The 72,089-nt window shown below is 44.2% G+C and overlaps 1 protein-coding gene across 2 annotated transcripts; it reads left to right on the top strand.

Annotated features, from left to right (window-relative positions):
- The first annotated feature begins 34,383 nt into the window (after positions 1-34,383).
- Positions 34,384-65,513, top strand: LOC147427278 (sirohydrochlorin ferrochelatase, chloroplastic-like). Of its 2 annotated transcripts, none has more exons than XM_086498429.1 (5): positions 34,384-34,748; positions 34,826-34,887; positions 34,971-35,081; positions 35,169-35,261; positions 35,400-35,790. In XM_086498429.1, exons 1-5 carry the CDS (start codon positions 34,394-34,396, stop codon positions 35,514-35,516), a joined length of 738 nt encoding a protein of 245 aa, XP_086354555.1. In that variant the 5' UTR covers positions 34,384-34,393; the 3' UTR covers positions 35,517-35,790. The 2 variants fall into 2 exon arrangements, with proteins under 2 accessions (XP_086354555.1, XP_086354554.1); XM_086498428.1 differs by lacking the exon at positions 35,400-35,790 and adding an exon at positions 65,112-65,513 and having other exon boundaries at positions 34,410-34,748.
- The last annotated feature ends 6,576 nt before the right edge of the window (positions 65,514-72,089 follow it).

Raw genomic sequence — 72,089 nt, 5'->3', positions numbered from 1 at the left:
AGTCAATGCCTTGTTCTTGCTTAAAGCCCTTGGCAACAAGACTTGCTTTGTACTTTGGCTGACTATCATGAGCGGTGATCTTATACCTGTAAACCCATTTACAGGGTAGAGCCTTTTTGCCCCGTGGTAATTTAACTCGCTTCCATGTCTGGTTTTTATGCAGAGCTGTCATCTCTGACTGCATGGCCAATTGCCAATTCCCGGAGTCCTTCATTTGCACTGCTTCCTTGTAACATGAAGGCTCATTGCAATCAGTCAACATGACATAGTTCATAGATGGAACAAACCTATCAGGAGGTCGCGTGATACGTCCAGATCGACGCACAATAGGTGGCTCAGGCTCAGCCACAACCTGTGGTTCCACTCTATCCTGTCCTTGCTCCTCTTGAGCCCTGACATTTTGTCTTGCACGTGCAGGTCCATCTTCTTGGAAGACAACTCTTCTAAACTCTTCAACCCTCTCTGGTTTAGAATGATATTTGGATTCATTAAAGTGAACATCATTGCTACGGACAACCTTTCTGGATTCGGGATCCCAAAGTCTGTACCCCATCTCACCAAAATTACCATAGCCTAGAAAGATGCACTTTCTACTCTTTGGCTCAAGTTTGTTCCTAAATTCCTTTGGAACGTGAGTATATGCCTCACAGCCAAAGACTCTGAGATGCTTGTATGAGGGCATTTTGCCTGACCATACCATCTCTGGCACTGAATCCTTCTGCAAAACATTGCTAGGAGATCTATTTACAAGATGAACAGCTGTTGATACAGCTTCAGCCCAAAACCCATGTGGCAGCTGTGCATTAGACAACATACTTCTGACCTTCTCTTGTATGGTCCTATTCATCCTCTCAGCAACACCATTTTGAGGAGGATTGTAAGGAGCAGTAAGTTCACGTTTTATACCTTTTCACTCACAAAAGTACTGAAAGGCCTTTGAAACATACTCTCCACCATTGTCAGTGCGTAAGCATTTAAGCTTCTTGCCACTCTTATTCTCCACAAGTGTCACAAACGTTTTGAAAACACTAAACGCTTCATCCTTGTGCTTGAGAAAGTAAACCCATACTTTCCTCGAGTAATCATCTATAAATGTCATAAAGTAAGAAGCTCCCCCTAGAGATAGGTTAGGCATAGGTCCACACAAATCACTATGAACAAGTGCCAACTGTGTATCTCTTCTACTGCTTCTATGCTTATGTGGCTGCTGTGTTTTCTTACCATACAGACAATGTTCACAGAATTCAAAATCATTAAATGACAAGCCAGGCAAATAACCAGAACGAGACAAGATTTTCATTCCCTTCTTGGACATATGTCCTAACCGGCTATGCCACAAAGAAACGTTCGGCTGCTCGATTACATTGATTACATTTTTAGAGACATTTGATACATAAATCATGTAAAGTCCTCCAGACTTTACTCCATGTGCTACTGTCATAGAACCCTTGGATATCTTCCACATGTTCTGTCCAAAAGTGGTGACGTAGCCAGCATCATCAAGTAAACCTGTGCTGATCAAGCTCTTTGTAATTGCGGGAACATGTCTCACATTCTTCAGCGTGAAAGAAGAGCCATTCTGAAACTTCAATTGAACATCTCCAACACCTAAGATCTCACATGTCTGCCCATTGCCTAGCCGAACATGATCTTTAGTGGTCACATAAGAGGTAAACCACTCCTTGTTTGGAGACACGTGAAGTGATGTCCCTGAGTCTATAATCTAGTCACTCAGTGCATTTCCATCATATGCTGTAAGAAGAGCTGAGTCCATTGTATTCTTCAAGAAGTAGATGTCTCCTGACACTAGACTGTTCCTCTGCAACAGTGTTTGTCACATTTATTTCTTGAACATCTCCAACACCATAAGATCTTCACATGTCTGCCCATTGCCTAGCCGAACATGATCTTTAGTGGTCACATAAAGTAAAAAACCACTCCTTGTTTGGAGACACGTGTAGTGATGTCCCTGAGTCTATAATCTAGTCACTCAGTGCATTTCCATCATATGCTGTAAGAAGAGCTGAGTCCATTGTATTCTTCAAGAAGTAGATGTCTCCTGACACTAGACTGTTCCTCTGCAACAGTGTTTGTCACATTTATTTCTTGAATCTTCACTGAGGACTTGTTCTTCTCACCATGGTCTTCAGCTTTCTCTTTGCCTTTTTCTACTTTCCATTCTCTGCAGTCTCTTTTCATGTGATCCTTCTTGCCACAATGGTAGCATTCTATTCACTCTTGCCTTTAGCACTGCGGGACTTGCTACGAGACTGATTCCTCTTTCCACCTTTGTACTTTTCTTTGGTCCTTCCCCTGACAACTAAGGTTGTTCCTTTGCCTTTTTCCATTGTCTTTCTATTGGTTTCTTCAGTAAGCATACTTCCTTCTACACCTGCTATGTTCAAACCATCTGGAGGTGCAGAATTACTCAAAGCTCTGCGAAAAGTGTCCCAACTTTCCGGGAATGTGATCAACAGGAACATAGCTCTAGCAGGTTCATCAAACTTGACACCTTGAGCTGACAACTGACTATAGATTGTGTTGAATTCATTCAGATGATTGGACATAGGTGTCCCTTCTTTCATCTTCAAGTCAACAAGCTTCTTAAGCCAGTATACCTGTGAAGCTGCACTCTGCTTCTCATAAAGATCACTCAGCTTTAACCATGCTTGATAAGCCGACATCTCGTCTGCTACATTGAAGTAAACGCTTTCTGCCAAAGTCAGCATAATGGTAGAAAGTGCCAATTCATCCATTTCGCTCCATTCATCTTCATCCATATCTTCTGGTTTTATCCCCTTGAGCTTTATAGGTTTTATCTGCTTCTTTTGTACCAACACGTGCCAAATCTGCTTCTTCCACAATGGGAAATTGGTTCCATCCAGCTTCTTGATATTGTAAAGAGCAGTGTCCTGTGATCTAGTGATAGCTACGCTTCACAGTAGTTTACTTTCTTGGGAAAAATTCGGCAAAGTTTCCCCTGTAAACTGACCTCTGAACCAATATCAACCTGTCAAATGAACCAAGAAAGCTTCAGATTCTGCATAAATTTTGGCAGAGTCTCCTTTGTAAAATGGCTCTGGTGTACTCAAAAACAGACCAAAAACAGCTCAAAAACACATTGTCTCTCTGACACTGTAAGTTGCGGGTAAACCTGTCCTGCACCTGTACTTTCTCTGACTGTCCTGTCACTGTCCTGTAAGCATAGACTGCGACAATGCCTCAACGGCAGTAAAGCAAAGATGCAATCCCAACTGTCTAACTCACAGTCAATACATCCTAACTGCCTATCTAAGGGTGATCGAGGGATTGCTCCAAGACCTGTATCACCGAAAGGATCTCAACATTATATGAACAGGAGGAAAACAAGAAGGTAGACCATGGGGATCAACAAAGAACTCTAGAGAGATATTAACCACAACCCAGAGTAACAGGGATAGTTCAAGTCCCCACTGTGCCTCAACGGAGACCCTTGGCTAGGCCATTCCAAGCACCACTGGCAGGAGTGCTAATCAGTGTGGGTTATCAGGTTCCACTTGCGGGTCCAATTAATAGACCCACAGCTCAAAACCTGGTCGCAGCAACGAAAGATGACATAAGAGCCACTTATTAGATACTAGATAGAGTCAGGACAAGGTCTCTTTCCATTGCTGAAGAGAACAGCATGCTGCGCACCAGGAATGACAACACGCAAATGGAACATGAAAACCTATCAAATCTAGTACAAGATACCCACCTAAAGGCCAAAGAATCAGAGAAAGAGCTTGACACTCTTACTGCAGCATTAAGGGAATCTGAAAGCAAACGAGACACTCTCCTACTAGAGATAACTGAAGCAAGAAGAGCAATTACGACTCTCTAAGAGCAAAAAGTCACGCCTTGGATGATTTGGAAGCAGCAAAGGATGAAGTCCTAGAGCTAAAGGAAAAGTTAGAGCTCCAGGACAAGACAATCAAAAGACTAAGGGAGACACCAAGGATCGAGAGAACAAGTGCAGGATCAAACACCAAAGTCATACAAGCACTAGAGGCACAAATCACCACCCTACAGAAGGAATTGTGGCTAGAGCAAAGACAAAGGATGCATATGGCAGAAGGATCTTTAGCCACCAAAGAAAGAATGAGAGCAAAACACACAGCTCTTCAGAGAGAACATGAGGAACTTCAACTGAACTTGGAAACATTCCAAAATCAAAAAACAACTCAACAAGACATATTGGCACAAAGACAGATCGCTGACTTGCAACAGGAAATAATGGCTTTAAGGACACAGGAATCAGAAACAAGACATAGTGAGATAGAAATAAATGCTAGAGATGAGCCCATGGAAATCCCTGAAGGAGCTAAAGGTATCCAGCACAAGGAAGAACGGGAGGAAACAAGGGAAGAACAAACACACACACTAACAATAGAGGAGGAATCACGACTAGAGCTTCTGATAGAGAAGACTACAGCAGAAGACCACAAGGCAGCCTTGGAATGGGAATCTAGAATGCTTCATTCTGTAGGAGTCCAAGAGTTGGCGGCAAATATACTTAGGGAGGAATGGATGCAACCCACACTCCCATATCCTCTCCTAAAGTATGAGGTAATACAAATCAGGAAAAGAGTCAAAGCAAAAGCCACAGATCCAGTCTATGAAGGAGATGCCAAGAAGATGGAGGATACAGGTAGAATTGTGGACTCACAACCAAGATGGAGAAAACCTGGCTCCTAAAGTACCCTATTTTTTTGAAATACGTGGTGGAGGCTCGAAAGATTATCAAAGATGACCTACTATTTTGCCCAGTCCCTTGTGTTCGCACGTGGGCAAATAGTTTTAGAATCCTTAAGGCACATCGGAACTGGCTGAACTACCAGTCTATGCCTGCACCCAAATCAGGAGAGAGAATATGTATCTCTTATATGGCAAAAACCATGAAGGGCACCATTAAAATCTTCACAGGCTCTTTGGATTTGACGTGCGTCATGATCAAAAAAATCTGCAAAACCTTGGTGGCTTGTTTTGAAGTGTTTGCGCCTTCTAAAGCGACGGATTCTACACTCCTATCAACAGGCGACACTGTCACTGCAATGACATATGAACTGGCATAGACTACCCATCTATGCCTGCACCCAAATCAGGAGAGAGAATATGTATCTCTTATATGGCGAAAACCCTGAAGGGCACCATTAAGATCTTCACAGGCTCTTCGGATTTGACGTGCGTCATGATCAAAAAAATCTGCAAAACCTTGGTGGCTTGTTTTGAAGTGTTTGCGCCTTCTAAAGCGACGGATTCTACACTCCTATCAATAGGCGACACTGTCACTGCAATGACATATGATCTGTCACAACAACCATCTCTAGAGGTCTTACATCTGTTGTATCACAGAATCGTGTTCCTGCCCAGCTATGATATGCAAGCCTTTGAGGAAGCTTTCTACACGGGATTCTTTACTTATGATAGCAAGATATTTGACCCAACGGTCACTTTGGGGAACATCCGGTATGAATCGTACCTAAAGCTGCTAAAACCACCAGGCTTCCAGTGACACAAGAGCATCTCTTACTAACGGACATGCCAAAGTGGGTTTTGAAGAAATCTTCGATAACAGTGGCAAGAAAAGGAGACGCCTTTAACTTCTCTTCAGGAATTCCACGAATAACAATGTTTTTGGAACATTGCTCCCGTTCCTTCAATTCTTCCATATCCACATTCTCAACATTTGTTGTTTGAGCCATAGCTTGCATGAGTGAGAAATTAGGAACCACATTGTTACCACATACATCAGCCTAAGACTTGTTGATGCATACATTTTTCATGTTGCATACATCCCGGCTTATGGTGTCAAATTTCTCCTCTTTCAATACATGGTCATACTCTGCTTTGCTCATGTGCTTCTTCAAAGCATTCAAGTCCACAAGAGAGTGTTTACATTCCTTGAATTCCTCTTCAAGTTGCATCAAATGTGTTGTTTTCATCTTAAGTGTCCACTTAAGATTTGCATTCTCAACCACAAGTACCCTTAGTATGCCATTTTCCATTGCAAGTGCCTATAAGTCTTCGCCTTGTTTGTTTACCGTTTCTTGCAACGATACCAAGTATGCCATGGTCATGGTTTTCGATGTCGTTGGTTGGGTGGTTGTGTTGCTATTTCCATACTTAGGAGATTTTGGATCATTTTCCACACTAGTTGTGGACCTTGTTGAAGAAGAAGAACCCTTACGGGTGCCGGAAGACATTGTATGTAAAATAAGAGATGAGAGTCAACTTTCCTGAACCTAGTCACCTCAAAAATGCTACTACAAAAACGCCTTCCATCACTCTGAAAATTTATCTTTACATCAATGCGTAGAGGGTGTTGTGCTCTTTGATTGAGGCTATAGATCACCCAAATCGGAGTTTGAATGAAGAAGTTATGATCAAAAGAGTGAACTGTTGTCTACTAGGTCAAAAAACGGATGCACTAAGAGAGAGAGAGAGAGAAGTGCTTTCTCTCTCTCTCTCTCTCTCTCTCTCTCTCTCTCTCTCTCTCTCTCTCTCTCTCTCTCTCTCTCTCTCTCTCTCTCTCTCTCTCTCTCTCTAGATCACGATTCAATCTCCTATCGATTGTTCGCTCTCCGCTTTTTTATATTTATTTGTAGCCACGCGGTGAGCTTGAAACAGGCACACACAGAGTCTTAAATGGCCAAATAGAAGCTCTTCATTTAGATATGTGTGTGTGTGTGTGTGTGTGTGTGTGCACAACACATGCTCGCACGCCCTCATGGGATATGAAATAGAGGCTCTGTGCAGGAGACAGGTGGGATTTTGAGTCTCTCCCTCTCTCTGTCTCTCCCCCCCTCATGGTCTTTGGGGAGAGCAACCTCTCTCTCTCTCTCTCTCTCTCTCTCTCTCTCTCTCTCTCTCTCTCTCTCTCTCTCTCTCTCTCTCTCTCTCTCTCTCTCTCTCTCTCTCTCTCTCTCTCTCTCTCTCTCATAGAGCAGTATAGATGAGTCCATCTTGGGCATCCTTCCCATTGCTTTCCCCTTCCTAAAACCACAAAAAATGCTAGAGAGAGAGTGTGTGTGTTTTAGTAGAGAGCATGTCAATCATACCAAGACTTTAAAAGATTCTATTATCCTATCATAATTCTCCTTCCTCTGTGTAAGCCTGTATTTTCTTCTCTCTACAAGAACCCAGGAAAATGCTAGAGAGAGATTGAGAATGAGGAAAGAGTTTGCCAATCATATCAAAGCAATTAAAAATCCCCCCCCCCCCCCCCCCCCCCTCCCTTCTCCTCTCCGCACCTCTCTCTGTGTTTACCTATCTCTAAGGATGTCCCCACAGTTTTGTCTGAACGAAGAAAGCTTGCACCCAAAAGTCTGCCATGTAGAACGTGAGCAAGCACTCTTGCAGAACACCCACCTCAAGCACACGCAGGGAGGAGGGCAGCTTTCTATTATCTCAAGTTGAGAGAGAGAGAGAGAGAGAGAGAGAGAGAGAGAGGGCAGCGTTATGTTCTTTCCCTCTTATATGTGATCTCTCTCTCTCTCTCTCTCTCTCTCTCTCTCTCTCTCTCTCTCTCTCTCTCTCTCTCTCTCTCTCTCTCTCTCTCTCTCTCTCTCTCTCTCTCTCTCTCTCTCTCTCTCTCTCTCTCTCTCTCTCTCTCTCTCTCTCTCAATCACGATTCAGTCTCCTTTTGACTGTTTATGGGCCCACCTGCCTCTTTGCCTCCTGCATCCAGTCGACTCAAGCACATCAACTTCTTCCTTACCTGATCACTACTTTGGTACATTTTCTTCATGAAAGATCTCCTTTTTTTCCTCTCTCCTCATATGCCTTGGGATGCATTGTTGTTTAATAGTGTGATCTTCACATACAAAATATTTTTAATCCTTCAAATAGATCCAACTATTATCAAGGATAATCTTTCGTCTGGTATGGTGCATACAATTGGCCGTTCTCTCGAGTCAAGAGCTCCTTGCTTACACACTATATGTGCTCCGTAAACCATAACTCCTGACGTGCCAAAGTGGGTTTTGAAGAAATCTTTGATAACAATGGCAAGAGAAAAAGGTGTCTCTAGCATTTCCTTGGTAATTCTACGAATAAAAGTGTCCTTGGAATATCGCTCCCATTCTTTCAACTCCTCTATATCCACATCCTCAAATTCTTTGTTTGAGCCATAGCTTACATGAGGGAGGAATTGGGAACCACATTGCAACTACATACATCAACGCAATACTTGTTTGTGCATACATTTTTCATGTCGCATACATCCTGGCTCATGGTGTCAAATTTCTCCTCTTTTTTCATTACATGGTCATGCTCTACTTTGCCATGTGCTCCTTCAAATCATTCAAGTCCACAAGAGAGCGTTGTCGTGCAGCTCCGCTTCCATGATAGGAAAAAGAGCAAAGAAATGTAAGCTAAACTTCTTTGAAGCCTACACATTTAGTGAGCAGTGACCAAGGCTTGATAACAGGTCAAGTTTAATGATTATTGTATGCCAGATGCGGCTTAAAAGGGACAACTAATGCCTTATGATGCTAAAGAGGACTATGCTTGAAGTGAGCACATATGGGAGTTTATGGTCTAGAACTGTAGTGCTTGATGTGCTCTACCGGCTTGTCTTTATGGCTCGTCGATTGGAGCTACAGTGAAGAAGTTATGGCATATTGAAGTTTGAGTCAATTGCAGATCTGTACCGGATTGGGCAACTGCAACTTAGGCGACAGAAATGAAATGAATGCACGAGCCTGAAGTGCTCACTTTGTGGAGCGGTCGGTCTTTACAGATCAGCGATCGGAGTTTCGATTGCCAAGATATTATCCGTTAAAGATCCGTCGGGGGCAGGCTCCGTACCAGTTCGATCTGCTCAATCGGTATTCTGTCTGAGAGTTTTGAGTAGCAGCAAGGGTTTTGAATACAGCACAATAAGTGCTTGAGATAGCAGTGCTTTAATCGAAATTTGATGCCTACTACATTGCCTTGGCCGGTATGTACGCCAATGACTGCCCAATGTTGGCCGACGGTAGTCGTAATTGGCAATGCCTGGCTAGTCTATCACTCTTTGGCTGAATGTGATGGGAAGACCTTACGTCAAATGCAATCACTTATACTTGCTTCTTGCGGGTATGTGGCACTATTCAAGACTTTTACGACATCGAAATTCATGAAGATATTGTTAGCCAAGGATTGCTGGGAGAAATAAGTTGTGCTTGGCAATGCTTTGGTTGCTATGAATGCCTAATGTGGTGCCCAAAGGCCGCCCACTAAACTGTGGAACCCAAGGGCCATGGACAATATGAGAGTCAAATATGATGCACTTCAAACATTGGCTAAGGGCGTCAACCTATGGCCGCCCAAAGGCAACCAAAGGGAGGCCGCCCGCCCGCTTGAGAATTAAAGTGGCCCCTAAACTTAGGGAATATGTGAAGCCAAGGGAGTATGAAGGCAATGGCGTCCACAACAGCGAAAACGAGACTGCGCAAGAGGAGAAAGGCTCACAATGGCCGCAGGCGATCTTGAACGAGGGCACGACAGAAGCGGAATTTGCTCAGCATGGCGGTGCGACGATATTCGGCCCTTATCCCGCCGCAAACGGCGCTGGTCAAACCCGCGTGCCACATCATCGAACTCTTTCCCACGCCACGTCAGTCACGGCGCCGTGACTGCGTGGTGGGGCAAAAACTTGGGGAGCTATTATAGGAGGGCATCAACAATAGAAGCAAAGGGGGGAACGAGCAAGGGAAGAGGGTGCTCAAAGCTAGGAAGGCAATCACAAGCTCTCTCTCTCTCTCTCTCTCTCTCTCTCTCTCTCTCTCTCTCTCTCTCTCTCTCTCTCTCTCTCTCTCTCTCTCTCTCTCTCTCTCTCTCTCTCTCTCTCTCTCATCCTTGAAGTAAGCAAAAACGAGGAGAGGGAGGTTACAACGAGGAAGAGTTAACGAGGAAGGTTGGAGAGCTTGGGAAGAAAGCGGAAGAAGGATCTTCGGCGAGGAGCTTGAGCAAGAAGCTTGCCGTAGCTTGAGCAATACAAGAGCAAGAGGGGCTTCCAAGTGAGGCTAGGGCAAGCCAAAGAGGAGAAGGTAGATCGAGGTTGAGGCTTGAGCAGTCAAAGGCAAGAAGAAGGGATTTACAAGCAAACGGGAAGCTTGAAGTAAGCAAGCAGGCTTGAGATGGCGAGCTGGGTCTTGAACCAAAGCAAGAGAAGAAAGCAGGAGAAAGCATGCACGGTAAACGAACCAAGGAAAGAAGTAGGAGGAAGTTCAAACTAGAGAATGGCAATTAAGCTGGTCCAAAGCATTGATGATCGAGGCAATGAACTGAATTGAAGACTGCAGAATCCACGAGCAATTGAAGCAGATGTAGCGACATGAGGGAATTTCTATCACCATCATCCATTAGAGATTGAATTAGCATTTTGTTAAGTCCGGTGTCGTTAACGGCCCGGTTAATCCTGTAAACATGAGCTTAAACTCCTAGTTAGTAGCTGATTCAAGTGACGGTGTTGTTAACAGCCCACCTTGGCTAAGGACTAAGTTATACTCAAAGTAATATTCAATTGATTGATGATTGCAATGATTGCCAAAGTTATCAGTTGTTCTTGTTCTCTCTCTTTTACACCTCCCACAGCCAGAGGCCCGACGCCTGTCCGGCTCACGTAGCGAACACATATCCCCCGACATCTTTGGTGAAACCGACACAAAACGAGCCAGGGTGGGAGGTAAAGATGGAGAATTTAGAGCAGATGATGAAGATGATTGCAGAATTAAGTGCAAACGGTTTTGATGATAAGTCAACATTTCCGCTTTTCAAAGATGCTTCAATTGGTTCAAGGATCTCTACTTGAAATGGAGACCGTAAAGAAGAAAAATCAAATGGATGAAGCTTTGGGTGCAGCTTTAGATGCAGTATACGACGAGAGACGACTCTTTGATGGATATGATCCAGAAGGCTATCTTGAGTGTTATGAGCTGGAGACCAAGGTAAGAGGGATACCATAAGAGTTGATGATCAAATATTTTGAGCAGTTAGTGAGTTCAGATGTGAAGGAGCAGATTCAAGAAGTTACCAAAGCTTGCAACGATGACTGGGAGTGTTTCAAAGAAGCTATTGTGCAAGTACGTTATGAGCATTATGAAAGCTATCAAGAACAGAGTTCAAGTCTACTAGACTACGCAGATATTCGAGGACAAGTACGATCAAAGTTAGAAGCTGTGATTGAGTTTACTGTGTAGGATGCTACCTTCTTACAGGCTAATGATGAAGACATAGTTGAAGTTGTGTATGCAAAGTTGGGCTTTGCAGATGTTGTGCATGAAGTAGAAGTCTTTGAGGGTGAGGCTTTACAGCTTCAGGATACACAAAATGAATTTTGCAAAGAACCTATGCATGCAGTACATGAAGAAAAGAAATCAGGGGATCAAAACAATGAAGTGGCTAAAGCTCAAGAAGAAATTTTGCAGGTGAATGAGTGCATCCAAATTCAAGTAGACATGCATGAAAATTTGGTTACAACTGATACTTTTGCTCTACTAACTCAAAATTAGAGCAAAAATTTTCTGGTACAGATTCTACCATAGAAGTGATTGATGATACTGGTACAGATTCTACCATAGAGCTGATTGAAGATACTGGTACAGGCAAAGAGTTGATTAATGATACAGATGTCATAGGTCGAAGCAGGGCTGCTGTTGAGAGCAACAGGACCATGGTTTTTGGTATACCAAATTTATCAAATTTGGATGTACCAGATTTTGAGGACTTGGTTAAGGAAGACTATGTGCTTGATTCAGAGGGGGTACAGACTCCTTCATTGACAAGTTTTAGTGAAGCACAACTATCAAATTGGAAAATTGGTCTTGAATGTGATTATGATGATTCAGAGGGGGTGCAGACTCCTTTGACACGCTTCTGTGACCTAGAGCTACCAATCTGGCAGACTAATCTTGAATTTGATGATGGTGATTTAGAGGGGGAGCAAACTTCTTCTCTATCAAGAATTCGTGACACTGGGCTCACACTATGGCAGAATGATCATGAACTTGATGATGATGATTCAGAGGGGGTTCATAGTGAAGTGCAATCTCTTGATGTTGAATATGACTGGTTTCATTGTGCCGATGATACAGACAAGGCAGTAGATGAAATTTTCAATGTGCATGGTGAACTTTGTGCTACAGAAGTGCAAAGATATCTGGTTGAGGGTGAAAGACTTGAAGAGCAGTTTATTGCAGATGCGTTTAGTATGCATGTCATATGTGAAAATGCTCGTTTATTGCAGCAACCTGAGATGTACAGGACTGAGGAACCTTCTCGAACGGTGGACCTAGACCTTATGTTCTTACTAGATGAAGCTTTGAAAGGTTCTCAAATACAGATGCTAAGGATACCAATCAATTTATAATCATGCATGAGCCAGTTTGTTCAGATTCAGCAAATGATGAACTTGTGCAGCTGCTGGATGATGCTCTACTTGATTTTGAGCCTCTACAAGATAGAGGATTGTTTTCAGATGCATCTTTTGAGCCTAATGAAGAGGATTTTACCAGAGACTTGATGTATTCAGATATGCATGACTGGGATTCCAATACTAGTGAGAGTGAAGGTGCACTGCCAGTGCTTTTACCTGTGATTGATGATCGACAATTGGATGAGCCAGTTGCACAAGGATATGGCAGTATCTACTGCTACCTGATGCAATATGGAATCTGATGTTACCCTATGATGTAGGGGATTTTGAGCTAGCTTTTGACCGAGGAGGTGATGGATATATGCATGGTCTGGGGCAATTGACTTATATAGCATATGATCCAGGCGGTTTGTATGAAGGTTTGTGGGTTAATTTATGTTTATGCTCTACTGATTGGAAATTATTGTATTTTCCCTATGATCCTGGAGGATGGTGAATTTTTTTTAAAAGAAATGCTCACAATAGGGCAAATCATTGGTTTCCCATTCGATCTCGGGGGCTACTAAAGTACCAGTTGTTGCAGATTTGAAGAGTACCAGCTATCTGATGTAGCAGGTTGCATGGTACAAGGTTTTGTTTTCTAGATTATGCTAAGTCAGAGTAGTTTTGGTTATGCATTCAATAAGCTTACATGGCTGGCTTCCAGTTGACTTCTTCGGACAATTGATGAAGTATCTTCACATCTTTTGAGTTGGTTCTACTACCAGAACTTGAGGTAAAGGACTTGACGGCCATTTTGTGTGCATATAGATTAAGGCATACTTGAGCTTGAAAGGGTTCCTTAAAGAGAGCTTAATGGTCAAGCCGTGTGCATCATTAACTGGAGCACTTGAGTCTGGCGGGGTTCACTAAATAAGTTATCCATGATTGAATGCTTTGAAGATACGACAAATACAGTTCAGAGATTTTTGATGGACAGTTATCTAATGATTAAGCTAGAATATTGATGATAGGGTATAAGCCTTATTTCATTTTTCATATGTTTACCAGTTACGTGAGTCTGATGATGGGCAAAGAGCTTAAGGTACCTGTAGCATATGTAGATTGAAGTTCTATTGGCACAGACCGGAGGCTGTGCAGGTTCAGAGGGGGTGGATGTCGTGCAGCTCCACTTCCATGATAGGAAAAAGAGCAAAGAAATGTAAGCTAAACTTCTTTGAAGCCTACACATTTAGTGAGCAGTGATCAGGGCTTGATAACATGTCAAGTTTAATGATTAATGTATGTCAGATGCGGCTTAAAAGGGCCAACTGATGCCTTAATGATGCTAAAAAGGACTATTCTTGAAGTGAGCACAGCTGGGAGTTTATGATCTAGAACTGTAGTGCTTGATGTGCTCTACCGGTCTGTCTTTATGGCTCGTCGATTGGAGCTACAGTGAAGAAGTTATGGCATATTGAAGTTTGAGTCGATTGCAGATCTGTACCGGATTGGGCAGCTGCAACTAAGGTGACGGAAATGAAATGAATGCACGGGCCTGAAGTGCTCACTTTGTGGAGCGCGTCGGTCTTTACAGATCAGCGATCGACGTTCCGATTGCCAAAATATTAGCCGTTAAAGATTCGTTGGGGGCCGGCTCCGTACCAGTTCGATCCGCTCAGTCGGTGTTCTGTCTGAGAGTTTTGAGCAGCAGCAAGGGTTTTGAATACAACAGCATAAGTGCTTGAGATAGCAGTGCTTTAATCGATATGTACGCCAAATTTGATGCTTACTACATTGCCTTGGCCGGTATGTACGCCAATGACTGCCCAATGTTGGCCGGCGGTAGTCGTAATTGGCAATGCCTGGCTAGTCTGTCACTCTTTGACTGAATGTGATGGGAAGACCTTACGTCAAATGCAATCATTTATACTTGCTTCTTGCGGGTATGTGGAACTATTCAAGACTTTTACGACATCGAAATTCATGAAGATATTGTTAGACAAGGACTGCTGGGAGAAATAAGTTGTTCTTGGCAATGCTTTGGTCGCTATGAATGCCTAAGTGCCCAAAGGCCGCCCACTAAAAGGTGGCACCCAGGGGCCATGGAAAATATGCGAGTCAAATATGATGCCCTTCAAACATTGGCTAAGGGCCTCAACCTATGGCCGCCCAAAGGCAACCAAAGGGAGGCCGCCCGCCCACTTGAGAATTAAAGTGGCCCCTAAACTTAGGGGGTATGTGAAGCCAAGGGAGAATGAAGGCAATGGCGTCCACAGCAGCGAAAACACTTGTTCACTTCAAAAATGTTGCGGAGAGGGCATTGTGCTCCTTAATTGAGGCTATATATCACCCAAATTGGAGTTTAGATGAAGAAGTTATGATCAAAAGAGTGAATTGTTGTCTACTAAGTCAAAACCTCCTGCACGAGCGAGAGAGAGAGAGAGAGAGAGAGAGAGAGAGAGAGAGAGAGAGAGAGAGGAAAGTAAACAACTATTTCTCACTCTTTCATGGCGACTTAATTGTAGTGTCTCTGTGTAAGAGAGTGAGAGTTTTCTCTCAAAATGTCTTGAAGTAAGAGAGTGAGAGTTTTTTGAATGTCTCTGAGTAAGAGAGTGAGAGATTAATTAAAACTCTCACTCTCTTAGGCTGTGCACATGCAAGCCGACGATGAGCATTTCCAATGCAAAAGCGCATTGAGCCCACCATAGCCCTACACACAACCACCATCGCCTCCTTCATTGCCGGCACCGCTAACGTTCACAACGGTGCAAAGCTGTTAGCATGGCGAGAAGAGGTTTGACCGATGTGTGTAGTCTGCAATGTGTGGAGATGTGTGGACCCTGCTGCTACAAGAAGAATCATGGCTCCGACGGGTTTGCATGTATGTAAGCTGCCGATGGGTTGAGCACGGCCACCCTCTACCAAACTCTACTCTCAACAGTGCATGTGTGCAACCTCTCTTACTTAGAGACATTTTGAGAGAGAAACTCTCACTTTCTTACTCAGAGACACTACAATTAAGTCACCATGGAAGAGTCCCCCCCCCCCCCCCTCTCTCTCTCTCTCTCTCTCTCTCTCATGTGACGAGCCCACTACAGAAGGGGGTGCTTTTATACACATGAGCTCACGCGACCCACATCCGGCGATTCTTGCTCGCTCTTACCAATCGACTCAAGCACATCAACTTCTCGACTACCTAACTAACCACTCACGCTCTTGCTTTTCCTCACCACTCCTGTCTCTTGCTTTGAGCCACATGGAGAGCCTAAAAATGGATCTCCATTATAGGATCAATATTCACTAATGAGCTCACAAATAGAGGCATGTGTGTTTTAAAATGATGAACAATTTCGTATGGAGAGGCGTCAATACCATCTAAAATCCTAATGGTATCATCTTCTATTGAGGAGAACCAATCTTCCTATAGAGAGTGGGAAAAAAAATATTTTTAGACATGTTTGTGAGGTTAATTAGGGGTATTTTGGGAATTTTGGCAAACTTGAAGGGTATTTTGGGAATTCTTGGCCAAATATAAGGGGTACATTAAATTTTTTTTTAATTTGAGGGGTATTTTGAAAATTTTAACAAATTATAGGGGTATTTTGGTAATTTTCCCTGAACAATATTTAAGAAGAAAAATTATCCATGAAATTTAGGGGAAATTATCTTCCAATTACCAACCATGCCGCTCTCGGTAATTTTATTCTACCCTTGTAATTTTATCTCTGCCTCAACACCAAAGTTTATAGATTGCAAAAGTGGACGTGTGTAGCGTTGTTTGCCCCTTAGCTTTCATCAAGTAGTGCAACCTGAGCCTATGGAGATGTTGCCGACAATATATGAATTTGTTGCAATGTTAAACACAAAGGCGTAGATGGCCTTATTAAAATCAGTTTAGCATGAAAAAAGCATTGCTATTGTACCTATTCTAATATGAGTGGAGTAATTTAGGGTTGTCATGGAGCCATAGATGGAGTACCGAGGGGAGCGAGCGCGAGATGCACACACAGAGACAAAGGCCATCGTGGGCTCATCGTTCAACCTCACCACTTCAAGCATTTCTTCTGCCTACAGGCGTACGCTACGTCCTCATGCAAAGTTCTAGCCAGAGTTGATGGCTTCCACCCTTGCAAGTGTTATCATCTCTACTGCCTGCTAAGTATGGAGAGAGCATGCTTGCTTCCACAATGTGCTACAACAGCAATAGCCTAGCTACTAAAATCCATAATCTTCTTGAAGAGGTAAGTGAAGACGTGGTGCAAGCGAGTGTTTCGTATTGTGTGTAACTCAAATATTCTTGTGTCACTTTCGCTATGTCTTGTGGCCCGTGGGGCTCTTGGGCCATTGTGCAGGCAAATGAAAGGGCACCTACTTCCTATTTTTCTTAGTGTTGCACTGCGGAGTGTTGAGCGTAGCAACAATTGCCTAAAAATGGACACAGGAACCCCTCCCAACCAAAAAGTTGAGTGCAACTCTCTCTCTCTCTCTCTCTCTCTCTCTCTCTCTCTCTCTCTCTCTCTCTCTCTCTCTCTCTCTCTCTATCCTATTTGCCTCCCAGGACGATAATAGAACTATCTATCTATCTATCTATCTATCTCTCTCTCTCTCTCTCTCTCTCTCTCTCTCTCTCTCTCTCTCTCTCTCTCTCTCTCTCTCTCTCTCTCTCTCTCTATCCTATTTGCCTCCCATTTGCCCTCCTTGACCTCTCCAATATCCCCCGCTAGCTCCTGGCTAACCACCCTTGAGTTCTCTTTCACTGCCCCCTGGCATGCCTGAAAACGGTTCTCTCAGAGTAGTAAAGATAGAGCCCTTTGGTTTGGGCTTATGGAGCACCTCTTGAGTAAGAGAACTTAGAGGCCAAGATTGATATTGACATTTGCCATGTTGTGTAGTGTGTACTCGGCCGTTTTTTCTTACAACTCAAAAACCCTAAGGACATTGTAGTGATGGTCAGAAAGGACATGCCATATGCGGTGGCCTCTACACCACACATAGCGTGAACATCGCCAAGCATCATCTCAAGGTATGAGTAATCCTATAACTAGAGAGGGGGCACCACCTAGCAGAAGTGCGGCTAGGATGCAGACATACATGGCCTAGGGTAGAAAAAGTGAGATGCCCTCTATGTAACCAACATGAAATGGTGATACAACAAACGTCCACATGTAGAAAATGCCTAGTCAACGGTCATGAATGTGTGTACGAGGGAGGTATGTGACGAGGTCTGAATGGAGCATACTGACTGACTGGAGAGGATGCACGTGACGGAGCACAAGCAGAGTGATATACAAGAGATGAAACATCCCGCGAATGTGGGAAAACAAAACTAAAGAGAACAGAGAATGGACCCCAAAGATCAAGGCAGCATTGCACACTTTTATTGGTGATTATGATACTTACAAGTCGTGGTCTTGACTGTTACAAACCTGGCTCTTGGCACTAGGGAATGCCTGATGGAATGCGAGCGCCATATGGTGCATGGCGAAGTTGGAGTTAGCGGGAGGTTAGTTAAGGAAAAACATCAAGACGATGCAGCCACCGATGACGTCAATCACCAACATCCAGAGTGGCCCAAGGTAGCATGGTGTCAATGCATTCCATCCTATCATGCTCGTGTTGCCTTGCGGTGGAGTAGTAATTGCCTTATGTGCATGGAGTGGTCGTGACTAGTAACTCAACCATGGTGTGGTGGAGAATGGGGAAAATAGTGATATTGCCAATGCTAAAATACCCATGCTTGCAACAAAACATGATGCCATCAGCTCTCTAGCTTGGGAGGTGCATTATGTGCTTAATGGTTCTTAACATGTAGAGTGCATGGAGCTAGTGTGTTCCTCCTTCACTTGTGCTCTTTGTGCCTCTTTCTGCTTAGCAGAGGTGGTCCTTACCTAATGGTCCTTGCAAATATCCACTGGTCGCTGTTAGGGAGCCTAGATGCCTTTCTAGTAAGAGAGATAGAGAGAGAGGAAAGAGTGGGATGGGGAGAGTTTCTTTTACAATTCACTAGCCACTGGTTAGGTTATTAGGGAAGAGTGGAGTTCGGGGCATTTACAAGGGGTTTTGTTGACGGTTTCGGTGGCCGGTGTGAGGTTTAAGGCTGTCAGAATTGGTATTTGTTGCGAGAAGCCGAGATGCTACATGTCACTTCCTCTCGGTGCCGGCCGGGGTGTGCCTTTGGCGCCTTTTCTTCTTTCCATGTCGGCGGCGGGCGACTTGGCCTCTTCTTCTTTTTGTTGTTGGCATTGATTCCTTTGGTTTTTATTATTTTCTGGTGTGTGCATATATGTGTGTGTGTTCGGTGTGTCTATGGGTGAGTTTGTGTAGGTGTGTGTGTATATATGTGAGTGCGTGAGTGTGAGTATGTGCGTTCTATGCGTGTCAGTGCTTGTATGTGTGTATTTATGTGTTGCGTGTGCGTGCATATATGTACGTATGTGTGTATATGGGTAAATTTGTGTAGACGTGTGTGTGTGTGTGGGTGAATAAGAGAGAGGGGGGCAATTTTGGTAAAATATGTGTATAATATATATATATATATTTTTTTTTTACGTGCTTCTGGTGCGCAGGGAAACAGGGCGAGAGAACGAAAGTGAGGGAGGGGAAGAGCGCGGGCTCGCTAGGGAGAGAGGGGTCGTTAAGGGTGTGTGTGAGTGTGTGTGTGTGTGTGTGTGTGTGTGTGTAGGTGTAGGGTGAGTGAGTGTGTATTATGAGAGAGAGAGAGAGAGAGGGAGAGAGAGGCACTGTTTTTGGTGCGCCTGCATGGGCTGACGAGAACGCGAGAGAGAGGGAGGGTGATGGTGAGCAAGAGTCAGAGAGGGAGTGTGTGAGGGTGTGTGGGTGAATAAGAGAGAGAGAGAGAGAGAGAGAGAGAGAGACAGAGAGAGAGAGCGGAACTGTTTTTTTGGCGCCTTCGGGCTTGTTGACAGAGGGTGCGAGACAGAGAGACATAGAGCGATGGGCTCGGATGGCTTGGCTGACAACGAGCGAGAGAGGGGGGGGGGGGGGGGGGGGGATGGTCAATTGGATGGGATGTGTGGCTGAGGGAATAGCGATCCAAGGGTGGGGGTGTTGTGTATAATGAGAGAAAGAGAGATGATTTGCGGGGCCATTCCCACATGGAGCGAGAGAGGGGGGGGGGGGTGTTGAGATGTCGAGCTCTACATCTTGAGCTGGCATCCACTACGGGTCTTGGCCGCTTACGGCATTTACTCACTGGCGCGTTAGGTGACCGACACGGAGGATCTCTCCCAGTGATTCTACAGCTGGACTACACTTATAGTGCCAGCCTAGTACGCTTCTAGCGAGTTCACACTTAGTGACCGCATGTACATATGTGCTACTTTTCAGCTTTAGCACTTAGTCATTTTGTACTCTCTTTTCTGTGAAAAGAAGAAGAAGCTTTCCATCTCTGTGTGGTGTGTGCTTGTCTTGTGTAGCTCTCTTGCATCCTCATTCTTTACATGGTATCAGAGCCTGGTGCAGGCAAGAGAGGCTAAGAGAGCAAGAGCATCACAATCCCTTCGTTCGCAATCCACGACCAAGTTTTTGAATAGGTCTCCAAAGTGCAGTACACAGAGATTTACTGTACAAGTACAGTGGTTGTATGTACGCTTGATTTTGGACACTCGTTGAGTGTAGAAAGCGTTATAGGTACCACGATAGCAGGTTCAGCAGGTTTGTAGGTTTTTGCAGATTGCAGCTATTTTGTCTTAGTGCTTCAAGATGTCTGACGGTTTCAGTCAGATTGTCACTGAGAAGCTTGAGAAAAATAACTACCCTGCATGGAAGTTCAGAATAACAAATTTCCTAAAAGGAAAAGGTTATTGGGACTATGTAGAAGGAGACAATGAAAAGGAACCAGAGATTCCCGAGGCAAATGCTACAGCAGAACAAAGGAAAGCTTTGGGGGATTGGCAACAAGGCCAGAGCAAAGTGATGTATTGGCTTTCTATGAGCATCACAGATGGCATGATGGGCTATCTACAGGATGTTGAAACCCCCGCCATTGCATGGAAAAACTTAGGCAGAGTGTTCGAGGTGAACACCAAGGCCAGGAAGCTTCAACTAAAGTCGGAGCTAAATCAGGTTAAGAGGAACAACCTCTCCATCAATGATTATGCCTTGAAGATCAAGAGTATCATTAAGGCTCTTGGATCTATTAAAGTCTCAGTGGAAGACGATGACATTGTCCGTGCATGCTTGGATGGTCTAGGGGATGAGTATGTACATTTCAGGTCTTCCATGAATACAAGAGATGACATCCCCGTGTTCCAAGATTTGATTTCTATGCTTATTCTTGAGGAGAAGAACCTTGACACATCTTCTTCTCATGGCAGAAATAATTCTGAACAGGCCTTCTATTCTAACTCCAACAGCGATAGAGGTAGAGGTCGTGGTCGAGGCCCAAGGGGTTGCAGGGGCCAATTTCAAGAAGGTCAATCAAATCAAAACAATACAGGTGGCAGGGGAAACCAGTCTCAAGGCAGGGGGAGTCAAAGAGGTCGTGGTGCAGGATCAAGCAGGTAGCAACATGCTACAGCTAGCAGAGAATGTTGGACTTGTGAAAGAGGTCACATGTCACGTGACTGTCCAAAGGGAAAAGCAAGTGGGAAGAGAGAACATGGCAACTATGCATCTACTAGTAGAGATGCAGATGACAACAAAAACGAGCGCATGTTTGTTATGCAGCATGTAATGAATATAATGACTGCAGAGAATTCCACCCAAGATGATGTTTGGTATGTGGATTCAGGTGCCTCTAATCACATGACGTCACGTGGAGAGTGGTTTAGAGATATGCGCAAACTAGATGTGTCAGGCTATGTGCAGACAGGAGATGACACAGCTCACCCCATTGCTCATGTAGGGGACATACCTCTAAATACGAAGAGTGGGAAATCAAAGTACTTAGCATATGTACTTCATGTCCCAAACATTACAAAGAATCTTGTTTCTGTTGGACAAATGGTTGAGCAGGGTTCGCAGGTTCGCTTCAATCCAAATGGCTGTTATGTAGAAGATTTCCAAAATGGATGTAAGCTGATCACAGAGGGCAAATGTGTGGGCAGAATGTTAACGCTGAATGTAGACATGCCTGAGGTAAAAGCTACATTATTTGCACAGGGCACAGGTGTTGTGGCTGATGTTGACATTTGGCACAAACGCATTGGCCATGTCAATGAGTAGAGATTGCACAGCATGCAATCAAAACAGATTGTAAAAGGTTTGCCCAAATTCAAGGTCAATGGTATGCATAAAGTGTGTGCAGCATGCCAGTTTGAAAAACAGTCAAAGGGCTCATTGCCACATGAGCGCAATGTATGTAAAAAGCCACTTGAGGTGGTGCACATAGATGTTTGGGGTCCAACCGATACTGCAAGTATACATGGTTGCAGGTATTATGTCTCTTTCATTGATGACCATACAAGGAAAGTATGGGTCTACTTCATGCGTAACAAAAGTGAAGTGTTTGGTCACTTTCAGGACTTCAAAGTCATGATTGAGAAGGAGACAGATGTGCAAATCAAGACATTGAGGTCAGATGGAGGGGGAGAGTACTTCTCCAACGATTTTTCATATTTTCTGCGAATGCATTGTATACACAGGCAGTTTACATGTAGATATACTCCACAGCAGAATGGGGTCGTAGAAAGGAAAAACAGGCACATTGCAGAGGTTGCACGTGCATTGATGAATGAGAAGAACATGCCTCATCATTTATGGGCTGAAGCTGTAAATACAGCTGTGTACATTATGAACAGGACACCTACAGCTGCGGTGCATGATGTAACGCCTGAGGAAAAGTTTACAGGTACAAAGCCTGATTTGGCACACTTGAAAGTGTTTGGCTGCATAGCTTACGTGCATGTACCAAATGAGTTGCGTAGGAAATTGGATCCTAAAGCAGAGAAATGTATTCTTGTGGGATATTCCCTTGAACAAAAGGGGTACAGGTGCTACAATCCTACTACACGAGGATTACGAGTGAGCAGAGATGTAGTCTTTGATGAGATGAGCAGCTGGTACAGTAATGCACATGGCACTATTGGGGCTGATGTAAAAGATGATGTGGTTGTACAAAATGTGAGGCCACAGTCACAGGTTTTGAGTGGACCACAAGAGTCGTCTTCTCGTGGCTCTGTTGAGAAGCCATGGAATGGTAGACTACGTACGCAGGTTACTCCACCAGCAGGTACAGGGAATGTATCACGAAAAGGAAAGGAAAAGGTTGATGAACCTCCCTTTATGGCTGATACATCATCAGGTTTTTCACATGTAGACATGGATTCAGATGGTTCTAAACAGAGTCTTGATGAGGAAGTTGGAATTCCGGGTGTTAGGACACCTGGTGTAAGGAAAGTACAAGAAGATGCTAGAGGGCAAAGGAGTGACCCAGGACCGCGCAGATCTAACAGAGTCAGAAATCCAGTTCAGAAATTGACTTATGATGGGTATCTAGCGCATCACCAAGCCTACATGGCTAAGATGATACAGGATGTGGAGCCCACATGTTTTGAGGATGCAGTTGGAAATGTGCATTGGGATGATGCAATGAATGAAGAGATGGCTGCATTGGAAGCAAACGACACATGGGAGTTGGTGCCATTGCCAAGTGGCAAGAAAGCTACTGGCTGTAAATGGGTGTATAAAACCAAGCATAAGGCTGATGGTAGCATTGAGCGTCACAAGGCAAGGCTGGTCGCAAAGGGTTATGCATAGACATATGGCATAGACTATGAGGAGACCTTTGCTCCAGTGGCAAAGATGACGACTGTGAGAGCTGTCATAGCAGTGGCTGCATCTAGAGGATAGATTATGCATCAAATGGATGTAAAGAATGCCTTCTTGAATGGTGAGTTGCAAGAGGAAGTGTATATAGATCAGCCACCTGGTTATGTCGATCCAGGTTACCCAGATTATGTATGCAGGCTTCTCAAAGCTTTGTATGGTTTGAAGCAGGGCTCTAGAGCACGGTATTACAGGATTGCCAAGTATCTTGTCAATATTGGGTTTAGGAGAGCTCATGCTGATCGTTCACTCTATGTACGTGAGAGTGATATGGGGATTGTGGTCATTACCATATATGTAGATGAGCTTATTATTGTGGGTGACAATGCTATGGAGATTGACCATGTGAAGGGTCTTCTCAAACAGGAGTTTGAAATGAAAGATTTGGGCGAGTTGCGCTACTTTCTTGGCATTGAGGTGATCAGGACTCCAGAGTATGGCTGTCACAGAGACAATATGCTTTGGACATGTTGTCAAAGTATGGTATGGCTGATTGTAAGCCAATTTCTATTCCCTTGGATGTGAATGCAAAGCTGAGTGCAGAGAAGGGTGATGTTGTTGAGGATGTCAAGATGTACAGGAAGATTGTGGGTAGTCTAATCTACTTGACTATCACGAGGCCAGACTTGAGCTACACAGTAGGCTTGGAGAGTCAATTCATGCAGCTTCCGAGGAAGCCACGTTTGGATGGAGTACGACGCACACTTCGGTATGTGCAAGGGACTCTTGACTACGCATTGTTCTATGCAGCAGATGTGCCATTAGAATTGTATGGGTATATAGATGCATATTGGGCAGGTAGCATTGTTGATAGGAGATCTACGAGTGGCTTCATGTTCTCTTTTGGGAGTGTTGCTGTTACTTGGAGCAGCAAAAAGCAGCCTACGGTTGCTTTATCGAGCACAGAGGCCGAGTACAGAGGTGCAGCAGTTGCGGAGTGCGAGGTAGCTTGGCTACGCACATTACTTGAGGACTTGGGAGTGCAGGTGGACCAGCAGATTGTCATCCATTGTGACAACCTCAGCAGCATGCAGTTGGCTAGGAACCCAGTGTTCCATGCTAGGACCAAACACATATAGGTCCATTACCACTACGTTCGAGAGCGAGTGTTGGCGGGCGACATCGACTTGGTCTACGTCAGCACAGAGCAGCAGATAGCGGATATCTTTACCAAGGCCCTCGGAGCTGAGAAGCTTTGACGTTTTCGGACTATGCTTGGACTCTGCGACATGCAGAGCTCGAGGGGGAGTGTTGAGATGTCGAGCTCTACATCTTGAGCTGGCATCCACTACAGGTCTTGGCCGCTTACGGCATTTACTCACTGGCGCGTTAGGTGACTGACACGGAGGATCTCTGCCAGTGATTCTACAGCTGGACTACACTTATAGTGCCAGCCTATTACGCTTCTAGCGAGTTCACACTTAGTGACCGCATGTACATATGTGCTACTTTTTAGCTTTAGCACTTAGTCATTTTGTACTTTCTTTTCCGTGAAAAGAAGAAGAAGCTTTCCATCTATGTGTGGTGTGTGCTTGTCTTGTGTAGCTCTCTTGCATCCTCATTCTTTAGGGGGGGGGGGGGGGGGGGTGTAGAACGAGGGAGGGAGAGAGAGACTGGGTCCAAGGGAATGAGGGAAGAGAGAGTGCTTTGTGAATAATGGAAGAGAGAGAGAGAGAGAGCTCTTTGTCCAGTATGGCGGCCCGCCAATGGGAAAAAAAGAAAAGAACAATGTAGGCTTGTTTTATTGGCTAGGTGGTAGAGAATCAGGGTAGGAGATAGAGAGATAGTGGTTTAAAAGGGAAAACGCGGAGTCCTATTGCACGCACGCGAGCAAGGAAGAGAGAATTGGTGGTGGAAGTAATAAGAGAAAAAAATGTTTTTTTTTGTTGTTTTACCTCATGCTCCCGATCCCGAATGTGGTTTATTCTTGCGGTCTCGGCTTCGAAAACCGAGAACTTTAAACTCTCAGGCCGGAGGGCGGTGCAGTTAACCTGGTATCATTAGCCCTCCCCCTTAAGGTTAGGGGCATTCATGCCTCTAACTCACCTGTTTGATCATTGTCGTCGAAGGTGGCGGTTGATGGTGTGTCCTCATCAGGAACGTCGATAGGTGGAGTCTGATCAAATTGAAGGAAGTAAGGTTTGAGCCGCCAACCATTTACTCTTGTTTTATGAAGTTTACCATCAACTTCCATAAGCTGGTAACTTCCATTGGAATACCTTTTCCTGATGATGAAAGGGCCCTCCCATCGGAGTAGGAGCTTCTTATATTTGCGTGTGTCGAAGCGATTGTCGTAGCGGAGCACCAACATGCCTTTCTTTAATTCTTTGCACCGAAGATGCTGGTTGAAACTAAGCCGTTTGTGTTGTGCCTGTGCTGCATAATAATTTATTGCTTCTTCTCTGTCCAGCTGTAGTCTCTCCAAGTCGAGGATGTGATCTCTTAAATGCATGTTGGGCCGTTGAAGCTAGCTTGCCATCACTCTAAGACTTGCTAGTTGTACCTCAATAGGAAGGATTGCCTCCTTGCCAAATACCAAATGATATGGACTGAACCCCAAAGATGTACCGAATGAGGTTCTGTAGGCCCACAAAGCCGGGAGTAGATACTTATCCCAATCTCCAGGATGGTTGTTAACCTGCTTGGTGATAATTTTACAGACCATTCCATTCACTTTCTCAACTAGGCCATTACATTGAGGGTAACATGGTGAGGAGGGCCTCCTTGTAATGCCAAGTTTTTGCATTAATTCTCCTACCAAGTCTGCTCTGAAACCTGGCCCTCTATCAGAGATGGTTTCTAATGGTGTGCCAAACCTGCAACATATGTGCTCATAGAAAAATTTAGCTACCTCTACCGCTGTGATTCTAGTAGTGGTTGTAGCTTCCGCCCATCTAGTCATATAGTCGACTCCCATGATGATGTAGAACTTTCATGAGTTGGCCCTAGGCAATGGTCATATGGCGTCTATACCCCACTTTTCAAATGGTCCATAAGAAAGGATAGGTGTCTGTGGTTCAGGCATGAGTGACCTGGTGCCAGCCGTTTGACACATATTACATGTCTTACACCAGTGGTGTACATCACGGTTGAGGCTAGGCCATACAAAACCAACCTACAAGATTTTCCTACTTGTTATATCTAGGGCAAAGTGACCACCACAAACACCATCATGACAACTGACAATTACCCCCGTAATTTGATTAGAGAGAGGGACCTTCCTGAGTATTTGGTCCTTACCCTTACAATACAAACTATCATTGATAAGCCGATACCTTGTGGCCTTCCGAGTAAGCCATTGCTTCTGTCCTTTTGTTAAATCCCGTGGACATTCCCCTGTTTCCAAAAAATGCATGATGTCGGGTAAGGAGTCACTACCTTGAAATAGAGGGAGCTTTAGCTTTATAGCCCCAACCACCACTTCTTTCAGTCTTTCTCTTGCTAAGGCATCAGCTTCATGGTTTTGAGCCCTTGGGATGTGGTGTAGTTGAACTGCTTCAAACTTACCCAACAGAGTTTTTACACAGCTTAAGTGAGTCCTCAAGCTAGGATTCTTACATGTCCATACCCCATTTACTTGCCTTACAAAAGTAGAGCATCCCCAAATACGTTAAGGCGCTTTACCCCTTGCGAGATGCACCATTGTAAACCGTGAGTAAGTGATGTATACTCAGCTTCATTGTTAGAATGTGATTCTAACAAGTGGTTAAGCGAAAAAACCTTGATACCTTTGTCATCAAAGACCACTATGCCTGCACTGCTTTGTCAGATGCTCGCTTGTAGGCTCCATCAAAGTAGAGAGAGTGTGCTCTTTCTACCACCGGTGGCTCTGGAAGTGATTGAATTCCTTCCCCTTTTGATTGCTTTACCTTCTTCTCAAAGTTTTGGTAGGTCATGAGTCCCCCCAAGCTTGCCCTTGCCATGCTTTCCACCTGTACAGTGTAGTCAAATTCTTGCAGATGAACTAGCCATTTAGTAATGCTTACCCTTTGTAGATCCTTCATGATGATACCCATCACATCGATGGAATTGTCCTTTCGTCGGTGGATGTGGCCTCCTCCTCAGAAGTGGAAGACTCACTAGTGGTTTCATATGCTGATGTCTATAGGTCCATTTGCTTCTGCTTGCCAGTCTTCATGTCATAGTAGATTGTCTCTCCTTTCTTACCAGTCATGCGTAGAAGGCCAGTGCCCCAGTCCTGCTTTGCCTTCATGGCCATCAACCATGGCCTTCCCAAGATTAATGGATAGCCCTCCCCCTTAGTAGGCATCACAAAAACATCTACTTCTACCTCAATGTTGAAAGCTTTTATCTTCACAACACTTACCACACCTGCACATTTTACTTTTGCATTGTTTGCCATCTTTGCCTTGCATGGAGAAGGCCTGTCAACCTCGAGCCCTAGCCGAAGCATCATAGCTTCACTCATCACACAAATTTGTGCACCTCCATTAATGTAGGTGTTTCCAACCCTCTTACCCTTTATGTTGACGTCGACAATTGGAAGGATGTCATCCATGTTGCAATCCGAAATTGCTCCAGCTACCTTTGCTTTGGAGCGCCTTGTACTTACCATTTTGGACCATTTCCGCCTTACCTTTGGTGCGAGATGTAGCAGCTGTGGCCTTGTAATCTTTTGTCCTTGCTCTGCCACATCCAATGTTAGATCATAGGGCCTAGAACTTTCCCCTAACTAGAAGTTGCTGATGCCTATTTTCCGTAGTGGCCTTGATGGCCTCTTGCTAGTCTCTCCTTTCATGCTTCTCTCATCATCAGATTGTGTAGATTTCTCCCTCCTAGCTCTCTTTACAATCATGGATTCAAATGGTTCTACAAAGGTTACCTTCTCCTTACCCTTATCCCTCTCCTTTACTCTGGGTGGATCCACTACTACGGCCTTTCCTTTCTCTTCTAACCTTATGATGTTTACAGGGCGATCAAGTGGTGGTGCCGGTGGAAGAGGTGGAATGGGTGCTTGTGGTGGTGCCTGGGGTGGACATAGAATTTGTGTTGGCGGGGGTGGTGCTCGGAGTGGGGGTGTTCTCTCTCTAAGAGGTGACAATTGGTTTCTCCTACCTCCTCTATTATAGTTTTGTCGCGGTTTGGGACAGTAATACACACCGTGACCATCTTCTCCACAGTTGTAGGAGTGATACTCCCTGTTTTGTCGTCGTGCTCTTCCCAGGTCTTGATCTCTTTCCTGATTCCTTCCTTGTTGTATCCAGTGGACAGACAAATTCTGCAGTTGGTTAGTAATGTGGGCCAACATATCTTGTTGGTCATTTCTTACCCCAGGAGCCGGTGGTGGTGGAGGAATGGTGGTTGTCGTGGTTGTTGGTCGACGTGATGTTCCTGCTTCTGTTGATTCGGTTTCTTTGACTTTTATCCGCAGCTTCTTGTCCTTAAGGCGAGCAATCTCGACGGCTAACTCATACGGTTAACTTCTTGAGAAGCGGCCATAAGCCATGCGTGAACCCATCCTTTTTTAGGAAATCGGGTGCAACTTCCCCTCTTGCCCATGACTCAACCCACCGTTCCCACAAATCCACAAACTTTGACTCATAGGTGGCATATTCTAAAAGACCCTCCTGCTTCAAGTCTCTCAACTTGTCCCACAGCTTCTCTGAAGTGGTACCCTCCCCCAAAGCGCCTCTTAAAAGCAGTTTTTAAGGGCTCCCAGTCATCCTTAGTTGCTTGTGGAAGTGCGTTGTACCACAACCTAGCTTCTAGCTTCATGAGATGCTTAAAGATTCTAACCCGGGATTCATCTGTATCTTTGTTGCTTACTACACATGCTACTTCAAAGTCATCTAGGAAATCTGTTACCAAATCCTCCCTCGTCTTTCCTTTAAATGCTGGAAATGCTACACTTGCCATGATTACTGAGAGAGAGAGCTAGAAAGACGCGCTGCTTAGCTTGCAATCAAAAGTTTTTTTTTTCTTTACAAGGGACGTGTATACTCTTTTTATACTAGAACATAGATTAAAATCTCAAACGGTACATTGCCTTGTACCAAAGGTAAGACAAATGGCTGATGTGATGCCATAACCTCAAAGAAGTGCTCCCCACCCAGCATGATGTCGATGACGTGCTGGTAGTGAGCCTTCCAGTTCAGTATTACCTTGATTGAGCGTACTCGTATCGGAATGTGTGATCTGCCTTGAGGTAATTTGTATTGATTCATGTGAAGCTTAGAGGTGCTTAGTCACTGTCCAAGCTTGTGGGAGAGGGTGGTGTTCTTTCCTGAAACAATCTCAGTAGATCCCTAGTCTCTCTAGTGAGAGCGTGAGCATGTGCTTCCATTATCTGTGCTGCAGCATCAGGTGCGACTTGGAAGTCGATTGTGATAATTACCTCGGTGACTTGAGTTACGCAATTCTCGAAGTAGAATAGTGTTGATTCTCTATTGTGCAGAGCTCCCTCCATCTTGTTGTTGCGGGTTGGTTGTAGGTTGCGGACATGGTCTCGACTTTCTCCTTCTTCTCCTTGGCACCTGGCCTATGTATATCCACTGAGTTTGGCGTGTTGGTTGACTCTCCCACTGCAAATCGATTACCGTTATGCATGGCACTCGAGCTTCAATGGAGATGCGGAGTTCGTCTAGTTGTGCTTGGAGCTCTTCTTCTTCTGTCGTCCAATTAGCGGACCGTGCTAACCATTCATCCATCCACAAAAGTTTAGGGGTTTCAGTCTTGTAAACTGGAGGGTTTCATGAAAGGATCCTCGATGGGGGCGCCAAGAAAATGATGGCCGGAAAGGACATGCCATATGGGGTGGCCTCTACACCACACATAGCCTGAACATCCCCAAGCATCATCTCAAGGTACGAGTAATCATATAACTAGAGAGGGGGCACCACCTAGCATAAGTGCGGCTAGGACGCAGACATACATGACCTAGGGTAGCAAAAGTGAGATGCCCTCTAGGTAACCAACATGAAATGGTGATACATCAAATATTGTAGAAAATGCCTAGTCAACAGTCAGGAGTGTGTGTACGAGAGAGGTATGTGACGAGGTCGGAATGGAGCATACTGACCGACTAGAGAGGCCGCACGTGATGGAGCACAAGCAGAGTGATATACAAGAGATGAAACATCCAGCGAATGTGGGAAAACAAAACTAAGGAGAATAGAGAATGGACCCCAAAGATCAAGACAGCATTGCACACTTTTATTGGTGATGATGATACTTATAAATGGTGGTCTTGACTGTTACAAACTTGGCTCTTGCACTAGGGAATGCCTGATGGAATGCGAGCGCCATATGGTGTATGGCGAAGTTGGAGTTAGCGGGAGGTTAGTATGTTAGCGGGAGGTTAGTTGAGGGAAAACATCAAGACGATGCAACCACCGACGACGTCAATCACCAACATCGAGAGTGGCCCAAGGTAGCATGGTGTCGATGCATTCCATCCTAGCGTGCTCATGTTGCCTTGCGGGGGAGTAGTGATTGCCTTATGTGCATGAAGTGGTCGTGACTAGTAACTCAACCATGGTGTGGTGGAGAATGAGGAAAATACTGATGTTGCCAATGCTAAAATGCCCATGCTTGCAACAAAACATGATGCCATGAGCTCTCTAGCTTGGGAGGTGCAATATGTGCTTAGTGGTGCTTAAAATGTAGAGTGCATGGAGCTAGTGTGTGCTTCCTTCACTTGTGCCTCTTTGTGCTTAGCGGAGGCCGCTTTATATAGGCTTGAGAGGCGGTCCTTACCTAATGGTGCTTGCAAATATCCACTGGTCGTTGTAGGGAGCCTAGATGCCTCTCTAGTAAGAGAGATAGAGAGAGAGAGGAAAGAGTGGGATGGGGAGAGTTTTTTTTACAATCCACTAGCCACTGGCTAGGTTATTAGGGAAGAGTGGAGTTCGGGGCATTTACAAGGGGTTTTGTTGATGGTTCGGGTAGTCGGTGTGAGGTTTAAGGCTGCTAGAATTGGTATTTGTTGCGGGAAGCCGAGATGCTACGTGTCACTTCCTCTCGGTGCCGGCCGGGGCGTGTTTTCGGTGCCTTTTCTTGTTTCGATGTCGGCGGCGCGCGACTTGGCCTCTTCTTCTTTTTGTTGTTGGCGTTGATTCCTTTGGTTCTTATTATTTTCTGGTGTGTGCGTATATGTGTGCATGTTCAGTGTGTCTATGGGTGAGTTTGTGTAGGCGTGTGTGTATATATGTGAGTGCGTGAGTGTGAGTATGTGCGTTTTATGCGTGTTGGTGCTTGTATGTGTATGTATTTATGTGTTGTGTGTGCGTGCATATATGCATGTATGTGTGTATATGGGTGAGTTTGCGTAGACGTGTGTGTGTGTGGGTGAATAAGAGAGAGGGGGGGTAATTTTGGTAAAATATGTGTATATAATATATACATATATATATATATTTACGTGCTTCTGGTGCGCAGGGAAACAAGGCGAGAGAACGAGAGTGAGGGAGGGGAAGAGCGCAGGCTTGCTAGGGAGAGAGGGGTGGTGAAGGGTGTGTGTGTGTGTAGGTGTAGGGTGAGTGAGTGTGTATTATGAGAGAGAGAGAGAGAGAGAGAGAGATAGATAGATAGATAGATTTTATTATCGTCCTCGGAGGTCAAATATGACCTATGGGACCAAAGTTACATGTGATGTAGTATGTGTATGGCTGATGAGTGACTCTCGATGCTCCAAAATTGTAGTGATGAGAGTCGCAATGGAGAGCCCACACTTTGGCTGGGAGAGGAAAGTGTGTAGGTCTAAGTTATGGCTGAAAATGTGAGAGAAGCAAGTTCGGATGTGATCAAAAGCTGAGCACTCTAGTAGTGTGTGGTACTCAGACTCTCGAACTTGCAATGAGCATAATGTGCACAATCGACTTGACTCTTCTCCATTGCCCCAACGCCCTATCTCGCATCGAAGGAAATGGGAGCTAAGCCGAATTGCTGCGATAGTGCGTATCGCGGACAAGGGAATAGGCTCAAGCATGTAAGTGTGAGTACGGTTTCCTCTCTCAGCGAAGAACATGGTTTTGTAGTTGGGGGCAATATAGGTGGTGTAATGTATGAAGCGTGACCCACCGGATTTCTCCCAAGCCGTAATACATTGGCGTTGTAGAAAAGCTTCATTCACTTGAGAGTCAATTGAAGCATCATGTAGCAAGTGTAATGCATCCCATCTCCCAAACCACTTCTTTATGTCTTGCATCCATCCCGTGCTCAAGATCTTGCTTTTATGCGTCTTTTGAACTTTTTTGCTTGCTTCCCATGCAATTGTAGGAAGTCGATGTGAGGGGTTTTGACGCATCTTTATCATGTACTCCACAACCCTTTCCATGCCCATAACCTCAATTGGAAGAGATCCCGACTCAAGAAGTAGGAGCATATATGGTGTTTGTGTCTTAACTTGGAGAAAGTTTGTAAGAAAACGCTTTTGGACATTCTCAAACTCTTTCCAAGTAGACTTTGAGATGCTCCCGCCCCACACTTCAACTCCATAAAGAAGAACCGGTGTCACCAATGCATCAAAAAGATACTTCTTGAGAACCCAACACTTGATGTTTCCCGCATTACACATGTTCTCAAATGCATAATATGCTCTCTTTCCCGCTTCCAAACGACGCATAGCACATTCATGCCACTTGTGATTGGATGGAACCTCAAGGCCAAGGCCAAGAGAGAGAGAGAGAGAGAGAGAGAGAGAGAGAGAGAGAGAGAGAGAGAGAGAGAGAGAGAGAGAGAGAGAGAGAGAGAGCGGCACCGTTTTTGGTGCGCCCATGGGGTGACGAGAACGTGAGAGAGAGGGAGGGTGATGGTGAGCGAGAGTCAGTAGAGAGGCAGTGTGTGAGGGTGTGTGGGTGAATGAGAGAGAGAGAGAGAGAGAGAGAGAGAGAGAGAGAGAGAGAGAGCGGCACTGTTTTTTGTGCCTTCGGGCTTGTTGACAAAGGGCGCGAGAGAGAGGGGGGGGGGGGGGGGGGGGGGGGGGGGGGGGGATGGTCAATGGAATGGGGTATGTGGCTGAGGGAATAGTGGGCCAAGGGTGGGTGTTGTGTGTAATGAGAGAAAGTGAGATGATTCGTGGGGCCGTTCCCACATGGAGCGAGAGAGGGGGGGGGGGGGGGGGGGGGGGGGTAGAACGAGGGAGGGAGAGAGAGACTAGGTCCAAGGGAATGAGGGAAGAGAGAGTGCTTTGTGAATAATGGAAGAGAGAGAGAGAGAGAGAGAGAGCTCTTTGTCCAGTATGGTGGCCCGCCAATGGGAAAAAAAGAAAAGAACAATGTAGGCTTGTTTTATTGGCTAGGTGGTAGAGAATCAGGGTAAGAGATAGAGAGATAGTGACCGGGGGGGGGGGGGGGGTAGAACGAGGGAGGGAGAGAGAGACTAGGTCCAAGGGAATGAGGGAAGAGGGAGTGCTTTGTGAATAATGGAAGAGAGAGAGAGAGAGAGCTCTTTGTCCAGTATGGCGGCTTGCCAATGGGAAAAAAAGAAAAGAACCACCTAGCCAATAAAACAAGCCTACATTGTTCTTTTCTTTTTTTCCCATTGGCGGGCCTCCATACTGGACAAAGAGCTCTCTCTCTCTCTCTCTCTCTTCCATTATTCACAAAGCACTCTCTCTTCCCTCATTCCCTTGGACCTAGTCTCTCTCTCCCTCCCCCCCCCCCCCCTCTCTCGCTCCATGTGGGAACGGCCCCGCGAATCATCTCTCTTTCTCTCATTACACACAACACCCCACCCTTGGCCCGCTATTCCCTCAGCCACACACCCCATTCCATTGACCATCCCCCCCCCCTCTCGCTCATTGTCCGCCAAGCCATCCAAGCCCATCGCTCTATCTCTCTCTCTCACGCCCTTTGTCAACAAGCCCGAAGGCACAAAAAAACAGTGCCGCTCTCTCTCTCTCTCTCTTATTCACCCACACTCCCTCTCTACTAACTCTCGCTCACCATCACCCTCCCTCTCTCTCGCGTTCTCGTCAGCCCATGGGCGCACCAAAAACGGTGCCGCTCTCTCTCTCTCTCTCTCTCATAATACACACTCACTCACCCTACACCTACACACACACACACCCTTCACCACCCCTCTCTCCCTAGCAAGCCTGCGCTCTTCCCCTCCCTCACTCTCGTTCTCTCGCCCTGTTTCCCTGCGTGCTAGAAGCACGTGTATATATATATAAGTAATCTCGGGCCGATACCATCACAATAAACACGGGGTGCTCGAGGTTAGGGCATGGGAGTCGCAAAGGTGAGGTCTCGAGTTCGAGGGTCGGCCGCGAAGTAATCTCGGATGCAAAGTAATCTCGGGTACCGAGATAGTCCCCAGGGAGCCCACCGGAGGGATTTGAAATCACAGATAAAATTGACAAGTAAACACTGTGAGGTCAAGCCATTCCCAGTGCCGATGTCCTCTCCTCCTTGTATGCAGGGGAGCTTGGAAAAACTGCAGCGACCTTGCACCTCCCCATGTTCTCTCAAAATTCATGAGATGGGAACTACATACAGAAGTGACCGGGTGGGGAGCATGGCATGCCCGTCCTCACGTATAGGTGCCAGCATGCCAACCCTCCAACAGTTCGAGAAGGACGATGGTATCCTCATTGTCGACCACGGCTCGCGGCGAACACAGTCTAATGCAATGATCCGTATGTGTCTACCTAGGTCTCTATTCTGTCGATTTTCTGTGCAAGATTTTGACTTGCATTGTGTTGCTGTTGTACAGACTCATTTGTGGATTTGTTCAAGCAAAAGACGGGGCACTCCAATGTGGAGCCAGCTCATATGGTATCATCTGCTTGTGCCATTTCGTTGTTGAATCGAGAGTTTTTCTTGTTTACGACTGTTCTGATCTTTGCAAGGAGGTGTAGGAGCTAGCAAGTCCCACCATCAAAGAAGCATTCGACAAGTGCATTAGTCAAGGTGCGAGCAGAGTGATAGTTGCTCCCTACTTTCTCTCTCCAGGTCGGCATTGGGATAAGGTATGTTACTTCCAACGTGTGCTTTCGACTCCAACCACAACTTCTCCGTGGATCTACTTCAATGTTAAATTACTATTTTGGGATCAGGACATTCCAGAATTGGCAGCTGAAGCGGCCAAGGAGCACCAGAATGTATCGTACATTGTTACAGCACCTATTGGTTTGCATGACCTCATGGTGGTAAGTATTTGACTATCTTTGCAGACCAAGTTTTTCTGAGTGCCACAATTGGGTCTAGTAAAAGGACTATAAAGATAATTGTTAAAAAGGTTGCTTAGGGTCCACCTTGTTTTATCCCTGTTTCCACCATTCGTGTAGGAGACACTTGGTAGAGGGTATTCTACATTGGGCTACCAGGACACTGCTTTGTTTGTGGTAGAGCAAGCACACCGGACAAGATGCCCTAGGCGGAGACAGCAGGCAGGAGGGACGTGAGGCTTTTGAGGAGTCTTCCTCGCCTCAGCCTACACACGTATACAGGCTCTGGGATTCCATCTTCTTTCGATGTCCCTTCCTTTTCAACAGCAATGTCACCACCATCTGCAATAGAGCTGTATGGAGTCCCCACATTTGTTCTCCTCTTCATGCTCCATTTAGAGTTGATATTCTCTTGCTGTACATACGACATGGTATATGAGGGAACTTTCAACCTCTTGTATTTGATAGTTGTGTTGAGAGATTTAAGAGGTAGAGAACCGATGTGGTTTTGACTTGTTTTCTATTTCGGTTTATCTATTGAGATTACTCCTCTGGTGTACTTGGCATCTATGTATAGTTATTTTGTATTTTTTATTTTTCCAGATGCTTCCATGATCTTTTCCATGTGCTCACGTTTCTCTCGCTCTCTTTGGAGGATATGGGTGGTCAAGAGGAAAGACTTTGTCTGACATATCCCCAAGACTATAGAGGAGATTGAGTATTAGTTGCCCCTCAGTTGGAACTTCTATGTTAGGGGCAGCAGTTTGGTGAGTGGACCCATATTGACTGGGAGGTTGGGACAAAGGGCATGCTGAACCCTCTCTCATTGGACATTTAACAAACTTGGATACCCCAAGTCAAGGTTCTGTCGCGACACAGTAGAGATTCACTTCAAAACACTTTACAAACTCAAGAGAGAGTCGACACGGCCTGATGTAGTTCTGTAGAGATAGGCCCCAAAGACTAGCACCCCTTTTGGTATTTCTTTTATATTAATCTTTGAGCAAAGTACAACCGCCTGCGGGTGCTCGCTCTCAGGCTCTACGTCCAGATGCTCTGCAAAGTGAGCCCCTTGGGTCCAATATAAAGTTTACAAGAGATGCTAAAAGCAGAGCCCCAAAAGCATTAAACTCCAAAAGCAAGCTTCCCAAAAGCAACTTGCAAAAATCTACCAGCAAAAGTAGTTAGTGAAAATCACGGAATTCCGTACAATCAGCCACGTTAGCAGCCAGCGCGTTTTGCAGCAATCCGTATAGTCAACGTAATTTGCGACCGTCCGTACAACAGCCACGTGAGCAGCTCTTCGATTTATTTTTAATGACACCTAGATCCCTCGGCAAAGGTCCATAAGTTGGACATGCCATGTCATCAGTTTGTGACATACCCCCCTCTTGAAAGAGTTGTAATCGCCCTCGATTACGCCTGCAAAATAGACAAAGGCCATAAACTGTCTTAGTAGACACTGATTGTTAGTACCGACGCACTAGACACGACACATCTAGCACTTGTACAAAGACGACAATCACATCACTCGACATCACAAGACATGTCACATGCACATCTAATCTATGCACATCTAATTCTATCTGCATGTGGACAAGCTACTTCATGACAAGGGTTCAGTTAGCTTAGGAAGTGTTCTAGCACCTTTGTGAGTCTGTTCGCAGACCGTGCATGTCTAGGCACTTAAGTAGTTGCATATCCTCTGGTTGCACACATCATGATCATCAACATTACAGTCAGATTCCATCAGGAGCATTTTACAGTACAGAAAACCTATTTTCCCTATTTTAGCCATTTTTCACTTAATATTAATAAGTGACTTTGTTGGGAAATTGGGTAGGGCAATTTGACCAAGCATGTATGTAAGAAAAGCTAGCGCTAGTGTTTTCTGGCAGAAGAGGCAGCAGGGACCAAGTGTCCAACAGAGCACCTTCTCAGCAAGACTCCCCCGGCAGGCATGGGTATCCAAAAAGGATAAAAGTGCTGAAAAAGAAGTGAACTTAAGTGATAGAAGACTGCTAGAGGTAAAGGGGTACAAGGGTGCGATAAGAGGTGGGGTAATACATCTGCGAGTATGATGAGGGGATGGAGCTCTATCTTTAATAGATGTGAAACTATTTGCTAAGGAGGTACAATCAAGAGATGCAAACTAGCTATACGGCAGCAAATTGGGGGTGTAGGATATATCATGCATAGGGGGGTAGTGTGAAGAGCCCCTGTAGTATAGTGGCCGGGTCTGAGAAGACTCGCTGTTCTCTCTCTGCTTGGTTTGCTCATGCTGTGTTCAAATCTGGTAGGTCTCCCTCCGGTGTGCCCGTCGAGCACGATATCCCACTGCTCTTGCTTGTCTCCTAGCTCGAATTGCACCTGCTTGTTGGAGAGTGACCCCTCTGTGTGTGGTGGTAACAAGTGATGTTGGAGTCGCTCGGTGAAAGAAATCTGTAAGCTGGGATTGTCTACTCCCACTAGATGACAGTAGTATCAGGTCTCTCTATGTGTGAATCTCGAGGAGAAAATGCCCAAGCTGTCTCTAGTCCTGTACTCCATAAGATCCCTGAGTGTAGGTTGCCTTGAGAACAAGGCAGGGTAGCGGTTGCGGATATCATGGTAAGCTCAACATCTACAAACATAATGCTCCTCGCTCTCCACCTCTGTTGTACTTTACCTACATATCCTCCGGTCTATGGAGGTATGGGATGCTTGGCGTGTCTCAATCTCTAGTCAGTGTGATGAGACTCTAAACTGTCCGATTGCTACTCTAGCACCATGAGACATGTAAACATTCGTGTATCTAGGCCTCTGGATGAAGCGGTCCTCTAAAATATTCATGAACCGATCCCTATAGTATAGCATATTCGGTGGAAGAGGTTGTCGTGGTGTGACTCATGTCTCTCTGATATACAGTCACGAGAGATCCTGTCTGAGGACCCGATTCCTCTCCACATGAGAGGCGAATGAAAGGTGAGTCGGGGTTGTATTGAAAGGGTGGCAACTGCTTGATATCCAGGCCATGTGTGCTAAACCACTGTCATGTGTGCATACCATGATCCACTCTCTCTAGTCTCAGCTAGTTGGCGGGATGCCTCAAGTGCTCTGTATGATAATCTATCCGATGAAAGCTGTCGCACTCTTTGGATGAAGCATACCGTTAAAAGAGAGCCTCTACCAACGGTGGTGAGGCGAGCTCTGCTTTGTTGATGTCGTGAGACATTGAGACGGGATACATGATTATTTGTGGGCTCTCGACCTGTGTCCACTAGGATCGTGTAAGACTCGGTGCCCAAACTGGTGTTACATACATGAGAGCTGGGGTGACTAATTGTCACGTGACACATCCAACCCTATGTGTCCGTGGACAAGCTACAACATGATAAGGGTTCAGTCAGTCTAGATTAGAAGCGATTTGGCACTTTTGTGAGTCTATTCGTAGACCGTGCATGCCTAGTCACTTAGTGTAGATGCATATCCTCTGGTTGCACACAGCATGATCATTAGAATTCCCATAAGAATCCATTAGAATCAATCAGGGGAATTTTCCAGCGATTTTAGCCTATTTTCCCTATTTTTGACATTTTTCACTTATTAATTTAAGTGACTTCCCAACAAAAGTAGGTAGGGCAATTTTGCTAAGAAAATATATAAGCAAACCCAAGTTAGCACTAAATGGCAGAAGAGGCAGCAGGAGCTTCCCGCTCAACAGGCATCTTCTCAGCAAGAACCCCCCAAGCACCATCAACCTTGGTGTTTTCCCTCTCCCATCAGCTAGCGTTTTTTTGGTCTCCATCCTCACCTCCCTCAAGCCTTGGCGATTTCAGCCTTGCAGTCCTCGCTAGCAGTCCTAGATCCCTAGCGTTTTTACTAACGCTACAAGCAGCCCAACGTTTTCCATTTTCAGCCCTTGTTGCAGCAGATGGTCAGCGTTTCCAGCATTCATGGATAGCAGCAGATTCAGCCATAGCCATTGCAGAAGATCCCCATTTTCAGCCCTCAAAAACGCAGCCAAAACAGTCATTTTCAGCCACCGAAATCAGTCCCAGATTTTCAGCCATAGCGTTTTTATGGACAGCAGATAGAAGGTCACAGATTTCAGCCCTCAAGTCGTCTTCGTCGTCCCCGTCGTCGCCACCGACATAGTCCCTAGACTTGCATCAGTCTATGCATACCATTGTACCAGATTGTGCAATCAATAAGTAGACCACTCTCGCCGACGAAAGTGGGGCCTTCGGAGGAGGGTTTTACGTCGTCTCTGGTGTCGTATCTCTCTTCTCTCTCTATCTCTCAGTCTCATACACTTGCACGCAGAGTGTCCATTCACTTTGTTTGTGATCATAGCATTTTCCATTAAGAACGGAAGCCTCTCCCTTCCATAAGAACTAAAAGGAACCTTGAGCACAGTTCGGAGCACTCATCTCGAGCAAAGCGCAAACATTCATTCCGTTGCACCTAACATTGGTATTAGAGCTTTGGTAGTGTTCTGTATCACTCAAGGAAAGAACCACAAGAATCACAAGAAATTTTTTTGCTTGTTGCGGTCGCACGAACCCAAGTTCTCTTGGGCGTGTCGATTCCTAATCGTGTTTTTTGAAGAGTGACAGGAATCCCAAGAAAGAAGGGCTTGTCCAACCTTGTTAGGTGCAGCGGAATGATTATTTGCGCTTTGCTCAAGATGAGTGCTCCGAACTGTGCTCAAGGTTCTTTTTGTTCTTACGGAAGGGAGAGCCTTCCGTTCTTAATGAGAGAATGCTATGTCACAAACAAAGTGAATGGACACTGTGCGTGCAAGTGTATGAGACTGAGAGATAGAGAGAAGAGAGATACGACACTAGAGACGTTGTAAAACCCTCCTCCGAAGGCCCCACTCTCGTCGGCGAGAGTGGTTTACTTATGATTACACAAAGTGGTACAATGACGATGCAATGGACTGATGCAATCTGGGACTATGCCGATGACGACGACAGGTGGTGACGACGACGACTTTAGGGCTGAAATCTGTGGTCTTCTATCTGCTGAATTTCGGGGCTGTTTCGGTGGCTGAAAATGACTGTTTTGGCTGCGTTTTTATGGGCTGAAAATGGGGATCCTTTGCAACCAACTAGGGCTGAATCTGCTGCGTTTTCCCAATTGCTGAACTTGCGTTTTTGGTATGCTGAAAATCTGCGTTTTCTACTGTTGCAATCTGCGTTTTGGTATGGCTGGAAACGCTGCCCAATTGCTGGTCTTGATGGCGATGGGGCTGCTGGTGGAAACGCAAAGTGAGAAGAGGGGATGGCTCCTGAAAACGCTGGGCTGAAAGGGGAGTGTTCTTCAAAGTGATGCTTGTAGAGGGTATTGCGGGGTTCCTGTTGAGAAGACGCCTGTTGAGCGGGGAGCTCTTGCTGCCTGTTCTGCCATCGAGTGCTAACTTGGGTTTGCTTATATACAAACTTAGCAAAATTGCCCTACCTACTTTTGTTGGAAAGTCACTTAAAAATAATAACAGCTTGTGGAGAGTCAGCGTCACTGTCTTTGGGACTGTCCCTCGGCCCAGCAGGCGTGGCTACGAGTTCTTCGGCTGATGCCTGCTCTCTCCACGGCTCGACAGTACACTTGGGGAGCAACGGCTTGGTCCACCCTCACGGGCCTGGCACTTCAGTTTGAGCTATCTTCCACCAACAAGATGATAGTGATGCAGGAGGGGCGACCTACACTCCAGCCTGCTACAAAGCTTACTCCACAGGAGTGGTGCAGTGAGAGAGAGGAGTGTTGGGAGCTCATCAGTGGCTTGACACTCTGGTTCATCTGGCGGGCCCGTTGCTTCCCCATCTTTGAGGCTCGCCCTGTGCCACCAGCAGAGACTGTTCGCAATTTTTGGCTAGAGCTGATCCACACTCTCAGAGGATAGCTCGAGGGACTACAGGGCAGCTCCGACCGCATGCGGGAGCGCAGAGAGGCTTTCCTTCGACTCTGGCGTCGTGGGCCTTTCTACACCATGGTTCAGGGTGTACTCCGATGGCACTACCGACCACCTGTGTGGCTTTTCCCTCCCCCCATTTCTTGATTTAGCCCCATTGTACATACGCTGGTTTTTTCATTGGGAGAGTCTCCCACCATGGTTGTTGTAGCCTTCTCTTGAAGAGGTGGTTGTAGTCCTATGGGCAATTTTAGTAACTAATAGAAAGATCTTTTTCTCGAGAAAAAAAAACACTGAAAAAGGATGCACGACCCAAGCTTACTCATGAGGAGAGAGCTCGCTTCATCAGAGAGGGGAAGTGTTTTGGATGCGGGGAACATGGACATATCTCTGTGAAGTGCCCTAAAAAGGCATAGAAAGAACAGAATGATAAAGACGACGATAGGCCTGAGAGTTTGTGAGCAGCTGAGGAACGTGGCAGGAAAGGCAGATAGAAAAGCAGAACTGGTACCACATGGCATGGGACCTGCACCGAATCAAATGAATGAAAGTACAAACTTTGCCGCTTTTGGGGCAAAGTGAAGGATCAGGAAGCTCTTTTGAAGGAGCCAAGGCCAACTTCTTTTCACTTGGAATTGGCAGCTCGATTTGGAATTACGCCCGACAGACTGACGCCACAGGCGAAGGTAGTTCGATTGGCACCCGGATGGGATGTTGCCATTACACTGAGCATTGGCAAACTTCGTTTGCAATGATAGGGGTGTTCAGGGCACGCGAGTGACGTTGTGGAGTGCAAACGACAATGAAAACGAATGCCCCTATAGCCTTGCACCGATCACACTATCGGAAAGAACAACAGCTGCACCGTCGAATCCACCTGTGTTAAACACCTATAAAGCTTGGAGGAGAACAGCTCTAGCGGAAACCACACTTGGAATTAGAAGAATTAGAGAACATGAGTGTGTAGATTGGCTCGCGTAGATGTCCGTAGAGCATCCATATGCTTGATTTAGATAAGGAATGAGCAAATTACAAGCATTTGAAGTTCGGGGGTTTTGCAAAAGCTCTAAAAAGGAGGTCTCTGGAAAGTGTCTGTAGGTGTGCAGAGAAATGCATCTATTAAAGGGGAATTTTTTTGCTCTTATCCCAAGGGATTTTCTCTCTCCTCTTAGCCGACTTCATTTCCCCCTTTGGGCACCTTTTTATTGGTCCGTTTTGAGCCTTTTCTGGATAAAAAAATGGGCTGTCGGCCACTTTTTGACCAAGGCAAGTGGGGGGGGGGGGGGGGGGGGGGGGGGGGGAGGGATAGTGTCTGGAGACCAAAAAATGGGCAGGGCGCTTTTCCAAGCAGTGGGAACACAAATTGGGCGCCCCCTCCTCTCCCCAAAGTCCACGAGCCCTCACAAGCAAGGCCAAGAAGCTCCATTAACTCCTTTGATACACTCCAAGGGGGTACCCACTCCTCCCCTTATACCCTCCAATTTTCATTTGCTCCCCCCCATTTGGGGTTATTCCATTGCCACTTGGCACCATCTTCCCACCTCCTTAAAGTCCCAGTAAATTTCTTGTTTTGCTCCCCACACCGAGCAATCTTGGCGGAGGCGTGGCTGGTAACTCCGAGCTCCGAATGCAACGCTGTAAAGCCCGGCACAGAGCTTATCACTCCGGCTATTTCCAGAAATTCTCGGCCACACTTTTTCTAATTAAATCCATCAAATCAGCCCACTTGCCTTTCCTCGCATGCATCCGCATCCACTTTCTAAGTAGGGTACCACCCACCTCCAATGCATGTAACTCATGATGTATGAGTCCGATTCAACGGCTATCAAGCACGACTGAAAGCACTTATTAAAAACCACCTTCTAGAAGTTTGACCAACCCGAAACTCTTGCAAATGACAAGGCAGAACCAAGCCTTTATACACTTGATTCTTCAAGAGCACTCGGAAAACTCAAAGCATTATGTACATCTATGTACTCGGGACTAGTGAGCAAGCTTTTTAGCATGGATTAGCGACTTCATTTCCACCCAAAAAATGCCTAACATAGCTTGCCAACCCCCCCTTGCGTGCTTAGTCATTCATGACAAGCAGAGGTCCCTAGGATGAATAACTGCTGCATTTCATCCCCAGAAACCTCATCCACATTTTCAGATGTTTCCGCATTGTCTTCTTCTATTGATAGCATTTCATCAGTCACAATTGTCATCAAACGTGCCAGATACTTCTTCAATCTATAACCATTAACACGGTATTTATGCTCTGCACCATTTAAGTTTACCAATTGATATGTGCCATTTTGAAATTTGTTTACAACAGTAAAAGGACCTTCCCACTTAATCTGAAACTTTTTCTAGAAAGTATTGTTTAGTTTACTATTGTACCGCAACACAAGATCACCCTTTTCAATTCCTTTATCCTTGACGCATTCATTGGCCTTCATCTGAGCCTTCTTTGACACTTCTTCATAATGACTCAAGGCCAAAATTCTGTCTAACTGCAAGCATTGTAAATCCAACAACCTTTTCCGCCAAGCATCTCGCTGCTCTTCACCTTCCAATGACAACCACTTAAGTGCAGGGATTTCCACTTCAATAGGCAATAAAGCTTCCTTGCCATAAATCAAGTGATAAGGAGAAAACCCTGTGCTTGTTTTGATAGCGGTTCTATGAGCCCATAGTGCACAAGGCAACTCTGGATCCCAAGTCTTCCCATGTGTTTGAGTCATTTTTGTCAAGATATTCACTAACTCTCCATTGAATCTCTCATTAAGACCATTGCATTGTGGATAATAAGGAGAACTGTACCTGTAAGGTGCAGCGGAATGAATGTTGTATTTTCTCAAGATTAGTGATCTTTATTGCTCAAGGTTCCTTTTAGTTCTTAGGGAAGGAGAGAACCTTCTGTCTTATGGAGAGTGCTATGATCACGAACAAAGTGAGTGGATATTGTGCGTGCAAGTGAATGAGACTGAGAGAAGGAGAGAAAAGAGATACGACACCCGAGAGGTTGTAAAACCCTCCTCCGAAGGCCCCACTCTCGTCGGCGAGAGTGGTCTACTTTGATTGCACAAAGGCGTACAATGCGTATGCAATGGACTGATGCAACTTGGACTATGCCGATGACGACGATGACTTGATGGCTGAAATCTGTGATCTTCTAATCGCTGAAATTCGGGACTGTTCGGTGGCTGAAAATGATTGTTTTGGCTGCGTTTTCTTGGGCTGAAAATAGTGGTTCTTCTGCAATGCTTCAAGGGTTGCTCTGCTAGTGTGTCTAAGGTTGAAAACTGTGTGTATCTGCTGCAGATTAGGGCTGAGAACCAAAACGCTGATGTGCCCTGTTGCTTAGCAAAAACGCTAGCTAGATGCCTCCAAAAACGCTGATGGCTGAATTGGGAAAACGCTAGCAAGGCTGGAATCTGATGGCGATAATGGGAGTCTGCAGTCACTAGGGTGCTGAGGGTGATGACGATCCAGGTAAAGACTGAAGCGCCAAGTGTTGGAAAACGCCCGCGAAGATGGAGATCCAAAAACGCTAGGGGTGTTGGGGGGGGGGGAGGGTTTATTGCTGAGAAGTTACCTGTTGAGCGGGAAGCTCCTGTTGCCTCTTCTGCCAGAAAGTGTTAACTTGGGTTTGCTTATATATTAACTTAGCAAAATTGCCCTACCTACTTTTGTTGGAAAGTCACTTAAAAATAATAAGTGAAATTACCAAAACTAGGGAAAATAGGCTAAATGCACTGGAAAATTCCCCTGACTGAATTTGATGGATCCTGAAGGGAATATTGATGATCACGTTGTGTGCAACCAGAGGATATGCATCTATGCTAAGTGACTGGGCATGCACGGTCTACGAATAGACTCACAAAAGCGCCAGATCACTGCTAATCTCGACTTGACTGGACTGACTGAACCTTGCTGTGCTGTAGCGTTGTGCTGTAGCTTGTCCACGGACACATAGGGTTGGGATGTGTCACGTGACATCCCCTCCTTTTTAAAGTGAGGTACTGGTACCAAACTGTATGGCGTCGAGGGAGATTGCCAACAGTATCCGGAATCCTGGAAGAGACTCTTCGCCGGCCCACTCCGATGTGTGGGTCGTGCGGTACTTGAACTTCATAAAGGTCCGCAACGCTTGCTTTTTTGGGCCGCGCCGAAAGCGACACAAAGTCTTCTGTGGCTCCTTCGATGCTTCAACTTCGTCTAGAGACCTGCTTCTTTCGTCTTCAAGAATCTCCATGGCTGAAAATTCCTGAAACCATCTCCAACACAAAACCATGAACATACCCATTCCATGTAAAGTGAAGGAAAAATATCTTGTCTTCTCTAAAGATTGTGTATGCAATGTAGATGAACATAGAGACGGAGTGACAACCCGTTCATCAAACACATACAAACAATGCGATCGAATCTTTCTCTTAAGATCTAGAGACATCAACTGTGGCAATTCACATTGGAAATGCCCATGCTTGGTGCTCATACTTTCATGTGCTCTTTCGGAAACTGTGTCATGGCAAGGAAGAGACATGGAATGTGACTTCCTGACATACAAACTTTTCAGCTTTTCATGAACAATTCGCATACAATCATGCTCATCCATGAGAGAAACGTGCTCAACATGCAATATGTCATGCCTAGGAAAAGGGATCACATAACGATGCTGACTAAAATACAAGAAACGATCACGAATGAAACATTTGAACAATGCGTGCGTATCAATCATGCGAACACATGATACTCCCTGTGATGATTCTCTGGACCTACGCTCGAGAGCCAAGATCAGTTCGTCCTGAATGATCGCATCGTCCTGTGGGGGTTCTTTGGACCTCGACTCGAAAGCCAAGATCGGATCTTCGTGATTGATCGAATCTACAACGAGGTTAGCTTCGCTAGGAAAAGCATTCACTAACACATCATCCTTGTGAACAATCACATCATCTTCATGCAATTCATCATGCTTGTCTTTTTCATCCAAATCATCATGCAAATCATTATCATTCAAATCATCATGCTTCTCATAATCATGCAAATCTTGTGTGTCATGCTGTGGAGAAAAAGAGATTGAGAGAATCCTCTTATCTCGTATCCTTTCAATCCTGTCTTGCATATTAGCAATGAGAGAGGGAGAATGAGAAATGTCCTCTCCATGAAAGACAGTGGGAGAATCACCTTTGGCATTGAGAGTTAAAGTGTTAGCCTCAAAATCAATGAGAGCGTTAGTCTCACGAAACCATCGAATGCCCATATCACATCCTAAGAGAGGAGAAACAACAAATCTTCTAGTGAAGGCAGTCTGTTGAATTGCAAACAACACATCAAGACACTCCTCCGTGATGAGAATGTCCATACCAGGACGAAAGCCAGAGACCTCGATAGGAGATCTCGGACTAACTTCGAGGCGGGCTCTCTCAACAAGAGAGAAATTGATCACATCATGCAAACTACCTGGGTCAAACAATATGACAAAATGGTGCCCCGATGTACGACCATAACATCTAATGAGAGATTCATCAATGGGAGGGTCCTGAGAAACTTGGGGCACACTCGTGTTATCATTCATTGCATTGATAGAGGAAGTGGGTGCTGTGGGTTCTTTAGATTCATTCGATTCAAGCTTAGGACATGTTCTTTTTATGTGACCCTTAATGTGACAATGAAAACAACGACCTTCCTTAGAATAAGTGCTTTGTTCTTCGACGTGATGTATCCTCCTACAATTCCTTGTGCTACCTTTTCATATGGAGTAAGCTTAGGTTTAGCAATTGTGTTAGCCTTACCCTTAGATTCATTGGAAGAATTCTTTGTTGAAAGACTGTTGGAAGATTGGTTAGGAGAGTTATCATTTTTACCATTCTTACCGTTCTGAGGGTTCTGAGAAGTTTGCGAGGTACTTGTGGAAGTTTTGTTCTCCTTAGGCTTTCCTTTGTTGTGCTTCATCTCCTATGCGAGAGCAATCGCTACCGCCTTGTTGAGATCGATTGGATCGAGCACCTCGACATCGTACTTGATATACTCGTCCAATCCAAAGAGAAAAGCCTCTTTGCGCTCATCATCTGATTTTCGTAACTGAGTGCCTAGCTGCAAAACATGATTAGAAAAAGACATGACTGGCATACCATTTTGCTTGAGAGAGCGCCAATCGTCCTTCAATCGTGCGAGGTACTGAGATGGCATAAACCGTGCCTTGAGCTTGTCTTGGAAAGCAACCCAATCGAAGGAAAGGGACGTGAATCCGTCGGCTGCCTCTAGGTGCGCAGCTAGCTGTGCCTCTTGCCATGCGTGGTACCAATTGATGGCATCACTGGCAAGGTACATAGCTGCTGTCAAAACTTTGCTATTTCTTGTCTTCTTAGTTGTCGCAAAATAAGCATTAAATTGATGCAACCAAGAATGAATAATTGTAGCATCCATCTTACCGTCATACTTACTGAAAGTCAACTTCTCTGTGACTAGATGGTTGGAATCCGCATCGTGGCTTGTGTCACTTGATGAACTTCCACGATCTTTGGGTGGTTCGGTCTTCGAGGCTAGCACGTGGGAAATAAATTCTTGAGTGCGTAGCTCCCTTGAGCTTCACGCTCGGCGTCCCTTTTTGCTTTTCGTTCATTTCGTTCATCGCGCTCGCGTTCGAAAGCAAAGCGATTGGCTTCTTGTTGTGCCAACGCAACGCGATTCACTTCCAAAGTGACGTGAGTCGCTTCTTGTTGTGCCAGCATCATGTCCATCATTGACTTTACCATCATCTCCATAGGAGTTAGTACAACTCGTGGCGTAGATGGCGAAGCGGGAGGGTCGAAAAAGTCTCCTGGTGGGGAAAAATCTTCGTTGCCTCTCTCATGCTTATCACCTGTATGCGACGTATCCACCTGTATGCGAAGTATCCATTCCTCTTCGGGTGACGACCATGCACTATGATCTTTGGTTCTTAAGTTCACGAGGAACTTGGGTTCTTGAGGGTCTTGGTTCTTGGGTTCTTGGGGTCTTGAGGGTCTTGAGGTTTTCTTTCGCTTACAAATCGCGTTGGAGAAGGATCTTCTCTTCACCCGAGTTCTACTCTTTTCTGCGGGCGCACCCCTTGGCGGCCTTGCGCTCACACCAAGGTTGCTTTTTCCCACCTCACGTCGATTGGCCGGCCGCTAAGTGCACGATCCGCTCTCAATGAGTGAAAAGAGATACAAGGGGAGGCTGGACAAGCCCTTTTTTCTTGGGATTCCTGTCACTTTTCAACAAAACACGATTAGGAATCGCCACGCCCAAGTACACTTGGGTTCGTGCAACCGCAACAAGCAAAAAAATTCTTGTGGTTCTTTCCTTGAGTAATGCAGAACACTTCCAAAGCTCTGATACCAATGTTAGGTGCAGCGGAATGAATGTTGTATTTTCTCAAGATTAGTGATCTTTATTGCTCAAGGTTCCTTTTAGTTCTTAGGGAAGGAGAGAACCTTCCGTCTTATGGAGAGTGCTATGATCACGAACAAAGTGAGTGGATATTGTGCGTGCAAGTGAATGAGACTGAGAGAAGGAGAGAAAAGAGATACGACACCCGAGAGGTTGTAAAACCCTCCTCCGAAGGCCCCATTCTCTTCGGCGAGAGTGGTCTACTTTGATTGCACAAAGGTGTACAATGCGTATGCAATGGACTGATGCAACTTGGACTATGCCAACGACGACGACGGTGATGACGACGACGACTTGATGGCTGAAATCTGTGATCTTCTAATCGCTGAAATTCGGGACTGTTCGGTGGCTGAAAATGACTGTTTTGGCTGCGTTTTCTTGGGCTGAAAATAGTGGTTCTTCTGCAATGCTTCAAGGGTTGCTTTGCTAGTGTGTCTAAGGTTGAAAACTGTGTGTATCTGCTGCAGATTAGGGCTGAGAACAAAAACGCTGATGTGCCATGTTGCTTAGCAAAAACGCTAGCTAGATGCCTCCAAAAACGCTGATGGCTGAATTGGGAAAACGCTAGCAAGGCTGGAATCTGATGGCGATAATGGGAGTCTGCAGTCGCTAGGGTGCTGAGGGTGATGACGATCCAGGTAAAGACTGAAGCGCCAAGTGTTGGAAAACGCCCGCGAAGATGGAGATCCAAAAACGCTAGGGGTGCGGGGGTTACTGCTGAGAAGTTGCCTGTTGAGCGGGAAGCTCCTGCTGCCTCTTCTGCCAGAAAGTGTTAACTTGGGTTTGCTTATATATTAACTTAGCAAAGTTGCCCTACCTACTTTTGTTGGAAAGTCACTTAAATCTAATAAGTGAAAATACCAAAAATAGGGAAAATAGGCTAAATGCACTGGAAAATTCCCCTGACTGAATCTGATGGATCCTGAAGGGAATACTGATGATCATGCTGTGTGCAACCAGAGGATATGCATCTATGCTAAGTGACTGGGCATGCACGGTCTACGAATAGACTCACAAAAGTGCCAGATCACTGCTAATCTAGACTTGACTGGATTGACTGAACCCTGTTGTGCTGTAGCTTGTCCACGGACACATAGGGTTGGGATGTGTCATGTGACAATACCTATGTTGTATATTAAGCTTTCCACAAAGGAAATCAAACAACTCTTCTCTAAATCCTGGTCCCCGATCAGAAAGTAGTTCTAAAGGCACACCAAACTTGCAACATATATCTTCGTACACAAACTTCCCCATTTCCTTACTGGTAATCTGTTTGACAGCCTTAGCTTCTGCCTAACGTGACAAATAATCCACTGCTGTCAGAATATAAGCATTTCTTTTACCTGTCATGGGTAAGGGTCCAATAGCATCAAGACCCCATTTTTCAAATACATCAAAAGCTAAAATCGTCTTTCGCAATTCAGGCTTCAAAATTCTCTTCCCCATCTTCTGGCAAGACAAACAAGACTTGCACCAATGGTTCACATCCCGCTGGACACTTGGCCACACATAGCCTTCTTGTAAAATCTTATGTAGCATAATTTTCATGGCAAAATGTCCTTCACAGGATCCTTCATGGTTCTCTTCCAAAATCTTATAGATTTCTTCTTTCCAGGGCACACGTCGCAATATCAAATCACTTCATTTCATGTAAAGCACATCATCAAGCATTTTGTACTTTTTGACTCTTCTCATAAAAGCATACTTTTTGGATGATGGCAAATCTTCAGGTAAAACACCTGAAAGCAGAAAATCCGCTTCCTTTGATAGCACTTCTCTTCCATGATACAGAGGGACATCAACCTTCAACACAAATACACAAGTGATCATTTCTTGGGCAGCATCATGAGCTTCTTCATTTTGAGACCTCTCAATATGTTGTAAACTCCATGCCTCAAACTTTTTAAGCAAAGATTTCACTTTGAAACACAAATTTTTCAACTTAGGGTTTTTATTCTTCCACGTCCCCAATACCTGCTTCACAACCAACAAGGCATCTCCTTTGACTTGCAGGCGTTTAATTCCCAACTGTAAGCAAATGTGCAGACCGCCCTCAAGGGCCATGTACTCTGCTTCATTATTACTTTTCGCATCAAGCTTTAACCCTTGTTTCCTCACAAGATTTCCTTGCGCATCATAGACAACAATCCCTCCAGAAGCAGCTTCATGGCTTCTTCGATAAGAGCCATCAAAATATAACAGTGAAGCATTGGATATAGCAAGAGTTTCGACCTTCTTCTTTTGCACCACCTCTTCCTTAACCAAAACAAGAGTCTCTTTGTAAGTGAGTAAATCTGCCAGGGTAGCCTGAGTACTCTCTTCCACCAAAAAAGTGAATTGAAATTCGTGCAGTTCTATAACCCATTTCATCACTGTCTTTGATATATTTGAGTTATTAAACAACTGAGGCAGCAATGAATAGCTGGTGAGAAAAGTGAACGACTTTTGCAATAGGTAATGCGTGAATCGTCTGCAAGCATAGACCATACTGATCATTACCAACTCAATCTCTGAGTACTCTCTTTCATGAGGGGTTTTAACCCGGCTAGCATAATAAATAGGCTTCGTATACTTGGACTCCTTCCCTCTTTGCAATAGCATAGCCCCAATGGCATCAACTCCCACTGAGGGTTAACATAAAATTCTTTCTCCCAGTCAGGAGCTTGCATAATAGGCAGTGTGCTCAAAACTTCTTTGACCTTATCGAAAACTTCTTCACTGTCTTGTGTCCACTCCAATGGATCATTTTTAACCACTTGCTGCAGTGGGTACAGTAACTGTGATGCCAAAGGTATGAATCGAGACATATATTTAACCTTCTGAATGAAAGTAGCCAATTGTCTTGTATCCTTTGGGGATGACAACAATAATAAGGCTTCCACTTTCTCTGGATCTGCCTCAATCCCATTTTCTGAAATCACATGTCCAAGAAGCTTCACCCTTGGCTGCGTCAAATGACATTTTTTGGGGTTTAACTGACCCCCGCATTCATCATACCTTGCAAATGTCATTTCAAGCTTCTGAACATGCTCTTTCCTTGAACTGTATACACAGAAATCATCTATGAACCCTTTGACAAACTTCCCAAGAAATGAGGCAAGGACCCAGTCTACTTTCCTTTCAAAAGCTCCCGGCCCATTTGTTAACCCAAAAGGAAGGCAACAAAAGCAAAAACAACCCCATGGGGTGATAAAGGTGGTCTTTTTCCGATCTTCAAGAGCAAGAATAAGTTGGAAGTATCCTGAATAGCCATCGCAAACACTGTACCTTTCAAAACTTGCCACTACATCTAGCAATTGATCAATAAAAGGCAAAGGGTAAGAATCTTTCTTGGTCACTGCATTTAGTGGCTTGTAATCAACACATACTCTCCAACGCCCATCTTTCTTTGGGGGACTACTATAGGGCTTACCCATTCAGCATTATCCATTGGCACAATGAACCTTGCATCCAAACGCTTATCCACTTCTTCCTTTAAGGCATTCAGCTGCTCCTTGCCCATCCTCCTTAACTTCTGTCTGATTGGTTTGGCCCTTCAACTAGCTCGATCTTCACAGGATCCCCAACAAAACCCCTTATTTCTTGAAATGAGGTAATGAAAAGATTTGGAAACCTGTCCAACATTGCTAAGTACTCCCTTCTTTCTCCTTGTGTCAGATTAGTACTCAACATATTTTGAATCAACTCTTTCTTCACTGGCAGTTTCTGTTTAGGTTGCATCAACTCTTCAAGTTGCTCTAAACGGCTTGAAGCATTTATATTCCCTGATAATTGTAGCACTTCACTAACTTCTCTCTGTTCCTCGTCTAACAACAAGAATGACACTTCACCCTCATCATTGGAACTTGAAGTAGTGCTACTTTTTGAGTCTTCAGAACTATCATCACTGGTAGTTTCGGACTCATCATTCTCACTCACATTTTCAAGTGCCATAGGTTGTTTGGTAGTCATATTAAACACCCTCTTTTCACCCTCCTTGCCATGCATACCGATTGTGCCCTTGCCCCAATCTTGCACGGCACCAACAGCTCTCAACCAAGGTCGTCCCAAAATGAGAGGAAAGGCTCCTAGACTAGCTGGCATAACATGAAAGTTCACCATAACTTTCACGTTAAAGACTTCAACTTCCAAATTCCTGATCATCCCCAAATATTTCACCTTGGCATGGTTTGCTAGTCGAATCCGAAACCCAGAGCTTCCGCATGTAATGAGACCCAGTCTCTCGACACATGACTGTGTGATCACACAAACTTGAGCACTTCCATCAATATAGGCTTCTCCAATGCCCACACCTTTGTGCCAAGCATTCACCACAGGACAGATGTCGGGTAACTCTCCCACGGACAACACTCTAACTTGTCCATGCTTCGGCTCTTTTTCTGGATTCACTAATGACTTCCACTGCCTTTTGAGTTTGGGCACCATATTCATCAACTGTCCGAAAGTACAATCTACTTTCCTCCCAATCAGGTCCTCCTTTAAACTGTAAGCTGTTTGGCCTTCTCCCAAAGGCAAATCTGCCACTTCAAATTGTCTACGAGGCTTTCTCTTTCTCTTGACTTTTGCATCTTCACCCTCCTCCTTCCCTTTCTTTCGACTAGGCCCTGGTGCTGCATAGCCTTCCCTCTCTCTTTTGCCTATTGGCAACACATCTGCGTCTTTCTTTTCCACCCGCACAATACCCACATGACCACCAGAGGTTGAGGCTTGATTTTCTTGTCCAGTACCTTGATCTCCTCGTATATCCAATGCATAATCATTAGCTCTGTTAGGAATCTGCTGAGGAAGTAGAAACATATCCCCTCCCATCCTTGTTGGCTTTGGACAATAAGTGCTGATGTGACCAAGCTCACCACAAGTAGGAATGAACCTCCTCTGCGGACTCAAAACCACCTTGCCCATGACCCTGGTTAGCATTAGGATGAGCTTTACATGCCTGAGCCATCCCTCTACCACGTCCACGACCACGACCACCACCACCACCAAGAACGCTAAGTCGTAATTCTTGCATCATGGTCATCATGTCTTGCATATTTCGTTGTAACTGTTCAGTACTAGCAGCCCTTTGGACAGGTTGGCCTCCAACTTCTCCCTGATTCTTCTCCTTTTGGCTACCATTATTTTCCTCAGGGACCGCTTTCCCGTATTCATTAAGCCTTTGAGCTTTCCATTCTTTCTCTCTGGCAATGGTGACTGCCTCCTTGAAGGTGGCGGGCCTTTTCAGCTCAACTTTGAACTTCAAACTTTCTTTTAAGTTTGCCACAAAACGGTCCTTCTTTAACATGGATGGAGGGATCTCGTTTCCCGAAGCCCGGGTCTATTTATCCCATAAACGGGTGAACTGCATGACAAAATCATCAACACTTTGACTAGCCCTTTGAGTGTATCCCAGAATTTCATGCCAAACTTCATCTGGTACTTCGATGGATCGGTATTGTGCTAGGAAAGCTTGCTTTCACACGATTGTACTCCAAAACCACCCCTGGGTTTTGTGCCTGCATCAACTCCTCAAAATTGTGTAACCAAACTTTTGCCTCATTCTGTAAACTATATTGTAGCAGCCGCAACAATATAGCTTGGTTTAGTATATTGTGCAGTAAGCAATTGACTTCCAACTTTTCAATAAACGTTTGTGCATTTTCATTAGGCAATCCATGAAATTGTCGGAACTCGTCTGCCATGTTTGATTGCCACAAAAACACTTACATGTGACGTCGAAAACTCAAGGGATGTCGATGGATCGCTCCAGTATCTAATCCACCTCACACTGGGTAACCCGGTCCCCAGTGCTTTGCTTCACAAAACCTCACGACCCTCACAAAGGCTGCAATCCAAATTAAACGACCGCCTCAAATATTGTCCACGAATAGCATATACATAGGCGGTTGTCCATAAAGACCCACATCCCCTTTATATTCTCTGCCTGCATAGTGGACAAATTTTGCGAAAATTGGAGCACATGAGGATTTCTCCTCCGTGGGGGCACCAAAACGATGTGGAATGCAAACGACAATGAAAACGAATGCCCCTATAGCCTTGCACCGATCACACCGTCAGAAAGAAGAACAACTGCACCGTCGAACCCACCAGTGTTAAACACCTATAAGGCTTGGAGAAGAACAGCTCTAGCGGAAACCAACTTGGAATTAGAAGAAATAGAGAACATGAGTGTGTAGATTGGCTCGCGTAGATGTCCGTAGAGCATCCATATGCTTGATTCCGATAAGGAATGAGCAAATTACAAGCATTTGAAGTTCGAGGGTTTTGAAAAAGCTCCAAAAAGGCGGTCTCTGGAAAGTGTCTGTAGGTGTGCAGAGAAATGCAGCTATTAAAGGGGGAGTTTTTTGGCTCTTATCCCAAGGGATTTTCTCTTGTCCAGGCAGTGGGAACACAAATTAGGCGCCCCCTCCTCTCCCCAAAGTCTACGAGCCCTCGCAAGCAAGGCCAAGAAGCTCTATTAACTCCATTGATACACTCTAAGGGGGTACCCACTCCTCCCCTTATACCCTCCAATTTTCATTTGCTCCCCCCCATTTGGGGTTATTCCATTGCCACTTGGCACCATCCTCCCACCTCCTTGAAATCCCAGTAAATTTCCTATTTTGCGCCCACACCGAGCAATCTTGGCGGAGGCGTGGCGGGTAACTCCGAACACCGAATGCAACGTTGTAAAGCCCGGCTCGGAGCTTATCACTTCGGCTATTTCCAAAAATTCTCGGCCACACTTTTTCTAATTAAATTCATCAAATCAGCCCACTTGCCTTTCCTCGCATGCATCCGCATCCACTTTCTAAGTAGGGTACCACCCACCTCCAATGCATGTAACTCATGATGTATGAGTCCGATTCACCGACTATCAAGCATGACTGAAAGCACTTATTAATAACCACCTTCTAGAAGTTCGACCAACCCGAAACTCTTGCAAATGACAAGGCAGAACCAAGCCTTTATACATAAATTCTACAAGAGCACTCCGAAAACTCAAAGCATTATGTACATCTATGTACTTGGGACTAGTGAGCAAGCTTTTTAGCATGGATTAGCGACTCATTTCCACCCAAAAAATGCCTGACAACGTTCTACTCGAAATCCCTTGTTACCACAAGAACTACGCCGTGGTTGACTACCGGACCGAGAAAGCAACTTTGATAAATGAAGGGCTCAGAGATTGTACTTGATGAACTTCAGTTTCTTTACTCATTCTTGTGGGAGAGAACTGAACGATGGATAAAGGTTGAATATGTTTTGACCTGAACAAAAGAACGCCAAGATTTTTCTCCACACTCATGCCGATTGCTTTTTAGAGGGCCTAAAGATGAGACCATTGATTTGATACCTAGAAGCACGCCGCCGAACTGGCCACCTTACCGTGTGACCCGAGTACAGACTGAAAAGATTATGAACCAAGTGAAAGACCTCTTCGAAAAGGGTCTTGTCTAGCCTAGTACTTCACCGTATTGCTCTCCACTGTTGTTGGATTTGAAGAAAGACGGATCTTGGAGAATGTGCATCGATTATAGAGCTCTCAACAAAATCACCATCAAGAACAGATTTCCGATTCCTAGGATCGATGATATACTCGACAGGTTACAGGGATCCTCGTGCTTTAGCGGGATTAATCTGAAGAGTGGATATCATCATATCTGAATCGCGACAGGAGACGTCTACAAGACAGCCTTCCGCACTACTTTTTGGATTATTTGAGTTTTTGGTGATGCCTTTTGGCTTAATCAATGCTCCTGCGACATTTAACTGGATGATGGACAAGATTTTTCGAGAGTACAGGCTATTTGTTGGCACTTTCTTTGATGATATCATTGTTTTCTCCAAGAATGAAGCAGAACACATAGATCATATGCTTCAGAGATGCACTTTTTGGGACATTTTGTCACAACAGCAGGAGTGGAAATGGATCCGGCCAAGATAGACACTATCCGTGATTGGCCCGATTTGAAGAATGTCCATGAAGTTGAAAGCTTCTTCGGACTGTGTTCGTACTACAGACGGTTCATTCGAAAGTTTGCAGAGGTTGCTTCCCCTTTGCATATCTTGATACAGAAAGGAGTCCCTTTTCTCGTGGGGATCCATAGAGGTGACTGCCTTTCAGACATTGAAAGAAAAATTGACTACAGGACCAGATCTGACTTTGCCAGACTTGCAGAAGTCATTTAAAGTATTTTGTGATGCTTGTGGTCGTAGTCTGGGTGCGGTCTTAATGCAAGAAGGCCATGTCATTGCTTACGAGAGCCGATTGTTCTCTAGGCCGGAGATGATAGCACAGATTTATGAGAAAGAGCTTTTGGCGGTTATCCATGCTCTTACTCAGTGGTGGCATTACCTACTCGGAGCAGATTTTACTGTCTTTACAGACCATCAGAGTTTGCGCTACTTCTTGTCATAGAAGCAGCTTTCGGAAAAGCAGATGCGGTGGGCAAACATCTTGTCACAGTTTCACTTCCAGATTGTCCATGAGCAGGGACAGAAGAATGTGGTGGTAGATGCTTTGTCTCGGAAGCCGTTGGTTCTGGCTATTTCCGCGATACATCATAGGAGCTTCGAGGATATCTTGGATCAGTATGCCACAGATACAGATTTTGCAGATTTTTTTTCACACGGATACGGGATGGGGAGATAGTAGCAGGATACTCCATTCGGGAAGGCTAGTTGATGAGAAAAACCATGTTGTGCGTTACACAGCCGTTGAGGGAAAAGGTTATGACTGAATGCCACTGTTCACCTTTTACGGGTCACCACGGCATTGCTACCACCATGAAGGGGTAGAGAGATACTTCTTTTAGCCGAGACTCAAAAAGGATGTGGAAGAGTTTGTGCGCAGTATGCTAGAAGGTCAAGTTTGACAGGCATAAGGCACAGGAATTGTTACAGCCTTTACCCATACCCACCTGCCCCTAGGAAAGTATTGAAATGGATTTCATTTTTAATCTCCCGAGAACATAGAATGATCACGATGATTTTTCGATTACATGGCACGTCTGAGACGATTGTCTCCGACAGAGACCCCAAATTTATGAGTTTGTTTTGAAGGCAATTTGGCAGAACATTGGCACGCGGTTGCAGTTCTCGTCATCGTTCCACTTGCAGACTGACGGGCAATCTGAGATTGCCAATTCAGTGGTTTTAGATTTATTGAAGTCTTGTATCTCGGATCAGAAGACTCAATGGGAAAAGAACTTACCTTTGGTGGAATTTGCCTACAATAACACGATACACTCTTCGACGGGGAAGATGCCATTTGAGATTATTGAAAGTGCTGGGAATGTTCCATCCTTCCTGAGCACGAAAGATTAGATATTTGAAGCGGATGAATATTCGCGAGATTTGTATACGGCTTTTACCAAGGTTCGCGAGACTTTGCAGAAGTCTCAAGAACGACAGAAAAAGGCAGCGGATCGCCATCGTCGCGACTTGAAATTGAAGGAGGATGATTGGGTGCTCTTACGTTTTGAGAAGACACGCCTAAGAAAGAAAAAGGGAAAGGAGAAGCTTTTTCCAAAGCTTAGTATACGATACTACAGACCTTTCCAGATCACTGACAAGATAAATGATGTCTCCTTCCGATTGAAACTGCCAAATACTTGGAGGATTCACAATGCATTTCATGTGAGTCTCTTGAAACCTGTTGAGGGTGATGTGCCTGATGATGGGGAGCCTGATGAGCAACCCGAAGTGGAAGAAAACGAGGAGATCCTTGTTCCTGAACAGATTTTGGCACATAAGGATACGAAGAATAAAGGTAAAGTCCGAAGGCGGTTCTTGGTTAAGTTCAAGAACTATCCTGCATTTGATGCGAGCTGTAATTGCTCTTTTTGAGTTGGAATGAGAGGGTTTATGCCAGTGGAAGTGAGTTCCAGCAAGGGAATTGGTTTCGCGCAAGTTTTGGGATTGTTATGCTGTCGAAATGTGGCCAAATCAAGTGGTATCTAGTTGGATATAGACAAAGGATTCCCAGGACTCTACTTTGTAAATTTACCCTCTCAAAGAATAAAGAAATACCGAAAGGGGCGCCTATTTAGAGGCCAATCTAGTGTCTGACTCGCATACAGATGCATTCTAGCATCTGTATCCCATTCCCCCCTCTTGTGTCATTTTAGCACAGGTAGAATAGACGACTAATAATGGGTGAAAGCTAAATCAAGGTTTGAAGTAAAGTCTACCGCCCTTTTTGAAGTTGACAGGCCGGTTACATGGTTCCATCGACGGGATTAAATCACTTTTTCGTCAAAAAGTGAGCCTTGGTCAGTTTGGGTTAAAGACACACAGAGAGAGTTTGGGATGACCTTGAAAACAGAGAGAGTTTGAAAGTAGATCGAGTGGATTTACAGGTGAGAAAGGCTACGAGAGTCTTTCTTTGGATACAGGATGGATGGAAACAAGGAAGAGGGTTCCTCTTCAGAGGATAGACAGCCTATTCCAACTGCACATGAAATTGGCGAGAGTTCAGGCCAAGCAGAGAAAGCTTTGCAGGTTGTTACTGCTGTGACCATGTTCAAGCAATTGATGAAAAATCCAAGATTTATGGAGTTCATACAATCTTCATCAATAGCACATAAAAGTTCAAGGCAGTTTTGGCATGCCAGGAAGAGTGTTTAGGGGTATGCAAGGCATGGTGCCCAACCCCATGTATGCAAACATTGGTTTGCACGCTGGATTTCAGGACACACAAGGTCAGTTTGGGGTGTCATAAGGCAACTTGGGTATGGCTGGTTTTTCAATCCCATCAGTGAATATGACACCTGGACATCAGCATGTTATTGGCCAGGGAGTACAGATGGCTCCCACAGGTGTACCCATTATGCAAACTGTCTCTTTTGACAATTTGGAGTCAATGGATAAGCTAAAGCCATACAAAGAAGATAATCAGTGAGTCCATTGACACATTCAATGGCTTTGATGAGAGGACAAAGGTTTTCTCTTTCCTCGAACAGTTTGACAAAGCATTTGTTGGAAGGAGCATTTAAAGTCAGGAAAGCTGCTTCTTTTTTGAAAAAAAAATGCAAGTCAGTGGTGGAATACACTGTTGTTACAAGGACAGACTCCTTCCGCTTGGAATAATTTCATACACGTACCGAATTAGCTAAAGGCTAATTCAAAACAGGTACAGGATGATTTAACAAGATTTCTTGCGAGAAATCTCGTGTAAATCAAAGGGCAAGTAGTCCTACTAATGCAAAAGATCAAAGGCTACGAATTGGTGCGATTGGCACGCAAAACAGAGCCCGAAAGAAGAAAATACAGCTTTCTGTATTTTTGTGCAGATTTAGGGTTTTGACCCTATTTGATGCCTTTTTGTCCCAAGAGCTTCGGGGAAGCTAGAGGACAGTAATACAAGTGATCTGGAGCATTTTAGGAGCTAAAAACAGAGAATTCAGCGTGCTGAATTTCCAGGACAGGTTTGCAAAAGTGCTCTATTATGCGTGGATAATCACTTGGATATGTGGATTTTTGGTTGTGAAGGTTTCTACCACAGTTATGCTACCAAAATTGGGTGAAAAAGAGAATTCTCAGCACAATAAAAGTGACAGCATAAGGGTAGATCACAGGTTAAGCTCCAAAGATCAAGATGAAGAGCAGAGAAAGATTGTTTTCGATGCTCAGTATGCAAATCAATGATATTGCATAAAGGTTGAAATTGTCTGAAAGTTGGAAGATTCATAATGCGTTTCACGTGAGTCTTCTTAGACCCTATGTGGGTGATGTGCCAGAAGATATGCCAGCTGAAGATGAGCCGGAAGTCGAGGAACTTGACGAGATCTTGGTCCCGGAATAGATTTTGGCACATAAAGAAAGAAAAGAAAAGGCAAGGTTGTAAGGTGCTGTTTGGTAAAGTTCAAAAGCTATTCACCTCTGGATGTGAAGTGGATGGAAAAAAGTGAACTTGCAGAGTCACTAAAAGTATGGGAACTTAAAACCTTGGTTTGCAATCTACCTTGACCCCTTGAGATTCAGAGCTACATGGATTGTCAATGTGACAATGGATTCTGAAAGAAATGATGTACATGTTACTTACAATGAGCTCAAATGAAGTGCATGTTACATGAATGTTAGAGCTGTAGAGATTGTCAGTTTGGCAATTGCTCTTATGGAATGTCCAAAAGTTCGTTTCGTGCTATAGAAGTGAGTATTTCTTGTGAGTTTGTCAAGGGTACAACAATTATTTCTATTGAAGAGTACATGTGTAACTGCATTCTTAAACTGTCGGTTTGGGTATGCTCGAAAGGTTACTGGATTCAACATGTACTAAAAGACAGTGGCAAAATGTGACGCTTCCATTTTGTCATTGGAAAGTTATGGACTCAAAGCAATGGCAGAGTGTGATGCTTCCACTATGTCATTGGGACAGGGTTCACACGCAGGCAATACATGTGTCAACAAGGTGTTGACTGTGAGCATGTATGTGTCGTACATGTGTCGACACGGTGTCCGGACACCCGAGTGCTGACTGTAAGCATGTACGACATAGGTGAAAACGAGGACGTTTGAGATTTCAAGAGGGTGGTCTGTCACCAGCCAGTGGCAATTTCTTTTTTGTTTATTTTCTCTTTCTTTGGGGAATTTCGTTTGTTTTACCTTTTGGAAACACCCCTTTGGAAATCTAAGTGCCTTGCATTGCATAGCTTGTGTGGAACTGTTCAGAGAGAGTCCAGGCGTGAGAGCTATAGAGCACTAAGGTTGGACAAGGACTATGGTTAGCCAAAGTGGGGTCATTGGCTAGCCAAAGCGGAATCCTTTGCTACATAGGCTACATTTCAGTTTTGGGTGTGGCTGCAGTGTACAAAGAGGGTCAGATGACCTAGAAGAATGTAATGGTAGAAACTCCTAAATTTTAGGGACTGCTATTTTTGGACAGTAAAATGTCTTCGCGTCATTACATGCAGTTTGACATGGGGATCATTTTGTTACTCTGTGGCCAAGTCAACAGAGGTTGCAGGTGAGATATTTTTAGACCGGAGGGTCTAAAGCAGGAAAATGCACAAATGAGTGACACTTGGCACTCTGAGGCCAGTTTACTACTTAAAGAGAAGGCAAAAACGTGATTTTCAGCTGTGAGCTCGTTTTTGAGTGCTGTCTCATAGGTGGGAGAGCTTCAATGGAGTGCTAGCTTACCCTCTATGTATAGTGAGATGCAGGATGTCATGACCTGCACACCTCTCACTGCTCTCTCTCTCCCCTATTCTTTATGGTTATGCTCCTCTAGTGGGCTCATCAGATTGACCATGTACAGTCTTGTGGTTTGATGCTCTATTGCTGAGGCAAGATCCTCCCTGAACAGGAACAGGAGTAGCTAACTGCTACTCCAAAGCAGGGAAACGAGAGGGTGATAACCTCTCAAGTAAACACACAAAAATCAGCACTGTTTTATTGCTGATTTTGGGCTGTTTTGAGACTGTTTTGTGCTCGGAATCAGGCCAGAATCGAGGGGCACATAGTCCAAGGCATTGGGAACAGTGCAGGGACAGTTGACAGCTGAAATTAGGTCAAAAACAGGTCCTAACCAGAAAATACAGCGGTCTGAAATTTACTGTTTTGCAGCCGTATGGATGCCAGATGCATTGGGAACTGTGCCCAATTGTCAGAGAACACTTTTGGAAAGTGTTGGGGCTCAAAACAAGTGAAAAACCAGAAATTCCAGCGAGCTGTAATTGCTCTTTTTGAGTTGGAATCAGAGGGTTTATGCCAGTGGAAGTGAGTTCCAGCAGGGGAATTGGTTTCGCGCAAGTTTTGGGTTTGTTATGCTGCCGAAATTTGGCCAAATCAAGTGGTATCTAGTTGCATATAGACAAAGGATTCCCAAGACTCTACTTTGTAAATTTACCCTCTCAAAGAATAAAGAAATACCGAAAGGGGCGCCTATTTAGGGGCCAATCTAGTGTCTGACTCGCATACAGATGCATTCTAGCATCTGTATCCCATTCCCCTCTCTTGTGTCATTATAGCACAGGTAGAATAGACGACTAATAATGGGTGAAAGCTAAATCAAGGTTTGAAGTAAAGTCTACCGTCCTTTTTGAAGTTAACAGGCCGGTTACAGAAGGGCTAACATTTTGTCACAATTTCATTTCCAGATCGTCCATGTTGAAGGAGACAAAAGAATTTAGTGGCATATGGGTTGTCTCGCAAGCCCTTGGTTCTGGCTATTTCCGCGATACATCATTGAAGCTTTGAGGATATGGTAGATCAGTACGCCACATATCTTGATTTTGCTGACCGGATACAGAGTGGGGAGACGGTTGCAGGCTATTCCATACGGGACGGCTATTGGATGCAGAAAACGATGTTGTGTGTTACATAGCCTTTGAGGGAAAAGGTTTTGACAGAGTGCCATTGTCCACCTTTTTCGGGCCACTGCGGCGTAGATACCACCTTGAAGGGTGTTGAGCGTTACTTCTACTGGCCGAGGCTCAAGAAGGACGTGGATGAGTTTGTTCATAGTTGTTTAGTATGCCAAAAGGTCAAGTTTTACAGACATAAGGCACCAGGACTGCTACAGCCTTTACCCATACCCTCCCGTCACCTGGAAAGCATTGCCATGGATTTCATTTTGATCTTCCTAAGACCAAAGTGGGCATGATGGCATTTGGACAATCATCGATCTGGAAGAACATTGGCACGCAGTTGCAGTTCTCATCCTCATTCCATCCACAGATAGACGGGCAATCTGAGATAGCCATTCAGTGGAATTGGATTTATTGAAGTCTTACATTTTGGATCAAAAGACTCAATGGGAAAAGTACTTGCCCTTGGTGGAATTTTCCTACAACAACACAGTTCATTCATCAACGGGGAAGGCGCCGTTTGAAGTAATCGAGGGTGCTAAGAAGTTCCACTATTTCTAAGCACCAAAGACAAGATTTTTGAAGCAGATCAATACCCCAGAGATTTGGAATCGCTTTTGTCATGGTTCGCGAGAGTCTTTAGAAGTCTCCAACACGGCATAAGAATGCAGCTGACAAACATCGACGCGACTTGCAGTTGAAAGAAGATGATTGGGTGCTCTTACGGCTTGAGAAGGCACGCCTAAGGAAACGAAAGGGAAAGGAGTGGCTTTTTCTAAAGCTAAGGATGCGATATTATGGCCCTCTCGAGATTCAAGAGAAGATAAATGATGTATCCTTTAGATTGAAGTTGCTAGATACTTGGAAGATTCACAATGCTTTTCATGCGAGTCTCTTGAAAGCTTTCGAAGGTGAGGTGCCAGTCGACAGGGAGCGTGAGGAGCAACATGAAGTAGAAGAGAGCAAGGAGATTCTTGTTCCAGAACAGATACCGGCTCACAAGGAAAGGAAATGTAATTACTTTTGGATAGGCTAGGGGCCTTTATAAGTGTGCCTAGGGCCTCACTCTTGCAGATAAGCTTGGGAGCAACGCTAGAGAGAGGACCCTCGGACATTGTACCCTGTGAAACATGATAATAAAGAAATACCAAGAAAGGGTGCCAGTCTTTGGGGCTGGTGCATTTGAGCACGGAACTTAGCCGTGCCGTGTCAACTCTCTCTCTCTCTCTCTCTCTCTCTCTCTCTCTCTCTCTCTCTCGATATATATATATATATATATATATATATATATATATATATATATATATATATATATATATATATATATATATATTAAAGTTTGCTCAGTTTTTCATGTGTGTTGGACGTGTGAATCAGCTTATGAAGGAATTAGAGTATCAACTAGGGTACGTAGAATGGATACTTCTATTACGGGAACTTTGGATGTGTGACTTCGAGCATCAAGGAATATCCCACCATCCTGAATGGGCATTTTTGATGTGTCTTAGAATTGGTGACGTGGAGCTTTGCTAAGGATTGTTTCTGCAAATTCAATGAAGTAGAGAATAAGGTATGGGCATTTCTAGTGTGTCACAAGTTGGGGGATGGGAGCCTGGTTGCCTCGTTGATGGCCACCTTGTTCCCGTGAACTTCGCCTTTTTCTCTCTTTGGCTGGTCTTTTAAGAGGCCACTTCCCCTCTTAGTCGGTAGGTGCTTCATGGTTATAAGGATGTGCAAGGCCTGATTATGGTGTGTGACCTGATGTCCCCTTTTGAGTCCTATGAAATTTGTACGATTGATGCACGTAGTGCTCGCTCTATCTTCGATCAAGCCTTCACTTTCTTGCTACTTCTCTACTTGAACATATCTGGCTTTGACAAAACGTGCATCTTGTCATAAGGATATCTGCAAGCAACACTAACCTAAACCCCCTCCTCGCTGAATGTGGTGACAGTTTGAGTTATAGCAACCTTTTCTAACTTTGCAAATGGGCCTGTGATCTGGCGTTTCCATTCTGCTCGATCTGTGTGTATATCTTTATGACTTCTTTTCAAGGGATTGAAAAGACTTCTTTACGACTTCTTTTCAAGGGATTGAAGTGCAGCAAGTGTTGACAGTTTTGTGTCTGGGTCGCGAGTCTTCCATTGAGAAAACAGAATCAAGTCTCCCATTGAGAAATCTAAGTCTACCTGAATTGCCCCCTCTTTCAAAGGCTTTTCTAAGCTGCTATGTTTGCTGTATTTGCAGGACATCATGCAGGATAGAATAAATCATTGCTTGAGCCATGCAGCTGGCAAGATACCTGGATGTGATATGTGCGAGGGGACGGGGCGCTGTAAAGTAAGCCATTCTTTGGCATTGTCAGAAGATGGTGTTTGATGAATGAGATAAGTGTGGCAAAGAACGACAACTTACAATGATGATACATAAAGTTTGCAAGTTGCACATAAAATTTTGGAGGGTGAGCACCATGTGGTAGTGTGTTTAATGTTATGTTGTAAGAGAGAAGATGGTTACTCAAAAGGATGAATTGGAAGCTGGGCCGCCTGGCTGTATTGAATGACTGTAGTAGCCATGACTGACCCCTTTTTGTCATCGCACACGAGTGTTTATTGCTCCATTGCCAACATAGGTATGCTTGATTAAGTTTGTCAGGACTTTGCATACAAAAATTGAATTTAAAATGAAAAACTTACAAGATTAAAATGGCGGTAGATGACCTGCTAATCTGGTCATTAGACTTAAAAATAGAGTTACTCAATTAGGTTATCTCCAACACCGAGAAGTTGAAGAAAACAAAATAGCCATCCTTCTAAAAAAAGCATTATTGGATAGTTTTCACAATATTCCCATAAAGGAAAAAGAACTAGAACCCCTATTGAGAGATGTTAATCAGTTCACTTCAATCACAAGAAGCATCTATTGCAAAATATTGTTCCACTACCACTCTTATGTACCCAAGGGGTGCTACTACAAATTCCAAAAGATAACACACACACACACACACACACACACACACACATATTGGTCTTATTTTTTAGCCAAAGGGTTAAAATAAGTTTGATGATATTTTTGGAATCTCTCTTTACCGAAGATCAGCATGGTTCGCAACAATTTTTCTCATATCCAAAGAAGCACTAAAACCCACTATGGAATTCCCCGTCTCGTTAAATACGTACTTTATCTATGATAGAACCTACCTTTTTCCAATAATATTGACACGATTTTCTTACTAGCTCAACCAAACTTTGTTCATAGTTAAAAACCACCGAGGTTAAAGATTTGTTAGAAAAAATGAAGCCTTATGTCAGTTAATCAACTAAAATTGTGATAACCCGGTTATAATAAATTTTTTTTTTTTTTGCCTTAAGAAAATTGGATATTTTACACAAGGTGTATGGTATCACCTGCAAATATCTCAAATTTAGATCTAAGAAAGAAAATTTCATATTGTACAACAAGCTCATTTTACCTTGGAGACAAAACGAGTTTGTCTTTTTACAAGTCTTTTGTGCTTTAACAAAAGTTCTGACCAAAAAATAGGAGAACATCAAGTTTTTCTTTTGATTAGGAAATTGTATCCTTTTAGTCTTACCTTGGGTATTTTTAAGAATACAAGAAATTTTTTATATATAATTTTGCTTCTGCCAGGCCATTTCGGTTTAACTCCAACCCTGTGCAACCAAGGCTTGTCTCTTATAAAAGCTATACAGAGTACTCTCTCTCTCTCTCTCTCTCTCTCTCTCTCTCTCTCTCTCACACACACACACACACACACACACACACACACACACACACACACACACACACACACAACCCCTTAAAGGTGTGCAACTGCATCGTTTTCCTGCGACGATGCTCAACTCTCGACATTCTCACATATACACTTTACTTATGCCATTTCTCTCTTGAATAACAGGTCTTGAGTTCAACTCTCCTTGTCGGCTAGATCTTTAAGGTCTCTTGGGATAGTTTCCTACGACGTTAAAACTCTCTTCTTCTTCTTCTTCTCTCTCTCTCTCTCTCTCTCTCTCTCTCTCTCTCTCTCTCTCTCTCTCACAGTTATTTAGCCCTTGCACTCACTCCGCTTCTTGCCCACCTCTCACATGAAGATGCAGGTCGCACTCAGCACGTAGGTTCCACGTAGGTTCTCTTTCTATCACCCAAGTGTGGTAGATTGGTTATGCCATTTCCCTCTTGAATATTCTTTCTATCACCCAAGTGTGGTAGATTGGTTATGCCATTTCCCTCTTGAATAAGAGGTCTTGAGTTCAACTCTCCTCGTTGGCTAGATCTTTAAGGTCTCTTGGGATAGTTTCCTACGACGTTAAAACTCTCTTATTCTTCTTCTTCTTTCTTGTTGCGTGAGCATGGCCATTTTCAGCTAATTACATTCTACAACTTTTTTCACGCAAATATTAATTCAATCATATGCTCTTAGCCACCCTCTTTCGGTAGGATTATCGGCCCATTCAAAGTATAATCCTCAGTAGGTATAAACGCCTAGCAAAGCTTCCTACGAACAAAAAGCTCCCAGGATGTCTCTTGACAAATTTTCAGAACATTTACTCTCATGGAGGAAAAGCAATCCGAGATGGGAGCAATGGACTCATCCTCCTCCTCTCAGGTAGATAAATTTCCTCTATTTGCATAAATTTTGGATAATTCCTTCCTAAGGAACTAAATAACCCAAGGTTGTATTGCTAATTTATATATCTTGGTATATCAATTATTAAATGACAAACTAAGAAGGTTTTTATTTACCGGTATAGTCACAGACTTTCATTACCATAGGACTTTCATTACCACAGCAGGTTAGAATTGTTTCTAATTATTTACGTCATCTAACTGTATGCCGGTAAATTGGTTCATTTATTGCATATTTCTAGGCCTATGATGTTAAATGGAATCTTTTTTGTGAAGGAGCAAGTAAACATAACAACATGCAAAACCTTTTTTGTGAGTTAATCAATTTTAATGAGAGCTAAGGCCAATTTTCGGTCTAAAACTCAATTAACACTGAGCTAAAACCTTGTTTGGAAGGCTATTCACATGGACTTGAAATCTTAATATATTCCTGCTATTAACCTAGCTTAGCTTTACGCTTTGAAATATTTTCATATAGAATAATATGCTTTGATAAAACCATTCTTTCACATATATTTAAGGACTTACTTTGTTGCCATAGGCATACATGGATCTAGGCAGGATTCCTTGTCATCATTGAACACATTTAAATGCATGGATAAGAGGGACATGGATGACAACTGTCGGGTCTGTCCTATACCTGCATTCCATGACTAAACAAAAATACTGATGATTTTTTTGTTTTCATGATGGTTGCAGGTAAGGATCTGACTTCTTTTATCTTTGAATTCAAGTGTTGTTCGAATAACTTTTGGCAGGGGTACCTCTTCTACTACTGCTACTTCATTTTTATTTCTTAGATGTTATAAAACATCAAAATTCCATTTCAAATGTACATAAGTTTTTTTTGATTGAAATATGTACATAATCACTTTTTATTTAACTTTGTCATGTCTCTTTTTGAATGTATTGTTCAAATTGTGAATAAAGTATATAGATCAATACTCTAACACACACACATAGGCACAAGGGCATAAATTGATTTGACAATTTATGACTAGGAGTATGGCAAATATACATAAAAATTAGATTATTAGGTTTTGACCCAATTATCTAATTGTGATACACACACACAGTCATTATATGCTCGGCTGGTTTAAAGGTTGTATGTATTACCTCTTCAATTTTCTCGTTCACTTTTTGTCAGGTATCTCAACTCTACAAATACATTGCCCGAATGCGGATTCTTAATTCCCTAAAAAATATAGAAGCTATCAATAAAAAAATGAGAATGGCCCGTGCCAATTTGCACAAACATTCCCTTAGGCATCCTTTGATGTAGCCTCCAAATAGATACATACCTTTCCTTGCTAGAGCTGTCAAAAAAATTAAAAGTTGGTTATATTTCTTTCTTTAGCTCTTTTTCTCTAATTTGTGATGATTTATCTATTTTTTAGAGTGACTTCTTTGCCCTTGGGTTGGAATTTCTTGTCGAGCTCGCTTCTTCTAAAGCGAGCGTCTATGTTCTACGTTGCATTGAGGATGTAACTGCATTAAACTTATTATATCAACAAATTTAGAGAATTATCCTCATGGTTCTTTACTGCAGCCTCTTTCATTTAACGATTGGATCAAACTCTTAGCATCTCTGGTTAAAAACAAGAAGGAAGGACTTAAATTCTTAGAAAACGAAATAAAACAACTTTCTCTGCTTCAAAAAATTCACACATAGTCACTTGCTACCTTTTCCTCCTCTGGTGCAGAGTTAACCAATTTTCTTAAAAAGCTATGCGTAAAAATTGTGTGAAACGGAGGTTGTAAGGCTAACAATAACGTTCTCTGCGGCTAGCTCACGATAACTCAGATGTTTTGCATGTTTTTGGGTACTTCGTAAAGTGGTGCATTTTGGAGGCACACTTGAGAAGTTTTTCAATCACACCTCATAGGCCAAAGGAGTTCACATAGAGAGAGATTCACACGCACGCGCGCGCACGCGCACACACACATACATACATATATATACATATATATATATATATATATATATATATATATATATATATATATATATATATATATATATATATATAGAGAGAGAGAGAGAGAGAGAGAGAGAGAGAGAGAGAGAGAGAGAGAGAGAGATTGTCCTTGGAGGTCAAATATGACTTCTGTGACCAAATGAAACATGCCACATTCTCTATGTTGTTGAGTCAATCAATAAATCTCGTTGTTGAAAGATTGTGGATATGGGGGTGGAAATTAAAAGCCCACCAAGTTATTGAGAGAGAAAGGCATGTAGGAAGTTGTCTTGGTTGAATATGTGAGGAAAGAATGTGCGAGAATTCAAGTAGATTATGATGCTCAACCTCTCAAACTTTCAAGGGGCATAATGTGCATACGCAAAGCAAATCTTGCCAAATGCCCCATCTTACATATATGAAGGAGTACGAGCGGAAGTGCGACGCGAGAGAGAGAGTGCGAGAAGAAGAGCACGACGATATGGTGAACTCGCTCTACTGTAATGTGTAGAGCATAGTGAGTTCTTATTAGGTTTATACAAAAGAATATGTGTACATACCTGGCGGCCCGCCCACTTACCTGGGCGACCACATTGGGCTTTATACCCCAACAACCTCCCACTTAAAGTCCAATGTGGTACTTTAAGTGTGAGAGAAGCTACTATACAAGCTAATATACAAGAGATGTAGAGAAGTGATGTACTACCCTACACCTAACTGCTTGCGAAAATGCGCAAAGCTCTCTGAGGGAAGTCCTTTTGTAAGTAGATCAGCAGGATTTTCTGTGGTGTGAACTTTGACAAGCTGAAGTTGCTTATCCTCGAGCATTTCCCTGATGAAATGATACTTCACATCCACATGCTTTGTCTTTGAGTGATAAACTGGATTGCGAGCCAATTGTATAGCACTTTGACTATCACAATATAACACAGGCATCTCTTCTTTGATTCCCAAATCTGTTACTAGTCGATTAAGCCAAATTGATTCTTTGCATGCCTCTGATGCTGCAACATATTCAGCCTCTGTAGTAGACTGAGTAACACAATCTTGTAATCTAGAACGCCATGATACTGCTCCACCAGCCAATGTAAAGACATACCCTGACGTAGACCTTCGGTTGTCTAAGTCACCTGCATAATCTGAGTCTGTAAAACCCTTTACACTTAGCTCCTCACTCCCATAGCATATACACATACTCTTTGTAGCTTTCAGGTATCTCAATATTCCTTTCACTGCCTCCCAATGTTTCTTGCCTGGGTTTGACATGTATCGACTTACTACTCCCACTGCAAATGCAATGTCTGGGCGAGTAACAATCATTGCATACATCAAACTACCCACTACAGACGCATATGGAATCTTATCCATTTCAGCCTGTTCTTCCTTAGACACAGGACAATCTTGTTTGCTAAGTTTCACATATGGTGGCAATGGAACACTCAATGCCTTTCCCTTCTCCATATTGAAACGTTGCAAAACCTTGTCAATATACTCTGTTTGAGATAACCAAATCAACTTCTTTGATCTGTCTCTCTCAATGCGCATACCAAGTATATGACTTGCCTCACCCATGTCTTTGATGTCAAAAGATTTTGCCATCTTTGACTTCAAAGCTGAAATTTCTTCCAAGTGCTTGCCAGCAATCAACATGTCATCCACATACAAAATAAGGATCAGCCAACTACCATCCTTAGCCTTCTTTGTATATAGACAGTGATCGAACTCACTACGTTTGTAGCCTTGAGAAAGCATAAACTTGTGGAATTTATGGTACCATGCCCTCGGTGATTGTTTTAAGCCATAAAGACTCTTTAACAACTGGCATACCCAATCTTCCTTGCCTTTCTCAACAAACCCTTCTGGCTGCTGCATGTAAATTTCCACATCTAAATCACCATGCAAGAACGCTGTCTTGACATCCATTTGGTGCAACACCAAATCTAATATGGCAACCAATGCAAGAAAGCATCTCAATGTAGTCATCTTGACCACCGGAGAGAAGACTTCATCAAATTCAATGCCTTGTTCTTGCTTAAAGCCCTTGGCAACAAGCCTTGCTTTGTACTTTGGCTGACTATCATGAGCAGTGATCTTATACCTGTAAACCCATTTACAAGGTAGAGCCTTTTTTCCCTGTGGTAATTTAACTAGCTTCCATGTCTGGTTTTTATGCAGCGCTGTCATCTCTAACTGCATGGCCAATTGCCAATTCCTGGAGTCGTTCATTTGCACCGCTTCCTTGTAACATGAAGGCTCATTGCAATCAGTCAACATGACATAGTTCATAGATGGAACAAACCTATCAGGAGGTCGCGTGACACGTCCAGATCTATGCACAATAGGTGGCTCAGGCTCAGCCACAACCTGTGGTTCCACTCTATCCTGTCCTTGCTCCTCTTGAGCCCTGACATTATGTCTTGCACTTGCAGGTCCATCTTCTTGGAAGACAACTCTTCTAATCTCCTCAACCCTCTCTGGTTTAGAATGATATTTGGATTCATTAAAGTGAACATCATTGCTACGGACAACCTTTCTGGATTCGGGATCCCAAAGTCTGTACCCCATCTCACCAGAATTACCATAGCCTAGAAAGATGCACTTTCTACTCTTTGGCTCAAGT

The sequence above is a fragment of the Adiantum capillus-veneris genome, chromosome 24 (genome assembly GCF_014529385.1).
Source record: "Adiantum capillus-veneris isolate H3 chromosome 24, ASM1452938v2, whole genome shotgun sequence".
Classification (NCBI taxonomy): Eukaryota; Viridiplantae; Streptophyta; class Polypodiopsida; order Polypodiales; family Pteridaceae; genus Adiantum; species Adiantum capillus-veneris.
The sequence above is the reverse complement of the archived record's forward strand: the minus strand, read 5'-3'. Positions and strand labels throughout refer to the sequence as shown.

Excerpts from the sequence above, each read along its gene's own strand:
- LOC147427278 (XM_086498429.1), top strand. The coding sequence starts at position 34,394 with ATGCAAAGTAATCTCGGGTACCGAGATAGTCCCCAGGGAGCCCACCGG. Across the intron at positions 34,749-34,825 it reads ACAGTCTAATGCAATGATCC|ACTCATTTGTGGATTTGTTC; the intron begins GTATGTGTCTAC and ends GCTGTTGTACAG. Across the intron at positions 35,082-35,168 it reads CAGGTCGGCATTGGGATAAG|GACATTCCAGAATTGGCAGC; the intron begins GTATGTTACTTC and ends TTTTGGGATCAG.